Raw genomic sequence first — 72089 nt, 5'->3', positions numbered from 1 at the left:
AGCAAATGCAGACCCTTTCAAGCAATAATGCATGGCCGCCATTCCATGGGTCCCATCTCTCCAGGTTCAAGGGAATATTACTACAGCTATAACATGTACAGGAAACCTAGAGAATGGACACACTGTGAATACGAAAGGTTTCTAAAACTCAACGAATAGTCCCTCTCCTGGTGCTCCAGTTTGACTTTCCAACTGCCTTACTATCAATCTCCCAACTTGGAGAGACAGGCCCTTTAACCTCCTGGTTTGCACAGGTTCCCAATTTGGCAGAGCATGGAAGGGACGAGGGAGAACCCATGAGAGAGTAGCTGTTAGGCATTTGGACGGGCACATGTCACTCTAATTTCCCGGCAGGAAGAAGAATTAACCAAAGTCTCAGCCACCCACCGGGAACCAGTATAGGACATGATCCAAAATTTTGGACTTGCGTTCAGCTCACAAAAAACGAGTTGAGAAATGGAGCTCAGGGGCACAGCAATTCACAAACTGGCAGAGTGATAAATGACAACTATCGTCCAAAAATCTGTTGAGGGAAGTCAACGAGGCGGACTTGAAAGCGAGGCAAAATAGAAGGAAACAGATTTCACGAGGTACCTTGGAATCGCCTGTAAAGCACAGGAAGAGGGGCACAACTTGGACAATGGTGCACTTGGCCAAAAAGGGTGTATGCGTTTTCTCCTGAATATATTCAGGAGAAAACGCATACGCCCTTTTTGGCCAAGCAAGCAAGCGGGCAATGCAAATCTGCACTACAAAGAAGTATCACTTCCCACCGGTCAAAAGGGACATCCACAAAATGTGTAAAAACCAGAAAGGCAAGACAGGCCCTGGAGAACAGGGAGCCTTGTTATGCTTATGATCGGGATGTAAATTGCCAACTGCCTCACTGGAGGAGTGCATTGTGTTCCCTAAAACAAGTAAACAACAGAGCTACAGAGCCAAGGACACTTCCAGTCTAGGGAATATACCTTGGGAAAACTGAAAATCAATAAGAAAGAGCCACCTCCAAATTTAGGGCTGCACTGACTACAAGAACCTCAACTTGGGTACACCTTAAATATCTCAGGAAATAGAAAAATGGTTCAAAAGATTGTGGTACTTACGTACGATGGAATATTCCTCAGCGATGAAATCAATCTCATAAGACCAGAAGCAGCAAAGTGAGTGGATTCAGGTACGATGATTCTAAGTGAAATAAGTCACACAGAAAAAGAAACTTATCATAAGATATCACTTATGAAGATCCTGTAAACATGGCTACACGTGAACTGAGTTAGGAAAGAGAACAGAGTCTCACATTTAGAAAACACTCTTATGCCCGCATAAAGGGGAAGGAGAGGTGGGGTGATGCATAAACCCAGAGTTTGATATAAGCACAGGGACCGTTTCAAAAACCAACTTTGGAATTGACAAGACCGACACCTTCCTCAGTGAAAGAGACTCAAAACCCCATATTTCCCACAGAGGAATATATCTGACTAGTAAGAACCTTAAAACCTATGTATTGATATGTCTCCATAAGGGAATCAAGTGTGTCTAGAGTGGCATAAACATGGCAGCGAGAATCAGCTCAAACCCACTATAAAAAGGAATTTCAAAAGCAAAACCAAAAAACAGGGAAATTCTTTACAATTCCTTCAGGGTGTCTGAGGAAACCTGGAAAGACCCTATCTACAATGACAGCTGGATGTGGCATAAGGCTGGACACTTGGGACTGAGAGGATTGGTGAGATTGGGTGAGCAAATGCAGACCCTTTCAAGCAATAATGCATGGCCCCCATTCCATGGGTCCCAACTCTCCAGGTTCAAGGGAATATTACTACAGCTATAACATGTACAGGAAACCTAGAGAATGGACACACTGTGAATACGAAAGGTTTCTAAAACTCAACGAATAGTCCCTCTCCTGGTGCTCCAGTTTGACTTTCCAACTGCCTTACTATCAATCTCCCAACTTGGAGAGACAGGCCTTTTAACCTCCTGGTTTGCACAGGTTCCCAATTTGGCAGAGGATGGAAGGGACGAGGGAGAACCCATGAGAGAGTAGCTGTTAGGCATTTGGACGGGCACATGTCACTCTAATTTCCCAGCAGGAAGAAGAATTAACCAAAGTCTCAGCCACCCACCGGGAACCAGTATAGGACAGGATCCAAAATTTTCGACTTGCGTTCAGCTCACAAAAAACGAGTTGAGAAATGTAGCTCAGGGGCACAGCAATTCACAAACTGGCAGAGTGATAAAGGACAACTATCGTCCAAAAATCTGTTGAGGGAAGTCAACGAGGCGGACTTGAAAGTGAGGCAAAATAGCAGGAAACAGATTTCAAGAGGTACGTTGGAATCGCCTGTAAAGCACAGGAAGAGGGGCACAACTTGGACAATGGTGCACTTGGCCAAAAAGGGCGTATGTGTTTTCTCCTGAATATATTCAGGAGAAAACGCATACGCCCTTTTTGGCCAAGCAAGCAATCGGGCAATGCAAATCTGCACTACAAAGAAGTATCACTTCCCACTGGTCAAAAGGGACATCCAAAAAATGTGTAAAAACCAGAAAGGCAAGACAGGCCCTGGAGAACAGGGAGCCTTGTTATGCTGATGGGTGGGATGTAAATTGCCAACTGCCTCACTGGAGGAGTGCATTGTGTTCCCTAAAACAAGTAAACAACAGAGCTACAGAGCCAAGGCCACTTCCAGTCTAGGGAATATACCTTGGGAAAACTGAAAATCAATAAGAAAGAGCCACCTCCAAATTTAGGGCTGCACTGGCTACAAGAACCTCAACTTGGGTACACCTTAAATATCCCAGGAAATATAAAAATGGTTCAAAACATTGTGGTACTTACGTACGATGGAATATCCCTCAGCCATGAAATCAATGTCATAAGACCAGTAGCAGCAAAGTGACTGGATTCAGGTACGATGATTCTAAGTGAAATAAGTCACACAGAAAAAGAAACTTATCATAAGATATCACTTATGAAGATCCTGTAAACATGGCTACACGTGAACTGAGTTAGGAAAGAGAACAGAGTCTCACATTTAGAAAACACTCTTATGCCTGCATAAAGGGGAAGGAGAGGTGGGGTGATGCATAAAACCAGAGTTTGATATAAGCACAGGGACCGTTTCAAAAACCAACTTTGGAATTGACAAGACCGACACCTTCCTTAGTGAAAGAGACTCAAAACCCCATATTTCCCACAGAGGAATATATCTGACTAGTAAGAATCTTAAAACCTATGTATTGATATGTCTCCATAAGGGAATCAAGTGTGTCTAGAGTGGCATAAACATGGAAGGGAGAATCAGCTCAAACCCACTATAAAAAGGAATTTCAAAAGCAAAACCAAAAAACAGGGAAATTCTTTACAATTCCTTCAGGGTGTCTGAGGAAACCTGGAAAGACCCTATCTACAATGACAGCTGGATGTGGCATAAGGCTGGACACTTGGGACTGAGAGGATTGGTGAGATTGGGTGAGCAAATGCAGACCCTTTCAAGCAATAATGCATGGCCCCCATTCCATGGGTCCCAACTCTCCAGGTTCAAGGGAATATTACTACAGCTATAACATGTACAGGAAACCTAGAGAATGGACACACTGTGAATACGAAAGGTTTCTAAAACTCAACGAATAGTCCCTCTCCTGGTGCTCCAGTTTGACTTTCCAACTGCCTTACTATCAATCTCCCAACTTGGAGAGACAGGCCCTTAAACCTCCTGGTTTGCACAGGTTCCCAATTTGGCAGAGGATGGAAGGGACAAGGGAGAACCCATGAGAGAGTAGCTGTTAGGCATTTGGACGGGCACATGTCACTCTAATTTCCCGGCAGGAAGAAGAATTAACCAAAGTCTCAGCCACCCACCGGGAACCAGTATAGGACATGATCAAAAATTTTGGACTTGCGTTCAGCTCACAAAAAACGAGTTGAGAAATGGAGCTCAGGGGCACAGCAATTCACAAACTGGCAGAGTGATAAAGGACAACTATCGTCCAAAAATCTGTTGAGGGAAGTCAACGAGGCGAACTTGAAAGTGAGGCAAAATAGCAGGAAACAGATTTCAAGAGGTACGTTGGAATCGCCTGTAAAGCACAGGAAGAGGGGCACAACTTGGACAATGGTGCACTTGGCCAAAAAGGGCGTATGCGTTTTCTCCTGAATATATTCAGGAGAAAACACATACGCCCTTTTTGGCCAAGCAAACAAGCGGGCAATGCAAATCTGCACTACAAAGAAGTATCACTTCCCACCGGTCAAAAGGGACATCCACAAAATGTGTAAAAACCAGAAAGGCAAGACAGGCCCTGGAGAACTGGGAGCCTTGTTATGCTGATGGGCGGGATGTAAATTGCCAACTGCCTCACTGGAGGAGTGCATTGTGTTCCCTAAAACAAGTAAACAACAGAGCTACAGAGCCAAGGCCACTTCCAGTCTAGGGAATATACCTTGGGAAAACTGAAAATCAATAAGAAAGAGCCAGCTCCAAATTTAGGGCTGCACTGACTACAAGAACCTCAACTTGGGTACACCTTAAATATCCCAGGAAATATAAAAATGGTTCAAAACATTGTGGTACTTACGTACGATGGAATATCCCTCAGCGATGAAATCAATCTCATAAGACCAGAAGGAGCAAAGTGAGTGGATTCAGGTACGATGATTCTAAGTGAAATAAGTCACACAGAAAAAGAAACTTATCATAAGATATCACTTATGAAGATCCTGTAAACATGGCTACACGTGAACTGAGTTAGGAAAGAGAACAGAGTCTCACATTTAGAAAACACTCTTATGGCTGCATAAAGGGGAAGGAGAGGTGGGGTGATGCATAAAACCAGAGTTTGATATAAGCACAGGGACCGTTCCAAAAACCAACTTTGGAATAGACAAGACCTACACCTTCCTCAGTGAAAGAGACTCAAAACCCCATATTTCCCGCAGAGGAATATATCTGACTAGTAAGAATCTTAAAAGCTATGTATTGATATGACTCCATAAGGGAATCAAGTGTGTCTAGAGTGGCATAAACATGGCAGCGAGAATCAGCTCAAACCCACTATAAAAAGGAATTTCAAAAGCAAAACCAAAAAACAGGGAAATTCTTTACAATTCCTTCAGGGTGTCTGAGGAAACCTGGAAAGACCTTATCTACAATGACAGCTGGATGTGGCATAAGGCTGGACACTTGGGACTGAGAGGATTGGTGAGATTGGGTGAGCGAATGCAGACCCTTTCAAGCAATAATGCATGGCCCCCATTCCATGGGTCCCAACTCTCCAGGTTCAAGGGAATATTACTACAGCTATAACATGTACAGGAAACCTAGAGAATGGACACACTGTGAATACGAAAGGTTTCTAAAACTCAACGAATAGTCCCTCTCCTGGTGCTCCAGTTTGACTTTCCAACTGCCTTACTATCAATCTCCCAACTTGGAGAGACAGGCCCTTTAACCTCCTGGTTTGCACAGGTTCCCAATTTGGCAGAGGATGGAAGGGACGAGGGAGAACCCATGAGAGAGTAGCTGTTAGGCATTTGGACGGGCACATGTCACTCTAATTTCCCGGCAGGAAGAAGAATTAACCAAAGTCTCAGCCACCCACCGGGAACCAGTATAGGACATGATCCAAAATTTTGGACTTGCGTTCAGCTCACAAAAAACGAGTTGAGAAATGGAGCTCAGGGGCACAGCAATTCACAAACTGGCAGAGTGATAAAGGACAACTATCGTCCAAAAATCTGTTGAGGGAAGTCAACGAGGCGGACTTGAAAGCGAGGCAAAATAGCAGGAAACAGATTTCAAGAGGTACCTTGGAATCGCCTGTAAAGCACAGGAAGAGGGGCACAACTTGGACAATGGTGCACTTGGCCAAAAAGGGCGTATGCGTTTTCTCCTGAATATATTCAGGAGAAAACGCATACGCCCTTTTTGGCCAAGCAAGCAAGCGGGCAATGCAAATCTGCACTACAAAGAAGTATCACTTCCCACCGGTCAAAAGGGACATCCACAAAATGTGTAAAAACCAGAAAGGCAAGACAGGCCCTGGAGAACTGGGAGCCTTGTTATGCTGATGGGCGGGATGTAAATTGCCAACTGCCTCACTGGAGGAGTGCATTGTGTTCCCTAAAACAAGTAAACAACAGAGCTACAGAGCCAAGGCCACTTCCAGTCTAGGGAATATACCTTGGGAAAACTGAAAATCAATAAGAAAGAGCCACCTCCAAATTTAGGGCTGCACTGACTACAAGAACCTCAACTTGGGTACACCTTAAATATCCCAGGAAATATAAAAATGGTTCAAAACATTGTGGTACTTACGTACGATGGAATATCCCTCAGCCATGAAATCAATGTCATAAGACCAGAAGCAGCAAAGTGAGTGGATTCAGGTACGATGATTCTAAGTGAAATAAGTCACACAGAAAAAGGAACTTATCATAAGATATCACTTATGAAGATCCTGTAAACATGGCTACACGTGAACTGAGTTAGGAAAGAGAACAGAGTCTCACATTTAGAAAACACGCTTATGCCTGCATAAAGGGGATGGAGAGGTGGGGTGATGCATAAAACCAGAGTTTGATATAAGCACAGGGACCGTTCCAAAAACCAACTTTGGAATAGACAAGACCTACACCTTCCTCAGTGAAAGAGACTCAAAACCCCATATTTCCCGCAGCGGAATATATCTGACTAGTAAGAATCTTAAAATCTATGTATTGATATGACTCCATGAGGGAATCAAGTGTGTCTAGAGTGGCATAAACATGGCAGCGAGAATCAGCTCAAACCCACTATAAAAAGGAATTTCAAAAGCAAAACCAAAAAACAGGGAAATTCTTTACAATTCCTTCAGGGTGTCTGAGGAAACCTGGAAAGACCCTATCTACAATGACAGCTGGATGTGGCATAAGGCTGGACACTTGGGACTGAGAGGATTGGTGAGATTGGGTGAGCAAATGCAGACCCTTTCAAGCAATAATGCATGGCCCCCATTCCATGGGTCCCAACTCTCCAGGTTCAAGGGAATATTACTACAGCTATAACATGTACAGGAAACCTAGAGAATGGACACACTGTGAATACGAAAGGTTTCTAAAACTCAACGAATAGTCCCTCTCCTGGTGCTCCAGTTTGACTTTCCAATTGCCTTACTATCAATCTCCCAACTTGGAGAGACAGGCCCTTTAACCTCCTGGTTTGCACAGGTTCCCAATTTGGCAGAGCATGGAAGGGACGAGGGAGAACCCATGAGAGAGTAGCTGTTAGGCATTTGGACGGGCACATGTCACTCTAATTTCCCGGCAGGAAGAAGAATTAACCAAAGTCTCAGCCACCCACCGGGAACCAGTATAGGACATGATCCAAAATTTTCGACTTGCGTTCAGCTCACAAAAAACGAGTTGAGAAATGGAGCTCAGGGGCACAGCAATTCACAAACTGGCAGAGTGATAAATGACAACTATCGTCCAAAAATCTGTTGAGGGAAGTCAACGAGGCGGACTTGAAAGCGAGGCAAAATAGAAGGAAACAGATTTCACGAGGTACCTTGGAATCGCCTGTAAAGCACAGGAAGAGGGGCACAACTTGGACAATGGTGCACTTGGCCAAAAAGGGTGTATGCGTTTTCTCCTGAATATATTCAGGAGAAAACGCATACGCCCTTTTTGGCCAAGCAAGCAAGCGGGCAATGCAAATCTGCACTACAAAGAAGTATCACTTCCCACCGGTCAAAAGGGACATCCACAAAATGTGTAAAAACCAGAAAGGCAAGACAGGCCCTGGAGAACAGGGAGCCTTGTTATGCTGATGATCGGGATGTAAATTGCCAACTGCCTCACTGGAGGAGTGCATTGTGTTCCCTAAAACAAGTAAACAACAGAGCTACAGAGCCAAGGCCACTTCCAGTCTAGGGAATATACCTTGGGAAAACTGAAAATCAATAAGAAAGAGCCACCTCCAAATTTAGGGCTGCACTGACTACAAGAACCTCAACTTGGGTACACCTTAAATATCCCAGGAAATATAAAAATGGTTCAAAACATTGTGGTACTTACGTACGATGGAATATCCCTCAGCGATGAAATCAATCTCATAAGACCAGAAGCAGCAAAGTGAGTGGATTCAGGTACGATGATTCTAAGTGAAATAAGTCACACAGAAAAAGAAACTTATCATAAGATATCACTTATGAAGATCCTGTAAACATGGCTACACGTGAACTGAGTTAGGAAAGAGAACAGAGTCTCACATTTAGAAAACACTCTTATGCCCGCATAAAGGGGAAGGAGAGGTGGGGTGATGCATAAACCCAGAGTTTGATATAAGCACAGGGACCGTTTCAAAAACCAACTTTGGAATTCACAAGACCGACACCTTCCTCAGTGAAAGAGACTCAAAACCCCATATTTCCCACAGAGGAATATATCTGACTAGTAAGAACCTTAAAACCTATGTATTGATATGTCTCCATAAGGGAATCAAGTGTGTCTAGAGTGGCATAAACATGGCAGCGAGAATCAGCTCAAACCCACTATAAAAAGGAATTTCAAAAGCAAAACCAAAAAACAGGGAAATTCTTTACAATTCCTTCAGGGTGTCTGAGGAAACCTGGAAAGACCCTATCTACAATGACAGCTGGATGTGGCATAAGGCTGGACACTTGGGACTGAGAGGATTGGTGAGATTGGGTGAGCAAATGCAGACCCTTTCAAGCAATAATGCATGGCCCCCATTCCATGGGTCCCAACTCTCCAGGTTCAAGGGAATATTACTACAGCTATAACATGTACAGGAAACCTAGAGAATGGACACACTGTGAATACGAAAGGTTTCTAAAACTCAACGAATAGTCCCTCTCCTGGTGCTCCAGTTTGACTTTCCAACTGCCTTACTATCAATCTCCCAACTTGGAGAGACAGGCCCTTTAACCTCCTGGTTTGCACAGGTTCCCAATTTGGCAGAGGATGGAAGGGACGAGGGAGAACCCATGAGAGAGTAGCTGTTAGGCATTTGGACGGGCACATGTCACTCTAATTTCCCGGCAGGAAGAAGAATTAACCAAAGTCTCAGCCACCCACCGGGAACCAGTATAGGACAGGATCCAAAATTTTGGACTTGCGTTCAGCTCACAAAAAACGAGTTGAGAAATGGAGCTCAGGGGCACAGCAATTCACAAACTGGCAGAGTGATAAAGGACAACTATCGTCCAAAAATCTGTTGAGGGAAGTCAACGAGGCGGACTTGAAAGTGAGGCAAAATAGCAGGAAACAGATTTCAAGAGGTACGTTGGAATCGCCTGTAAAGCACAGGAAGAGGGGCACAACTTGGACAATGGTGCACTTGGCCAAAAAGGGCGTATGTGTTTTCTCCTGAATATATTCAGGAGAAAACGCATACGCCCTTTTTGGCCAAGCAAGCAATCGGGCAATGCAAATCTGCACTACAAAGAAGTATCACTTCCCACTGGTCAAAAGGGACATCCAAAAAATGTGTAAAAAACAGAAAGGCAAGACAGGCCCTGGAGAACAGGGAGCCTTGTTATGCTGATGGGTGGGATGTAAATTGCCAACTGCCTCACTGGAGGAGTGCATTGTGTTCCCTAAAACAAGTAAACAACAGAGCTACAGAGCCAAGGCCACTTCCAGTCTAGGGAATATACCTTGGGAAAACTGAAAATCAATAAGAAAGAGCCACCTCCAAATTTAGGGCTGCACTGGCTACAAGAACCTCAACTTGGGTACACCTTAAATATCCCAGGAAATATAAAAATGGTTCAAAACATTGTGGTACTTACGTACGATGGAATATCCCTCAGCCATGAAATCAATGTCATAAGACCAGTAGCAGCAAAGTGACTGGATTCAGGTACGATGATTCTAAGTGAAATAAGTCACACAGAAAAAGAAACTTATCATAAGATATCACTTATGAAGATCCTGTAAACATGGCTACACGTGAACTGAGTTAGGAAAGAGAACAGAGTCTCACATTTAGAAAACACTCTTATGCCCGCATAAAGGGGAAGGAGAGGTGGGGTGATGCATAAACCCAGAGTTTGATATAAGCACAGGGACCGTTTCAAAAACCAACTTTGGAATTGACAAGACCGACACCTTCCTCAGTGAAAGAGACTCAAAACCCCATATTTCCCACAGAGGAATATATCTGACTAGTAAGAACCTTAAAACCTATGTATTGATATGTCTCCATAAGGGAATCAAGTGTGTCTAGAGTGGCATAAACATGGCAGCGAGAATCAGCTCAAACCCACTATAAAAAGGAATTTCAAAAGCAAAACCAAAAAACAGGGAAATTCTTTACAATTCCTTCAGGGTGTCTGAGGAAACCTGGAAAGACCCTATCTACAATGACAGCTGGATGTGGCATAAGGCTGGACACTTGGGACTGAGAGGATTGGTGAGATTGGGTGAGCAAATGCAGACCCTTTCAAGCAATAATGCATGGCCCCCATTCCATGGGTCCCAACTCTCCAGGTTCAAGGGAATATTACTACAGCTATAACATGTACAGGAAACCTAGAGAATGGACACACTGTGAATACGAAAGGTTTCTAAAACTCAACGAATAGTCCCTCTCCTGGTGCTCCAGTTTGACTTTCCAACTGCCTTACTATCAATCTCCCAACTTGGAGAGACAGGCCCTTTAACCTCCTGGTTTGCACAGGTTCCCAATTTGGCAGAGGATGGAAGGGACGAGGGAGAACCCATGAGAGAGTAGCTGTTAGGCATTTGGACGGGCACATGTCACTCTAATTTCCCGGCAGGAAGAAGAATTAACCAAAGTCTCAGCCACCCACCGGGAACCAGTATAGGACAGGATCCAAAATTTTGGACTTGCGTTCAGCTCACAAAAAACGAGTTGAGAAATGGAGCTCAGGGGCACAGCAATTCACAAACTGGCAGAGTGATAAAGGACAACTATCGTCCAAAAATCTGTTGAGGGAAGTCAACGAGGCGGACTTGAAAGTGAGGCAAAATAGCAGGAAACAGATTTCAAGAGGTACGTTGGAATCGCCTGTAAAGCACAGGAAGAGGGGCACAACTTGGACAATGGTGCACTTGGCCAAAAAGGGCGTATGTGTTTTCTCCTGAATATATTCAGGAGAAAACGCATACGCCCTTTTTGGCCAAGCAAGCAATCGGGCAATGCAAATCTGCACTACAAAGAAGTATCACTTCCCACTGGTCAAAAGGGACATCCAAAAAATGTGTAAAAAACAGAAAGGCAAGACAGGCCCTGGAGAACAGGGAGCCTTGTTATGCTGATGGGTGGGATGTAAATTGCCAACTGCCTCACTGGAGGAGTGCATTGTGTTCCCTAAAACAAGTAAACAACAGAGCTACAGAGCCAAGGCCACTTCCAGTCTAGGGAATATACCTTGGGAAAACTGAAAATCAATAAGAAAGAGCCACCTCCAAATTTAGGGCTGCACTGGCTACAAGAACCTCAACTTGGGTACACCTTAAATATCCCAGGAAATATAAAAATGGTTCAAAACATTGTGGTACTTACGTACGATGGAATATCCCTCAGCCATGAAATCAATGTCATAAGACCAGTAGCAGCAAAGTGACTGGATTCAGGTACGATGATTCTAAGTGAAATAAGTCACACAGAAAAAGAAACTTATCATAAGATATCACTTATGAAGATCCTGTAAACATGGCTACACGTGAACTGAGTTAGGAAAGAGAACAGAGTCTCACATTTAGAAAACACTCTTATGCCTGCATAAAGGGGAAGGAGAGGTGGGGTGATGCATAAAACCAGAGTTTGATATAAGCACAGGGACCGTTTCAAAAACCAACTTTGGAATTGACAAGACCGACACCTTCCTTAGTGAAAGAGACTCAAAACCCCATATTTCCCACAGAGGAATATATCTGACTAGTAAGAATCTTAAAACCTATGTATTGATATGTCTCCATAAGGGAATCAAGTGTGTCTAGAGTGGCATAAACATGGAAGGGAGAATCAGCTCAAACCCACTATAAAAAGGAATTTCAAAAGCAAAACCAAAAAACAGGGAAATTCTTTACAATTCCTTCAGGGTGTCTGAGGAAACCTGGAAAGACCCTATCTACAATGACAGCTGGATGTGGCATAAGGCTGGACACTTGGGACTGAGAGGATTGGTGAGATTGGGTGAGCAAATGCAGACCCTTTCAAGCAATAATGCATGGCCCCCATTCCATGGGTCCCAACTCTCCAGGTTCAAGGGAATATTACTACAGCTATAACATGTACAGGAAACCTAGAGAATGGACACACTGTGAATACGAAAGGTTTCTAAAACTCAACGAATAGTCCCTCTCCTGGTGCTCCAGTTTGACTTTCCAACTGCCTTACTATCAATCTCCCAACTTGGAGAGACAGGCCCTTAAACCTCCTGGTTTGCACAGGTTCCCAATTTGGCAGAGGATGGAAGGGACAAGGGAGAACCCATGAGAGAGTAGCTGTTAGGCATTTGGACGGGCACATGTCACTCTAATTTCCCGGCAGGAAGAAGAATTAACCAAAGTCTCAGCCACCCACCGGGAACCAGTATAGGACATGATCAAAAATTTTGGACTTGCGTTCAGCTCACAAAAAACGAGTTGAGAAATGGAGCTCAGGGGCACAGCAATTCACAAACTGGCAGAGTGATAAAGGACAACTATCGTCCAAAAATCTGTTGAGGGAAGTCAACGAGGCGAACTTGAAAGTGAGGCAAAATAGCAGGAAACAGATTTCAAGAGGTACGTTGGAATCGCCTGTAAAGCACAGGAAGAGGGGCACAACTTGGACAATGGTGCACTTGGCCAAAAAGGGCGTATGCGTTTTCTCCTGAATATATTCAGGAGAAAACACATACGCCCTTTTTGGCCAAGCAAACAAGCGGGCAATGCAAATCTGCACTACAAAGAAGTATCACTTCCCACCGGTCAAAAGGGACATCCACAAAATGTGTAAAAACCAGAAAGGCAAGACAGGCCCTGGAGAACTGGGAGCCTTGTTATGCTGATGGGCGGGATGTAAATTGCCAACTGCCTCACTGGAGGAGTGCATTGTGTTCCCTAAAACAAGTAAACAACAGAGCTACAGAGCCAAGGCCACTTCCAGTCTAGGGAATATACCTTGGGAAAACTGAAAATCAATAAGAAAGAGCCAGCTCCAAATTTAGGGCTGCACTGACTACAAGAACCTCAACTTGGGTACACCTTAAATATCCCAGGAAATATAAAAATGGTTCAAAACATTGTGGTACTTACGTACGATGGAATATCCCTCAGCGATGAAATCAATCTCATAAGACCAGAAGCAGCAAAGTGAGTGGATTCAGGTACGATGATTCTAAGTGAAATAAGTCACACAGAAAAAGAAACTTATCATAAGATATCACTTATGAAGATCCTGTAAACATGGCTACACGTGAACTGAGTTAGGAAAGAGAACAGAGTCTCACATTTAGAAAACACTCTTATGGCTGCATAAAGGGGAAGGAGAGGTGGGGTGATGCATAAAACCAGAGTTTGATATAAGCACAGGGACCGTTCCAAAAACCAACTTTGGAATAGACAAGACCTACACCTTCCTCAGTGAAAGAGACTCAAAACCCCATATTTCCCGCAGAGGAATATATCTGACTAGTAAGAATCTTAAAAGCTATGTATTGATATGACTCCATAAGGGAATCAAGTGTGTCTAGAGTGGCATAAACATGGCAGCGAGAATCAGCTCAAACCCACTATAAAAAGGAATTTCAAAAGCAAAACCAAAAAACAGGGAAATTCTTTACAATTCCTTCAGGGTGTCTGAGGAAACCTGGAAAGACCTTATCTACAATGACAGCTGGATGTGGCATAAGGCTGGACACTTGGGACTGAGAGGATTGGTGAGATTGGGTGAGCGAATGCAGACCCTTTCAAGCAATAATGCATGGCCCCCATTCCATGGGTCCCAACTCTCCAGGTTCAAGGGAATATTACTACAGCTATAACATGTACAGGAAACCTAGAGAATGGACACACTGTGAATACGAAAGGTTTCTAAAACTCAACGAATAGTCCCTCTCCTGGTGCTCCAGTTTGACTTTCCAACTGCCTTACTATCAATCTCCCAACTTGGAGAGACAGGCCCTTTAACCTCCTGGTTTGCACAGGTTCCCAATTTGGCAGAGGATGGAAGGGACGAGGGAGAACCCATGAGAGAGTAGCTGGTAGGCATTTGGACGGGCACATGTCACTCTAATTTCCCGGCAGGAAGAAGAATTAACCAAAGTCTCAGCCACCCACCGGGAACCAGTATAGGACATGATCCAAAATTTTGGACTTGTGTTCAGCTCACAAAAAACGAGTTGAGAAATGGAGCTCAGGGGCACAGCAATTCACAAACTGGCAGAGTGATAAAGGACAACTATCGTCCAAAAATCTGTTGAGGGAAGTCAACGAGGCGGACTTGAAAGCGAGGCAAAATAGCAGGAAACAGATTTCAAGAGGTACCTTGGAATCGCCTGTAAAGCACAGGAAGAGGGGCACAACTTGGACAATGGTGCACTTGGCCAAAAAGGGCGTATGCGTTTTCTCCTGAATATATTCAGGAGAAAACGCATACGCCCTTTTTGGCCAAGCAAGCAAGCGGGCAATGCAAATCTGCACTACAAAGAAGTATCACTTCCCACCGGTCAAAAGGGACATCCACAAAATGTGTAAAAACCAGAAAGGCAAGACAGGCCCTGGAGAACTGGGAGCCTTGTTATGCTGATGGGCGGGATGTAAATTGCCAACTGCCTCACTGGAGGAGTGCATTGTGTTCCCTAAAACAAGTAAACAACAGAGCTACAGAGCCAAGGCCACTTCCAGTCTAGGGAATATACCTTGGGAAAACTGAAAATCAATAAGAAAGAGCCACCTCCAAATTTAGGGCTGCACTGACTACAAGAACCTCAACTTGGGTACACCTTAAATATCCCAGGAAATATAAAAATGGTTCAAAACATTGTGGTACTTACGTACGATGGAATATCCCTCAGCGATGAAATCAATCTCATAAGACCAGAAGCAGCAAAGTGAGTGGATTCAGGTACGATGATTCTAAGTGAAATAAGTCACACAGAAAAAGAAACTTATCATAAGATATCACTTATGAAGATCCTGTAAACATGGCTACACGTGAACTGAGTTAGGAAAGAGAACAGAGTCTCACATTTAGAAAACACTCTTATGGCTGCATAAAGGGGAAGGAGAGGTGGGGTGATGCATAAAACCAGAGTTTGATATAAGCACAGGGACCGTTCCAAAAACCAACTTTGGAATAGACAAGACCTACACCTTCCTCAGTGAAAGAGACTCAAAACCCCATATTTCCCGCAGAGGAATATATCTGACTAGTAAGAATCTTAAAAGCTATGTATTGATATGACTCCATAAGGGAATCAAGTGTGTCTAGAGTGGCATAAACATGGCAGCGAGAATCAGCTCAAACCCACTATAAAAAGGAATTTCAAAAGCAAAACCAAAAAACAGGGAAATTCTTTACAATTCCTTCAGGGTGTCTGAGGAAACCTGGAAAGACCTTATCTACAATGACAGCTGGATGTGGCATAAGGCTGGACACTTGGGACTGAGAGGATTGGTGAGATTGGGTGAGCGAATGCAGACCCTTTCAAGCAATAATGCATGGCCCCCATTCCATGGGTCCCAACTCTCCAGGTTCAAGGGAATATTACTACAGCTATAACATGTACAGGAAACCTAGAGAATGGACACACTGTGAATACGAAAGGTTTCTAAAACTCAACGAATAGTCCCTCTCCTGGTGCTCCAGTTTGACTTTCCAACTGCCTTACTATCAATCTCCCAACTTGGAGAGACAGGCCCTTTAACCTCCTGGTTTGCACAGGTTCCCAATTTGGCAGAGGATGGAAGGGACGAGGGAGAACCCATGAGAGAGTAGCTGGTAGGCATTTGGACGGGCACATGTCACTCTAATTTCCCGGCAGGAAGAAGAATTAACCAAAGTCTCAGCCACCCACCGGGAACCAGTATAGGACATGATCCAAAATTTTGGACTTGTGTTCAGCTCACAAAAAACGAGTTGAGAAATGGAGCTCAGGGGCACAGCAATTCACAAACTGGCAGAGTGATAAAGGACAACTATCGTCCAAAAATCTGTTGAGGGAAGTCAACGAGGCGGACTTGAAAGCGAGGCAAAATAGCAGGAAACAGATTTCAAGAGGTACCTTGGAATCGCCTGTAAAGCACAGGAAGAGGGGCACAACTTGGACAATGGTGCACTTGGCCAAAAAGGGCGTATGCGTTTTCTCCTGAATATATTCAGGAGAAAACGCATATGCCCTTTTTGGCCAAGCAAGCAAGCGGGCAATGCAAATCTGCACTACAAAGAAGTATCACTTCCCACCGGTCAAAAGGGACATCCACAAAATGTGTAAAAACCAGAAAGGCAAGACAGGCCCTGGAGAACTGGGAGCCTTGTTATGCTGATGGGCGGGATGTAAATTGCCAACTGCCTCACTGGAGGAGTGCATTGTGTTCCCTAAAACAAGTAAACAACAGAGCTACAGAGCCAAGGCCACTTCCAGTCTAGGGAATATACCTTGGGAAAACTGAAAATCAATAAGAAAGAGCCACCTCCAAATTTAGGGCTGCACTGACTACAAGAACCTCAACTTGGGTACACCTTAAATATCCCAGGAAATATAAAAATGGTTCAAAACATTGTGGTACTTACGTACGATGGAATATCCCTCAGCCATGAAATCAATGTCATAAGACCAGAAGCAGCAAAGTGAGTGGATTCAGGTACGATGATTCTAAGTGAAATAAGTCACACAGAAAAAGGAACTTATCATAAGATATCACTTATGAAGATCCTGTAAACATGGCTACACGTGAACTGAGTTAGGAAAGAGAACAGAGTCTCACATTTAGAAAACACGCTTATGCCTGCATAAAGGGGATGGAGAGGTGGGGTGATGCATAAAACCAGAGTTTGATATAAGCACAGGGACCGTTCCAAAAACCAACTTTGGAATAGACAAGACCTACACCTTCCTCAGTGAAAGAGACTCAAAACCCCATATTTCCCGCAGCGGAATATATCTGACTAGTAAGAATCTTAAAATCTATGTATTGATATGACTCCATGAGGGAATCAAGTGTGTCTAGAGTGGCATAAACATGGCAGCGAGAATCAGCTCAAACCCACTATAAAAAGGAATTTCAAAAGCAAAACCAAAAAACAGGGAAATTCTTTACAATTCCTTCAGGGTGTCTGAGGAAACCTGGAAAGACCCTATCTACAATGACAGCTGGATGTGGCATAAGGCTGGACACTTGGGACTGAGAGGATTGGTGAGATTGGGTGAGCAAATGCAGACCCTTTCAAGCAATAATGCATGGCCCCCATTCCATGGGTCCCAACTCTCTAGGTTCAAGGGAATATTACTACAGCTATAACATGTACAGGAAACCTAGAGAATGGACACACTGTGAATACGAAAGGTTTCTAAAACTCAACGAATAGTCCCTCTCCTGGTGCTCCAGTTTGACTTTCCAATTGCCTTACTATCAATCTCCCAACTTGGAGAGACAGGCCCTTTAACCTCCTGGTTTGCACAGGTTCCCAATTTGGCAGAGCATGGAAGGGACGAGGGAGAACCCATGAGAGAGTAGCTGTTAGGCATTTGGACGGGCACATGTCACTCTAATTTCCCGGCAGGAAGAAGAATTAACCAAAGTCTCAGCCACCCACCGGGAACCAGTATAGTACATGATCCAAAATTTTGGACTTGCGTTCAGCTCACAAAAAACGAGTTGAGAAATGGAGCTCAGGGGCACAGCAATTCACAAACTGGCAGAGTGATAAATGACAACTATCGTCCAAAAATCTGTTGAGGGAAGTCAACGAGGCGGACTTGAAAGCGAGGCAAAATAGAAGGAAACAGATTTCACGAGGTACCTTGGAATCGCCTGTAAAGCACAGGAAGAGGGGCACAACTTGGACAATGGTGCACTTGGCCAAAAAGGGTGTATGCGTTTTCTCCTGAATATATTCAGGAGAAAACGCATACACCCTTTTTGGCCAAGCAAGCAAGCGGGCAATGCAAATCTGCACTACAAAGAAGTATCACTTCCCACCGGTCAAAAGGGACATCCACAAAATGTGTAAAAACCAGAAAGGCAAGACAGGCCCTGGAGAACAGGGAGCCTTGTTATGCTGATGATCGGGATGTAAATTGCCAACTGCCTCACTGGAGGAGTGCATTGTGTTCCCTAAAACAAGTAAACAACAGAGCTACAGAGCCAAGGCCACTTCCAGTCTAGGGAATATACCTTGGGAAAACTGAAAATCAATAAGAAAGAGCCACCTCCAAATTTAGGGCTGCACTGACTACAAGAACCTCAACTTGGGTACACCTTAAATATCCCAGGAAATATAAAAATGGTTCAAAACATTGTGGTACTTACGTACGATGGAATATCCCTCAGCGATGAAATCAATCTCATAAGACCAGAAGCAGCAAAGTGAGTGGATTCAGGTACGATGATTCTAAGTGAAATAAGTCACACAGAAAAAGAAACTTATCATAAGATATCACTTATGAAGATCCTGTAAACATGGCTACACGTGAACTGAGTTAGGAAAGAGAACAGAGTCTCACATTTAGAAAACACTCTTATGCCCGCATAAAGGGGAAGGAGAGGTGGGGTGATGCATAAACCCAGAGTTTGATATAAGCACAGGGACCGTTTCAAAAACCAACTTTGGAATTGACAAGACCGACACCTTCCTCAGTGAAAGAGACTCAAAACCCCATATTTCCCACAGAGGAATATATCTGACTAGTAAGAACCTTAAAACCTATGTATTGATATGTCTCCATAAGGGAATCAAGTGTGTCTAGAGTGGCATAAACATGGCAGCGAGAATCAGCTCAAACCCACTATAAAAAGGAATTTCAAAAGCAAAACCAAAAAACAGGGAAATTCTTTACAATTCCTTCAGGGTGTCTGAGGAAACCTGGAAAGACCCTATCTACAATGACAGCTGGATGTGGCATAAGGCTGGACACTTGGGACTGAGAGGTTTGGTGAGATTGGGTGAGCAAATGCAGACCCTTTCAAGCAATAATGCATGGCCCCCATTCCATGGGTCCCAACTCTCCAGGTTCAAGGGAATATTACTACAGCTATAACATGTACAGGAAACCTAGAGAATGGACACACTGTGAATACGAAAGGTTTCTAAAACTCAACGAATAGTCCCTCTCCTGGTGCTCCAGTTTGACTTTCCAACTGCCTTACTATCAATCTCCCAACTTGGAGAGACAGGCCCTTTAACCTCCTGGTTTGCACAGGTTCCCAATTTGGCAGAGGATGGAAGGGACGAGGGAGAACCCATGAGAGAGTAGCTGTTAGGCATTTGGACGGGCACATGTCACTCTAATTTCCCGGCAGGAAGAAGAATTAACCAAAGTCTCAGCCACCCACCGGGAACCAGTATAGGACATGATCAAAAATTTTGGACTTGCGTTCAGCTCACAAAAAACGAGTTGAGAAATGGAGCTCAGGGGCACAGCAATTCACAAACTGGCAGAGTGATAAAGGACAACTATCGTCCAAAAATCTGTTGAGGGAAGTCAACGAGGCGGACTTGAAAGTGAGGCAAAATAGCAGGAAACAGATTTCAAGAGGTACGTTGGAATCGCCTGTAAAGCACAGGAAGAGGGGCACAACTTGGACAATGGTGCACTTGGCCAAAAAGGGCGTATGTGTTTTCTCCTGAATATATTCAGGAGAAAACGCATACGCCCTTTTTGGCCAAGCAAGCAATCGGGCAATGCAAATCTGCACTACAAAGAAGTATCACTTCCCACTGGTCAAAAGGGACATCCAAAAAATGTGTAAAAACCAGAAAGGCAAGACAGGCCCTGGAGAACAGGGAGCCTTGTTATGCTGATGGGTGGGATGTAAATTGCCAACTGCCTCACTGGAGGAGTGCATTGTGTTCCCTAAAACAAGTAAACAACAGAGCTACAGAGCCAAGGCCACTTCCAGTCTAGGGAATATACCTTGGGAAAACTGAAAATCAATAAGAAAGAGCCACCTCCAAATTTAGGGCTGCACTGGCTACAAGAACCTCAACTTGGGTACACCTTAAATATCCCAGGAAATATAAAAATGGTTCAAAACATTGTGGTACTTACGTACGATGGAATATCCCTCAGCCATGAAATCAATGTCATAAGACCAGTAGCAGCAAAGTGAGTGGATTCAGGTACGATGATTCTAAGTGAAATAAGTCACACAGAAAAAGAAACTTATCATAAGATATCACTTATGAAGATCCTGTAAACATGGCTACACGTGAACTGAGTTAGGAAAGAGAACAGAGTCTCACATTTAGAAAACACTCTTATGCCTGCATAAAGGGGAAGGAGAGGTGGGGTGATGCATAAAACCAGAGTTTGATATAAGCACAGGGACCGTTTCAAAAACCAACTTTGGAATTGACAAGACCGACACCTTCCTTAGTGAAAGAGACTCAAAACCCCATATTTCCCACAGAGGAATATATCTGACTAGTAAGAATCTTAAAACCTATGTATTGATATGTCTCCATAAGGGAATCAAGTGTGTCTAGAGTGGCATAAACATGGAAGGGAGAATCAGCTCAAACCCACTATAAAAAGGAATTTCAAAAGCAAAACCAAAAAACAGGGAAATTCTTTACAATTCCTTCAGGGTGTCTGAGGAAACCTGGAAAGACCCTATCTACAATGACAGCTGGATGTGGCATAAGGCTGGACACTTGGGACTGAGAGGATTGGTGAGATTGGGTGAGCAAATGCAGACCCTTTCAAGCAATAATGCATAGCCACCATTCCATGGGTCCCAACTCTCCAGGTTCAAGGGAATATTACTACAGCTATAACATGTACAGGAAACCTAGAGAATGGACACACTGTGAATACGAAAGGTTTCTAAAACTCAACGAATAGTCCCTCTCCTGGTGCTCCAGTTTGACTTTCCAACTGCCTTACTATCAATCTCCCAACTTGGAGAGACAGGCCCTTTAACCTCCTGGTTTGCACAGGTTCCCAATTTGGCAGAGGATGGAAGGGACGAGGGAGAACCCATGAGAGAGTAGCTGTTAGGCATTTGGACGGGCACATGTCACTCTAATTTCCCGGCAGGAAGAAGAATTAACCAAAGTCTCAGCCACCCACCGGGAACCAGTATAGGACATGATCAAAAATTTTGGACTTGCGTTCAGCTCACAAAAAACGAGTTGAGAAATGGAGCTCAGGGGCACAGCAATTCACAAACTGGCAGAGTGATAAAGGACAACTATCGTCCAAAAATCTGTTGAGGGAAGTCAACGAGGCGAACTTGAAAGCGAGGCAAAATAGCAGGAAACAGATTTCAAGAGGTACGTTGGAATCGCCTGTAAAGCACAGGAAGAGGGGCACAACTTGGACAATGGTGCACTTGGCCAAAAAGGGCGTATGCGTTTTCTCCTGAATATATTCAGGAGAAAACACATACGCCCTTTTTGGCCAAGCAAGCAAGCGGGCAATGCAAATCTGCACTACAAAGAAGTATCACTTCCCACCGGTCAAAAGGGACATCCACAAAATGTGTAAAAACCAGAAAGGCAAGACAGGCCCTGGAGAACTGGGAGCCTTGTTATGCTGATGGGCGGGATGTAAATTGCCAACTGCCTCACTGGAGGAGTGCATTGTGTTCCCTAAAACAAGTAAACAACAGAGCTACAGAGCCAAGGCCACTTCCAGTCTAGGGAATATACCTTGGGAAAACTGAAAATCAATAAGAAAGAGCCACCTCCAAATTTAGGGCTGCACTGACTACAAGAACCTCAACTTGGGTACACCTTAAATATCCCAGGAAATATAAAAATGTTTCAAAACATTGTGGTACTTACGTACGATGGAATATCCCTCAGCGATGAAATCAATCTCATAAGACCAGAAGCAGCAAAGTGAGTGGATTCAGGTACGATGATTCTAAGTGAAATAAGTCACACAGAAAAAGAAACTTATCATAAGATATCACTTATGAAGATCCTGTAAACATGGCTACACGTGAACTGAGTTAGGAAAGAGAACAGAGTCTCACATTTAGAAAACACTCTTATGGCTGCATAAAGGGGAAGGAGAGGTGGGGTGATGCATAAAACCAGAGTTTGATATAAGCACAGGGACCGTTCCAAAAACCAACTTTGGAATAGACAAGACCTACACCTTCCTCAGTGAAAGAGACTCAAAACCCCATATTTCCCGCAGAGGAATATATCTGACTAGTAAGTATCTTAAAAGCTATGTATTGATATGACTCCATAAGGGAATCAAGTGTGTCTAGAGTGGCATAAACATGGCAGCGAGAATCAGCTCAAACCCACTATAAAAAGGAATTTCAAAAGCAAAACCAAAAAACAGGGAAATTCTTTACAATTCCTTCAGGGTGTCTGGGGAAACCTGGAAAGACCCTATCTACAATGACAGCTGGATGTGGCATAAGGCTGGACACTTGGGACTGAGAGGATTGGTGAGATTGGGTGAGCAAATGCAGACCCTTTCAAGCAATAATGCATGGCCCCCATTCCATGGATCCCAACTCTCCAGGTTCAAGGGAATATTACTACAGCTATAACATGTACAGGAAACCTAGAGAATGGACACACTGTGAATACGAAAGGTTTCTAAAACTCAACGAATAGTCCCTCTCCTGGTGCTCCAGTTTGACTTTCCAACTGCCTTACTATCAATCTCCCAACTTGGAGAGACAGGCCCTTTAACCTCCTGGTTTGCACAGGTTCCCAATTTGGCAGAGGATGGAAGGGACGAGGGAGAACCCATGAGAGAGTAGCTGTTAGGCATTTGGACGGGCACATGTCACTCTAATTTCCCGGCAGGAAGAAGAATTAACCAAAGTCTCATCCACCCACCGGGAACCAGTATAGGACATGATCCAAAATTTTCGACTTGCGTTCAGCTCCCAAAAAACGAGTTGAGAAATGGAGCTCAGGGGCACAGCAATTCACAAACTGGCAGAGTGATAAAGGACAACTATCGTCCAAAAATCTGTTGAGGGAAGTCAACGAGGCGAACTTGAAAGCGAGGCAAAATAGCAGGAAACAGATTTCAAGAGGTACGTTGGAATCGCCTGTAAAGCACAGGAAGAGGGGCACAACTTGGACAATGGTGCACTTGGCCAAAAAGGGCGTATGCGTTTTCTCCTGAATATATTCAGGAGAAAACACATACGCCCTTTTTGGCCAAGCAAGCAAGCGGGCAATGCAAATCTGCACTACAAAGAAGTATCACTTCCCACCGGTCAAAAGGGACATCCACAAAATGTGTAAAAACCAGAAAGGCAAGACAGGCCCTGGAGAACTGGGAGCCTTGTTATGCTGATGGGCGGGATGTAAATTGCCAACTGCCTCACTGGAGGAGTGCATTGTGTTCCCTAAAACAAGTAAACAACAGAGCTACAGAGCCAAGGCCACTTCCAGTCTAGGGAATATACCTTGGGAAAACTGAAAATCAATAAGAAAGAGCCACCTCCAAATTTAGGGCTGCACTGACTACAAGAACCTCAACTTGGGTACACCTTAAATATCCCAGGAAATATAAAAATGGTTCAAAACATTGTGGTACTTACGTACGATGGAATATCCCTCAGCGATGAAATCAATCTCATAAGACCAGAAGCAGCAAAGTGAGTGGATTCAGGTACGATGATTCTAAGTGAAATAAGTCACACAGAAAAAGAAACTTATCATAAGATATCACTTATGAAGATCCTGTAAACATGGCTACACGTGAACTGAGTTAGGAAAGAGAACAGAGTCTCACATTTAGAAAACACTCTTATGGCTGCATAAAGGGGAAGGAGAGGTGGGGTGATGCATAAAACCAGAGTTTGATATAAGCACAGGGACCGTTCCAAAAACCAACTTTGGAATAGACAAGACCTACACCTTCCTCAGTGAAAGAGACTCAAAACCCCATATTTCCCGCAGAGGAATATATCTGACTAGTAAGAATCTTAAAAGCTATGTATTGATATGACTCCATAAGGGAATCAAGTGTGTCTAGAGTGGCATAAACATGGCAGCGAGAATCAGCTCAAACCCACTATAAAAAGGAATTTCAAAAGCAAAACCAAAAAACAGGGAAATTCTTTACAATTCCTTCAGGGTGTCTGGGGAAACCTGGAAAGACCCTATCTACAATGACAGCTGGATGTGGCATAAGGCTGGACACTTGGGACTGAGAGGATTGGTGAGATTGGGTGAGCAAATGCAGACCCTTTCAAGCAATAATGCATGGCCCCCATTCCATGGATCCCAACTCTCCAGGTTCAAGGGAATATTACTACAGCTATAACATGTACAGGAAACCTAGAGAATGGACACACTGTGAATACGAAAGGTTTCTAAAACTCAACGAATAGTCCCTCTCCTGGTGCTCCAGTTTGACTTTCCAACTGCCTTACTATCAATCTCCCAACTTGGAGAGACAGGCCCTTTAACCTCCTGGTTTGCACAGGTTCCCAATTTGGCAGAGGATGGAAGGGACGAGGGAGAACCCATGAGAGAGTAGCTGTTAGGCATTTGGACGGGCACATGTCACTCTAATTTCCCGGCAGGAAGAAGAATTAACCAAAGTCTCATCCACCCACCGGGAACCAGTATAGGACATGATTCAAAATTTTCGACTTGCGTTCAGCTCACAAAAAACGAGTTGAGAAATGGAGCTCAGGGGCACAGCAATTCACAAACTGGCAGAGTGATAAAGGACAACTATCGTCCAAAATTCTGTTGAGGGAAGTCAACGAGGCGGACTTGAAAGCGAGGCAAAATAGCAGGAAACAGATTTCAAGAGGTACCTTGGAATCGCCTGTAAAGCACAGGAAGAGGGGCACAACTTGGACAATGGTGCACTTGGCCAAAAAGGGCGTATGCGTTTTCTCCTGAATATATTCAGGAGAAAACGCATACGCCCTTTTTGGCCAAGCAAGCAAGCGGGCAATGCAAATCTGCACTACAAAGAAGTATCACTTCCCACTGGTCAAAAGGGACATCCAAAAAATGTGTAAAAACCAGAAAGGCAAGACAGGCCCTGGAGAACAGGGAGCCTTGTTATGCTGATGGGTGGGATGTAAATTGCCAACTGCCTCACTGGAGGAGTGCATTGTGTTCCCTAAAACAAGTAAACAACAGAGCTACAGAGCCAAGGCCACTTCCAGTCTAGGGAATATACCTTGGGAAAACTGAAAATCAATAAGAAAGAGCCACCTCCAAATTTAGGGCTGCACTGGCTACAAGAACCTCAACTTGGGTACACCTTAAATATCCCAGGAAATATAAAAATGGTTCAAAACATTGTGGTACTTACGTACGATGGAATATCCCTCAGCCATGAAATCAATGTCATAAGACCAGTAGCAGCAAAGTGAGTGGATTCAGGTACGATGATTCTAAGTGAAATAAGTCACACAGAAAAAGAAACTTATCATAAGATATCACTTATGAAGATCCTGTAAACATGGCTACACGTGAACTGAGTTAGGAAAGAGAACAGAGTCTCACATTTAGAAAACACTCTTATGCCTGCATAAAGGGGAAGGAGAGGTGGGGTGATGCATAAAACCAGAGTTTGATATAAGCACAGGGACCGTTTCAAAAACCAACTTTGGAATTGACAAGACCGACACCTTCCTTAGTGAAAGAGACTCAAAACCCCATATTTCCCACAGAGGAATATATCTGACTAGTAAGAATCTTAAAACCTATGTATTGATATGTCTCCATAAGGGAATCAAGTGTGTCTAGAGTGGCATAAACATGGAAGGGAGAATCAGCTCAAACCCACTATAAAAAGGAATTTCAAAAGCAAAACCAAAAAACAGGGAAATTCTTTACAATTCCTTCAAGGTGTCTGAGGAAACCTGGAAAGACCCTATCTACAATGACAGCTGTATGTGGCATAAGGCTGGACACTTGGGACTGAGAGGATTGGTGAGATTGGGTGAGCAAATGCAGACCCTTTCAAGCAATAATGCATGGCCCCCATTCCATGGGTCCCAACTCTCCAGGTTCAAGGGAATATTACTACAGCTATAACATGTACAGGAAACCTAGAGAATGGACACACTGTGAATACGAAAGGTTTCTAAAACTCAACGAATAGTCCCTCTCCTGGTGCTCCAGTTTGACTTTCCAACTGCCTTACTATCAATCTCCCAACTTGGAGAGACAGGCCCTTTAACCTCCTGGTTTGCACAGGTTCCCAATTTGGCAGAGGATGGAAGGGACGAGGGAGAACCCATGAGAGAGTAGCTGTTAGGCATTTGGACGGGCACATGTCACTCTAATTTCCCGGCAGGAAGAAGAATTAACCAAAGTCTCAGCCACCCACCGGGAACCAGTATAGGACATGATCAAAAATTTTGGACTTGCGTTCAGCTCACAAAAAACGAGTTGAGAAATGGAGCTCAGGGGCACAGCAATTCACAAACTGGCAGAGTGATAAAGGACAACTATCGTCCAAAAATCTGTTGAGGGAAGTCAACGAGGCGAACTTGAAAGCGAGGCAAAATAGCAGGAAACAGATTTCAAGAGGTACGTTGGAATCGCCTGTAAAGCACAGGAAGAGGGGCACAACTTGGACAATGGTGCACTTGGCCAAAAAGGGCGTATGCGTTTTCTCCTGAATATATTCAGGAGAAAACACATACGCCCTTTTTGGCCAAGCAAGCAAGCGGGCAATGCAAATCTGCACTACAAAGAAGTATCACTTCCCACCGGTCAAAAGGGACATCCACAAAATGTGTAAAAACCAGAAAGGCAAGACAGGCCCTGGAGAACTGGGAGCCTTGTTATGCTGATGGGCGGGATGTAAATTGCCAACTGCCTCACTGGAGGAGTGCATTGTGTTCCCTAAAACAAGTAAACAACAGAGCTACAGAGCCAAGGCCACTTCCAGTCTAGGGAATATACCTTGGGAAAACTGAAAATCAATAAGAAAGAGCCACCTCCAAATTTAAGGCTGCACTGACTACAAGAACCTCAACTTGGGTACACCTTAAATATCCCAGGAAATATAAAAATGTTTCAAAACATTGTGGTACTTACGTACGATGGAATATCCCTCAGCGATGAAATCAATCTCATAAGACCAGAAGCAGCAAAGTGAGTGGATTCAGGTACGATGATTCTAAGTGAAATAAGTCACACAGAAAAAGAAACTTATCATAAGATATCACTTATGAAGATCCTGTAAACATGGCTACACGTGAACTGAGTTAGGAAAGAGAACAGAGTCTCACATTTAGAAAACACTCTTATGGCTGCATAAAGGGGAAGGAGAGGTGGGGTGATGCATAAAACCAGAGTTTGATATAAGCACAGGGACCGTTCCAAAAACCAACTTTGGAATAGACAAGACCTACACCTTCCTCAGTGAAAGAGACTCAAAACCCCATATTTCCCGCAGAGGAATATATCTGACTAGTAAGTATCTTAAAAGCTATGTATTGATATGACTCCATAAGGGAATCAAGTGTGTCTAGAGTGGCATAAACATGGCAGCGAGAATCAGCTCAAACCCACTATAAAAAGGAATTTCAAAAGCAAAACCAAAAAACAGGGAAATTCTTTACAATTCCTTCAGGGTGTCTGGGGAAACCTGGAAAGACCCTATCTACAATGACAGCTGGATGTGGCATAAGGCTGGACACTTGGGACTGAGAGGATTGGTGAGATTGGGTGAGCAAATGCAGACCCTTTCAAGCAATAATGCATGGCCCCCATTCCATGGATCCCAACTCTCCAGGTTCAAGGGAATATTACTACAGCTATAACATGTACAGGAAACCTAGAGAATGGACACACTGTGAATACGAAAGGTTTCTAAAACTCAACGAATAGTCCCTCTCCTGGTGCTCCAGTTTGACTTTCCAACTGCCTTACTATCAATCTCCCAACTTGGAGAGACAGGCCCTTTAACCTCCTGGTTTGCACAGGTTCCCAGTTTGGCAGAGGATGGAAGGGACGAGGGAGAACCCATGAGAGAGTAGCTGTTAGGCATTTGGACGGGCACATGTCACTCTAATTTCCCGGCAGGAAGAAGAATTAACCAAAGTCTCATCCACCCACCGGGAACCAGTATAGGACATGATCCAAAATTTTCGACTTGCGTTCAGCTCACAAAAAACGAGTTGAGAAATGGAGCTCAGGGGCACAGCAATTCACAAACTGGCAGAGTGATAAAGGACAACTATCGTCCAAAATTCTGTTGAGGGAAGTCAACGAGGCGGACTTGAAAGCGAGGCAAAGTAGCAGGAAACAGATTTCAAGAGGTACCTTGGAATCGCCTGTAAAGCACAGGAAGAGGGGCACAACTTGGACAATGGTGCACTTGGCCAAAAAGGGCGTATGCGTTTTCTCCTGAATATATTCAGGAGAAAACGCATACGCCCTTTTTGGCCAAGCAAGCAAGCGGGCAATGCAAATCTGCACTACAAAGAAGTATCATTTCCCACCGGTCAAAAGGGACATCCACAAAATGTGTAAAAACCAGAAAGGCAAGACAGGCCCTGGAGAACTGGGAGCCTTGTTATGCTGATGGGCGGGATGTAAATTGCCAACTGCCTCACTGGAGGAGTGCATTGTGTTCCCTAAAACAAGTAAACAACAGAGCTACAGAGCCAAGGCCACTTCCAGTCTAGGGAATATACCTTGGGAAAACTGAAAATCAATAAGAAAGAGCCACCTCCAAATTTAGGGCTGCACTGACTACAAGAACCTCAACTTGGGTACACCTTAAATATCCCAGGAAATATAAAAATGGTTCAAAACATTGTGGTACTTACGTACGATGGAATATCCCTCAGCCATGAAATCAATGTCATAAGACCAGTAGCAGCAAAGTGAGTGGATTCAGGTACGATGATTCTAAGTGAAATAAGTCACACAGAAAAAGAAACTTATCATAAGATATCACTTATGAAGATCCTGTAAACATGGCTACACGTGAACTGAGTTAGGAAAGAGAACAGAGTCTCACATTTAGAAAACACTCTTATGCCTGCATAAAGGGGAAGGAGAGGTGGGGTGATGCATAAAACCAGAGTTTGATATAAGCACAGGGACCGTTTCAAAAACCAACTTTGGAACTGACAAGACCGACACCTTCCTCAGTGAAAGAGACTCAAAACCCCATATTTCCCACAGAGGAATATATCTGACTAGTAAGAATCTTAAAACCTATGTATTGATATGTCTCCATAAGGGAATCAAGTGTGTCTAGAGTGGCATAAACATGGCAGCGAGTATCAGCTCAAACCCACTATAAAAAGGAATTTCAAAAGCAAAACCAAAAAACAGGGAAATTCTTTACAATTCCTTCAGGGTGTCTGAGGAAACCTGGAAAGACCCTATCTACAATGACAGCTGGATGTGGCATAAGGCTGGACACTTGGGACTGAGATGATTGGTGAGATTGGGTGAGCGAATGCAGACCCTTTCAAGCAATAATGCATGTCCCCCATTCCATGGGTCCCAACTCTCCATGTTCAAGGGAATATTACTACAGCTATAACATGTACAGGAAACCTAGAGAATGTACACACTGTGAATACGAAAGGTTTCTAAAACTCAACGAATAGTCCCTCTCCTGGTGCTCCAGTTTGACTTTCCAACTGCCTTACTATCAATCTCCCAACTTGGAGAGACAGGCCCTTTAACCTCCTGGTTTGCACAGGTTCCCAATTTGGCAGAGGATGGAAGGGACGAGGGAGAACCCATGAGAGAGTAGCTGTTAGGCATTTGGACGGGCACATGTCACTCTAATTTCCCGGCAGGAAGAAGAATTAACCAAAGTCTCAGCCACCCACCGGGAACCAGTATAGGACATGATCCAAAATTTTGGACTTGCGTTCAGCTCACAAAAAACGAATTGAGAAATGGAGCTCAGGGGCACAGCAATTCAAAAACTGGCAGAGTGATAAAGGACAACTATCGTCCAAAAATCTGTTGAGGGAAGTCAACGAGGCGGACTTGAAAGCGAGGCGAAATAGCAGGAAATAGATTTCAAGAGGTACGTTGGAATCGCCTGTAAAGCACAGGAAGAGGGGCACAACTTGGACAATGGTGCACTTGTCCAAAAAGGGCGTATGCGTTTTCTCCTGAATATATTCAGGAGAAAACGCATACGCCCTTTTTGGCCAAGCAAGCAAGCGGGCAATGCAAATCTGCACTACAAAGAAGTATCACTTCCCACCGGTCAAAAGGGACATCCACAAAATGTGTAAAAACCAGAAAGGCAAGACAGGCCCTGGAGAACTGGGAGCCTTGTTATGCTGATGGGCGGGATGTAAACTGCCAACTGCCTCACTGGAGGAGTGCATTGTGTTCCCTAAAACAAGTAAACAACAGAGCTACAGAGCCAAGGCCACTTCCAGTCTAGGGAATATACCTTGGGAAAACTGAAAATCAATAAGAAAGAGCCACCTCCAAATTTAGGGCTGCACTGACTACAAGAACCTCAACTTGGGTACACCTTAAATATCCCAGGAAATATAAAAATGGTTCAAAACATTGTGGTACTTACGTATGATGGAATATCCCTCAGCGATGAAATCAATGTCATAAGACCAGTAGCAGCAAAGTGAGTGGATTCAGGTACGATGATTCTAAGTGAAATAAGTCACACAGAAAAAGAAACATCATAAGATATCACTTATGAAGATCCTGTAAACATGGCTACACGTGAACTGAGTTAGGAAAGAGAACAGAGTCTCACATTTAGAAAACACTCTTATGCCTGCATAAAGGGGAAGGAGAGGTGGGGTGATGCATAAAACCAGAGTTTGATATAAGCACAGGGACCGTTCCAAAAACCAACTTTGGAATAGACAAGACCTACACCTTCCTCAGTGAAAGAGACTCAAAAACCCATATTTCCCTCAGAGGAATATATCTGACTAGTAAGAATCTTAAATCCTATGTATTGATATGTCTCCATAAGGGAATCAAGTGTGTCTAGAGTGGCATAAACATGGCAGCGAGAATCAGCTCAAACCCACTATAAAAAGGAATTTCAAAAGCAAAACCAAAAAACAGGGAAATTCTTTACAATTCCTTCAGGGTGTCTGAGGAAACCTGGAAAGACCCTATCTACAATGACAGCTGGATGTGGCATAAGGCTGGACACTTGGGACTGAGAGGATTGGTGAGATTGGGTGAGCAAATGCAGACCCTTTCAAGCAATAATGCATGGCCCCCATTCCATGGGTCCCAACTCTCCAGGTTCAAGGGAATATTACTACAGCTATAACATGTACAGGAAACCTAGAGAATGGACACACTGTGAATATGAAAGGTTTCTAAAACTCAACGAATAGTCCCTCTCCTGGTGCTCCAGTTTGACTTTCCAACTGCCTTACTATCCATCTCCCAACTTGGAGAGACAGGCCCTTTAACCTCCTGGTTTGCACAGGTTCCCAATTTGCCAGAGGATGGAAGGGACGAGGGAGAACCCATGAGAGAGTAGCTGTTAGGCATTTGGACGGGCACATGTCACTCTAATTTCCCGGCAGGAAGAAGAATTAACCAAAGTCTCAGCCACCCACCGGGAACCAGTATAGGACATGATCCAAAATTTTGGACTTGTGTTCAGCTCACAAAAAACGAGTTGAGAAATGGAGCTCAGGGGCACAGCAATTCACAAACTGGCAGAGTGATAAAGGACAACTATCGTCCAAAAATCTGTTGAGGGAAGTCAACGAGGCGGACTTGAAAGCGAGGCAAAATAGCAGGAAACAGATTTCAAGAGGTACCTTGGAATCGCCTGTAAAGCACAGGAAGAGGGGCACAACTTGGACAATGGTGCACTTGGCCAAAAAGGGCGTATGCGTTTTCTCCTGAATATATTCAGGAGAAAACGCATACGCCCTTTTTGGCCAAGCAAGCAAGCGGACAATGCAAATCTGCACTACAAAGAAGTATCACTTCCCACCGGTCAAAAGGGACATCCACAAAATGTGTAAAAACCAGAAAGGCAAGACAGGCCCTGGAGAACTGGGAGCCTTGTTATGCTGATGGGCGGGATGTAAATTGCCAACTGCCTCACTGGAGGAGTGCATTGTGTTCCCTAAAACAAGTAAACAACAGAGCTACAGAGCCAAGGCCACTTCCAGTCTAGGGAATATACCTTGGGAAAACTGAAAATCAATAAGAAAGAGCCACCTCCAAATTTAGGGCTGCACTGACTACAAGAACCTCAACTTGGGTACACCTTAAATATCCCAGGAAATATAAAAATGGTTCAAAACATTGTGGTACTTACGTACGATGGAATATCCCTCAGCCATGAAATCAATGTCATAAGACCAGTAGCAGCAAAGTGAGTGGATTCAGGTACGATGATTCTAAGTGAAATAAGTCACACAGAAAAAGAAACTTATCATAAGATATCACTTATGAAGATCCTGTAAACATGGCTACACGTGAACTGAGTTAGGAAAGAGAACAGAGTCTCACATTTAGAAAACACTCTTATGCCTGCATAAAGGGGAAGGAGAGGTGGGGTGATGCATAAAACCAGAGTTTGATATAAGCACAGGGACCGTTTCAAAAACCAACTTTGGAACTGACAAGACCGACACCTTCCTCAGTGAAAGAGACTCAAAACCCCATATTTCCCACAGAGGAATATATCTGACTAGTAAGAATCTTAAAACCTATGTATTGATATGTCTCCATAAGGGAATCAAGTGTGTCTAGAGTGGCATAAACATGGCAGCGAGTATCAGCTCAAACCCACTATAAAAAGGAATTTCAAAAGCAAAACCAAAAAACAGGGAAATTCTTTACAATTCCTTCAGGGTGTCTGAGGAAACCTGGAAAGACCCTATCTACAATGACAGCTGGATGTGGCATAAGGCTGGACACTTGGGACTGAGAGGATTGGTGAGATTGGGTGAGCGAATGCAGACCCTTTCAAGCAATAATGCATGTCCCCCATTCCATGGGTCCCAACTCTCCATGTTCAAGGGAATATTACTACAGCTATAACATGTACAGGAAACCTAGAGAATGTACACACTGTGAATACGAAAGGTTTCTAAAACTCAACGAATAGTCCCTCTCCTGGTGCTCCAGTTTGACTTTCCAACTGCCTTACTATCAATCTCCCAACTTGGAGAGACAGGCCCTTTAACCTCCTGGTTTGCACAGGTTCCCAATTTGGCAGAGGATGGAAGGGACGAGGGAGAACCCATGAGAGAGTAGCTGTTAGGCATTTGGACGGGCACATGTCACTCTAATTTCCCGGCAGGAAGAAGAATTAACCAAAGTCTCAGCCACCCACCGGGAACCAGTATAGGACATGATCCAAAATTTTGGACTTGCGTTCAGCTCACAAAAAACGAATTGAGAAATGGAGCTCAGGGGCACAGCAATTCAAAAACTGGCAGAGTGATAAAGGACAACTATCGTCCAAAAATCTGTTGAGGGAAGTCAACGAGGCGGACTTGAAAGCGAGGCGAAATAGCAGGAAATATATTTCAAGAGGTACGTTGGAATCGCCTGTAAAGCACAGGAAGAGGGGCACAACTTGGACAATGGTGCACTTGGCCAAAAAGGGCGTATGCGTTTTCTCCTGAATATATTCAGGAGAAAACGCATACGCCCTTTTTGGCCAAGCAAGCAAGCGGGCAATGCAAATCTGCACTACAAAGAAGTATCACTTCCCACCGGTCAAAAGGGACATCCACAAAATGTGTAAAAACCAGAAAGGCAAGACAGGCCCTGGAGAACTGGGAGCCTTGTTATGCTGATGGGCGGGATGTAAACTGCCAACTGCCTCACTGGAGGAGTGAATTGTGTTCCCTAAAACAAGTAAACAACAGAGCTACAGAGCCAAGGCCACTTCCAGTCTAGGGAATATACCTTGGGAAAACTGAAAATCAATAAGAAAGAGCCACCTCCAAATTTAGGGCTGCACTGACTACAAGAACCTCAACTTGGGTACACCTTAAATATCCCAGGAAATATAAAAATGGTTCAAAACATTGTGGTACTTACGTATGATGGAATATCCCTCAGCGATGAAATCAATGTCATAAGACCAGTAGCAGCAAAGTGAGTGGATTCAGGTACGATGATTCTAAGTGAAATAAGTCACACAGAAAAAGAAACTTATCATAAGATATCACTTATGAAGATCCTGTAAACATGGCTACACGTGAACTGAGTTAGGAAAGAGAACAGAGTCTCACATTTAGAAAACACTCTTATGCCTGCATAAAGGGGAATGAGAGGTGGGGTGATGCATAAAACCAGAGTTTGATATAAGCACAGGGACCGTTCCAAAAACCAACTTTGGAATAGACAAGACCTACACCTTCCTCAGTGAAAGAGACTCAAAAACCCATATTTCCCTCAGAGGAATATATCTGACTAGTAAGAATCTTAAATCCTATGTATTGATATGTCTCCATAAGGGAATCAAGTGTGTCTAGAGTGGCATAAACATGGCAGCGAGAATCAGCTCAAACCCACTATAAAAAGGAATTTCAAAAGCAAAACCAAAAAACAGGGAAATTCTTTACAATTCCTTCAGGGTGTCTGAGGAAACCTGGAAAGACCCTATCTACAATGACAGCTGGATGTGGCATAAGGCTGGACACTTGGGACTGAGAGGATTGGTGAGATTGGGTGAGCAAATGCAGACCCTTTCAAGCAATAATGCATGGCCCCCATTCCATGGGTCCCAACTCTCCAGGTTCAAGGGAATATTACTACAGCTATAACATGTACAGGAAACCTAGAGAATGGACACACTGTGAATATGAAAGGTTTCTAAAACTCAACGAATAGTCCCTCTCCTGGTGCTCCAGTTTGACTTTCCAACTGCCTTACTATCAATCTCCCAACTTGGAGAGACAGGCCCTTTAACCTCCTGGTTTGCACAGGTTCCCAATTTGCCAGAGGATGGAAGGGACGAGGGAGAACCCATGAGAGAGTAGCTGTTAGGCATTTGGACGGGCACATGTCACTCTAATTTCCCGGCAGGAAGAAGAATTAACCAAAGTCTCAGCCACCCACCGGGAACCAGTATAGGACATGATCCAAAATTTTGGACTTGTGTTCAGCTCACAAAAAACGAGTTGAGAAATGGAGCTCAGGGGCACAGCAATTCACAAACTGGCAGAGTGATAAAGGACAACTATCGTCCAAAAATCTGTTGAGGGAAGTCAACGAGGCGGACTTGAAAGCGAGGCAAAATAGCAGGAAACAGATTTCAAGAGGTACCTTGGAATCGCCTGTAAAGCACAGGAAGAGGGGCACAACTTGGACAATGGTGCACTTGGCCAAAAAGGGCGTATGCGTTTTCTCCTGAATATATTCAGGAGAAAACGCATACGCCCTTTTTGGCCAAGCAAGCAAGCGGGCAATGCAAATCTGCACTACAAAGAAGTATCACTTCCCACCGGTCAAAAGGGACATCCACAAAATGTGTAAAAACCAGAAAGGCAAGACAGGCCCTGGAGAACTGGGAGCCTTGTTATGCTGATGGGCGGGATGTAAACTGCCAACTGCCTCACTGGAGGAGTGCATTGTGTTCCCTAAAACAAGTAAACAACAGAGCTACAGAGCCAAGGCCACTTCCAGTCTAGGGAATATACCTTGGGAAAACTGAAAATCAATAAGAAAGAGCCACCTCCAAATTTAGGGCTGCACTGACTACAAGAACCTCAACTTGGGTACACCTTAAATATCCCAGGAAATATAAAAATGGTTCAAAACATTGTGGTACTTACGTATGATGGAATATCCCTCAGCGATGAAATCAATGTCATAAGACCAGTAGCAGCAAAGTGAGTGGATTCAGGTACGATGATTCTAAGTGAAATAAGTCACACAGAAAAAGAAACTTATCATAAGATATCACTTATGAAGATCCTGTAAACATGGCTACACGTGAACTGAGTTAGGAAAGAGAACAGAGTCTCACATTTAGAAAACACTCTTATGCCTGCATAAAGGGGAAGGAGAGGTGGGGTGATGCATAAAACCAGAGTTTGATATAAGCACAGGGACCGTTCCAAAAACCAACTTTGGAATAGACAAGACCTACACCTTCCTCAGTGAAAGAGACTCAAAAACCCATATTTCCCTCAGAGGAATATATCTGACTAGTAAGAATCTTAAATCCTATGTATTGATATGTCTCCATAAGGGAATCAAGTGTGTCTAGAGTGGCATAAACATGGCAGCGAGAATCAGCTCAAACCCACTATAAAAAGGAATTTCAAAAGCAAAACCAAAAAACAGGGAAATTCTTTACAATTCCTTCAGGGTGTCTGAGGAAACCTGGAAAGACCCTATCTACAATGACAGCTGGATGTGGCATAAGGCTGGACACTTGGGACTGAGAGGATTGGTGAGATTGGGTGAGCAAATGCAGACCCTTTCAAGCAATAATGCATGGCCCCCATTCCATGGGTCCCAACTCTCCAGGTTCAAGGGAATATTACTACAGCTATAACATGTACAGGAAACCTAGAGAATGGACACACTGTGAATATGAAAGGTTTCTAAAACTCAACGAATAGTCCCTCTCCTGGTGCTCCAGTTTGACTTTCCAACTGCCTTACTATCAATCTCCCAACTTGGAGAGACAGGCCCTTTAACCTCCTGGTTTGCACAGGTTCCCAATTTGCCAGAGGATGGAAGGGACGAGGGAGAACCCATGAGAGAGTAGCTGTTAGGCATTTGGACGGGCACATGTCACTCTAATTTCCCGGCAGGAAGAAGAATTAACCAAAGTCTCAGCCACCCACCGGGAACCAGTATAGGACAGGATCCAAAATTTTGGACTTGTGTTCAGCTCACAAAAAACGAGTTGAGAAATGGAGCTCAGGGGCACAGCAATTCACAAACTGGCAGAGTGATAAAGGACAACTATCGTCCAAAAATCTGTTGAGGGAAGTCAACGAGGCGGACTTGAAAGCGAGGCAAAATAGCAGGAAACAGATTTCAAGAGGTACCTTGGAATCGCCTGTAAAGCACAGGAAGAGGGGCACAACTTGGACAATGGTGCACTTGGCCAAAAAGGGCGTATGCGTTTTCTCCTGAATATATTCAGGAGAAAACGCATACGCCCTTTTTGGCCAAGCAAGCAAGCGGACAATGCAAATCTGCACTACAAAGAAGTATCACTTCCCACCGGTCAAAAGGGACATCCACAAAATGTGTAAAAACCAGAAAGGCAAGACAGGCCCTGGAGAACTGGGAGCCTTGTTATGCTGATGGGCGGGATGTAAATTGCCAACTGCCTCACTGGAGGAGTGCATTGTGTTCCCTAAAACAAGTAAACAACAGAGCTACAGAGCCAAGGCCACTTCCAGTCTAGGGAATATACCTTGGGAAAACTGAAAATCAATAAGAAAGAGCCACCTCCAAATTTAGGGCTGCACTGACTACAAGAACCTCAACTTGGGTACACCTTAAATATCCCAGGAAATATAAAAATGGTTCAAAACATTGTGGTACTTACGTACGATGGAATATCCCTCAGCCATGAAATCAATGTCATAAGACAAGTAGCAGCAAAGTGAGTGGATTCAGGTACGATGATTCTAAGTGAAATAAGTCACACAGAAAAAGAAACTTATCATAAGATATCACTTATGAAGATCCTGTAAACATGGCTACACGTGAATTGAGTTAGGAAAGGGAAGAGAGTCTCACATTTAGAAAACACTCTTATGCCTGCATAAAGGGGAAGGAGAGGTGGGGTGATGCATAAAACCAGAGTTTGATATAAGCACAGGGACCGTTTCAAAAACCAACTTTGGAATTGACAAGACCGACACCTTCCTCAGTGAATGAGACTCAAAACCCCATATTTACCACAGAGGAATATATCTGACTAGTAAGAATCTTAAAACCTATGTATTGATATGTCTCCATAAGGGAATCAAGTGTGTCTAGAGTGGCATAAACATGGCACGAGAATCAGCTCAAACCCACTATAAAAAGGAATTTCAAAAGCAAAACCAAAAAACAGGGAAATTCTTTACAATTCCTTCAGGGTGTCTGAGGAAACCTGGAAAGACCCTATCTACAATGACAGCTGGATGTGGCATAAGGCTGGACACTTGGGACTGAGAGGATTGGAGAGATTGGGTGAGCAAATGCAGACCCTTTCAAGCAATAATGCATGGCCCCCATTCCATGGGTCCCAACTCTCCAGGTTCAAGGGAATATTACTACAGCTATAACATGTACAGGAAACCTAGAGAATGGACACACTGTGAATACGAAAGGTTTCTAAAACTCAACGAATAGTCCCTCTCCTGGTGCTCCAGTTTGACTTTCCAACTGCCTTACTATCAATCTCCCAACTTGGAGAGACAGGCCCTTTAACCTCCTGGTTTGCACAGGTTCCCAATTTGGCAGAGGATGGAAGGGACGAGGGAGAACCCATGAGAGAGTAGCTGTTAGGCATTTGGACGGGCACATGTCACTCTAATTTCCCGGCAGGAAGAAGAATTAACCAAAGTCTCAGCCACCCACCGGGAACCAGTATAGGACATGATCAAAAATTTTGGACTTGCGTTCAGCTCACAAAAAACGAGTTGAGGAATGGAGCTCAGGGGCACAGCAATTCACAAACTGGCAGAGTGATAAAGGACAACTATCGTCCAAAAATCTGTTGAGGGAAGTCAACGATGCGGACGTGAAAGCGAGGCAAAATAGCAGGAAACAGATTTCAAGAGGTACCTTGGAATCGCCTGTAAAGCACAGGAAGAGGGGCACAACTTGGACAATGGTGCACTTGGCCAAAAAGGGCGTATGCGTTTTCTCCTGAATATATTCAGGAGAAAACGCATACGCCCTTTTTGGCCAAGCAAGCAAGCGGGCAATGCAAATCTGCACTACAAAGAAGTATCACTTCCCACCGGTCAAAAGGGACATCCACAAAATGTGTAAAAACCAGAAAGGCAAGACAGGCCCTGGAGAACTGGGAGCCTTGTTATGCTGATGGGCGGGATGTAAATTGCCAACTGCCTCACTGGAGGAGTGCATTGTGTTCCCTAAAACAAGTAAACAACAGAGCTACAGAGCCAAGGCCACTTCCAGTCTAGGGAATATACCTTGGGAAAACTGAAAATCAATAAGAAAGAGCCACCTCCAAATTTAGGGCTGCACTGACTACAAGAACCTCAACTTGGGTACACTTTAAATATCCCAGGAAATATAAAAATGGTTCAAAACATTGTGGTACTTACGTACGATGGAATATCCCTCAGCCATGAAATCAATGTCATAAGACCAGTAGCAGCAAAGTGAGTGGATTCATGTACGATGATTCTAAGTGAAATAAGTCACACAGAAAAAGAAACTTATCATAAGATATCACTTAGGAAGATCCTGTAAACATGGCTACACGTGAACTTAGTTAGGAAAGAGAACAGAGTCTCACATTTAGAAAACACTCTTATGCCTGCATAAAGGGGAAGGAGAGGTGGGGTGATGCATAAAACCAGAGTTTGATATAAGCACAGGGACCGTTCCAAAAACCAACTTTGGAATAGACAAGACCTACACCTTCCTCAGTGAAAGAGACTCAAAACCCCATATTTCCCGCAGAGGAATATATCTGACTAGTAAGAATCTTAAAACCTATGTATTGATATGTCTCCATAAGGGAATCAAGTGTGTCTAGAGTGGCATAAACATGGCAGCGAGAATCAGCTCAAACCCACTATAAAAAGGAATTTCAAAAGCAAAACCAAAAAACAGGGAAATTCTTTACAATTCCTTCAGGGTGTCTGAGGAAACCTGGAAAGACCCTATCTACAATGACAGCTGGATGTGGCATAAGGCTGGACACTTGGGACTGAGAGGATTGGTGAGATTGGGTGAGCAAATGCAGACCCTTTCAAGCAATAATGCATGGCCCCCATTCCATGGGTCCCAACTCTCCAGGTTCAAGGGAATATTACTACAGCTATAACATGTACAGGAAACCTAGAGAATGGACACACTGTGAATACGAAAGGTTTCTAAAACTCAACGAATAGTCCCTCTCCTGGTGCTCCAGTTTGACTTTCCAACTGCCTTACTATCAATCTCCCAACTTGGAGAGACAGGCCCTTTAACCTCCTGGTTTGCACAGGTTCCCAATTTGGCAGAGGATGGAAGGGACGAGGGAGAACCCATGAGAGAGTAGCTGTTAGGCATTTGGACGGGCACATGTCACTCTAATTTCCTGGCAGGTAGAAGAATTAACCAAAGTCTCAGCCACCCACCGGGAACCAGTATAGGACATGATCCAAAATTTTGGACTTGCGTTCAGCTCACAAAAAACGAATTGAGAAATGGAGCTCAGGGGCACAGCAATTCAAAAACTGGCAGAGTGATAAAGGACAACTATCGTCCAAAAATCTGTTGAGGGAAGTCAACGAGGCGGACTTGAAAGCGAGGCAAAATAGCAGGAAATAGATTTCAAGAGGTACGTTGGAATCGCCTGTAAAGCACAGGAAGAGGGGCACAACTTGGACAATGGTGCACTTGGCCAAAAAGGGCATATGCGTTTTCTCCTGAATATATTCAGGAGAAAACGCATACGCCCTTTTTGGCCAAGCAAGCAAGCGGGCAATGCAAATCTGCACTACAAAGAAGTATCACTTCCCACCGGTCAAAAGGGACATCCACAAAATGTGTAAAAACCAGAAAGGCAAGACAGGCCCTGGAGAACTGGGAGCCTTGTTATGCTGATGGGCGGGATGTAAACTGCCAACTGCCTCACTGGAGGAGTGCATTGTGTTCCCTAAAACAAGTAAACAACAGAGCTACAGAGCCAAGGCCACTTCCAGTCTAGGGAATATACCTTGGGAAAACTGAAAATCAATAAGAAAGAGCCACCTCCAAATTTAGGGCTGCACTCACTACAAGAACCTCAACTTGGGTACAACTTAAATATCCCAGGAAAAATAAAAATGGTTCAAAACATTGTGGTACTTACGTATGATGGAATATCCCTCAGCGATGAAATCAATGTCATAAGACCAGTAGCAGCAAAGTGAGTGGATTCAGGTACGATGATTCTAAGTGAAATAAGTCACACAGAAAAAGAAACTTATCATAAGATATCACTTATGAAGATCCTGTAAACATGGCTACACGTGAACTGAGTTAGGAAAGAGAACAGAGTCTCACATTTAGAAAACACTCTTATGCCTGCATAAAGGGGAAGGAGAGGTGGGGTGATGCATAAAACCAGAGTTTGATATAAGCACAGGGACCGTTCCAAAAACCAACTTTGGAATAGACAAGACCTACACCTTCCTCAGTGAAAGAGACTCAAAACCCCATATTTCCCGCAGAGGAATATATCTGACTAGTAAGAATCTTAAATCCTATGTATTGATATGTCTCCATAAGGGAATCAAGTGTGTCTAGAGTGGCATAAACATGGCAGCGAGAATCAGCTCAAACCCACTATAAAAAGGAATTTCAAAAGGAAAACCAAAAAACAGGGAAATTCTTTACAATTCCTTCAGGGTGTCTGGGGAAACCTGGAAAGACCCTATCTACAATGACAGCTGGATGTGGCATAAGGCTGGACACTTGGGACTGAGAGGATTGGTGAGATTGGGTGAGCAAATGCAGACCCTTTCAAGCAATAATGCATGGCCCCCATTCCATGGGTCCCAACTCTCCAGGTTCAAGGGAATATTACTACAGCTATAACATGTACAGGAAACCTAGAGAATGGACACACTGTGAATATGAAAGGTTTCTAAAACTCAACGAATAGTCCCTCTCCTGGTGCTCCAGTTTGACTTTCCAACTGCCTTACTATCAATCTCCCAACTTGGAGAGACAGGCCCTTTAACCTCCTGGTTTGCACAGGTTCCCAATTTGCCAGAGGATGGAAGGGACGAGGGAGAACCCATGAGAGAGTAGCTGTTAGGCATTTGGACGGGCACATGTCACTCTAATTTCCCGGCAGGAAGAAGAATTAACCAAAGTCTCAGCCACCCACCGGGAACCAGTATAGGACATGATCCAAAATTTTGGACTTGTGTTCAGCTCACAAAAAACGAGTTGAGAAATGGAGCTCAGGGGCACAGCAATTCACAAACTGGCAGAGTGATAAAGGACAACTATCGTCCAAAAATCTGTTGAGGGAAGTCAACGAGGCGGACTTGAAAGCGAGGCAAAATAGCAGGAAACAGATTTCAAGAGGTACCTTGGAATCGCCTGTAAAGCACAGGAAGAGGGGCACAACTTGGACAATGGTGCACTTGGCCAAAAAGGGCGTATGCGTTTTCTCCTGAATATATTCAGGAGAAAACGCATACGCCCTTTTTGGCCAAGCAAGCAAGCGGGCAATGCAAATCTGCACTACAAAGAAGTATCACTTCCCACCGGTCAAAAGGGACATCCACAAAATGTGTAAAAACCAGAAAGGCAAGACAGGCCCTGGAGAACTGGGAGCCTTGTTATGCTGATGGGCGGGATGTAAATTGCCAACTGCCTCACTGGAGGAGTGCATTGTGTTCCCTAAAACAAGTAAACAACAGAGCTACAGAGCCAAGGCCACTTCCAGTCTAGGGAATATACCTTGGGAAAACTGAAAATCAATAAGAAAGAGCCACCTCCAAATTTAGGGCTGCACTGACTACAAGAACCTCAACTTGGGTACACCTTAAATATCCCAGGAAATATAAAAATGGTTCAAAACATTGTGGTACTTACGTACGATGGAATATCCCTCAGCCATGAAATCAATGTCATAAGACCAGTAGCAGCAAAGTGACTGGATTCAGGTACGATGATTCTAAGTGAAATAAGTCACACAGAAAAAGAAACTTATCATAAGATATCACTTATGAAGATCCTGTAAACATGGCTACACGTGAATTGAGTTAGGAAAGGGAACAGAGTCTCACATTTAGAAAACACTCTTATGCCTGCATAAAGGGGAAGGAGAGGTGGGGTGATGCATAAAACCAGAGTTTGATATAAGCACAGGGACCGTTTCAAAAACCAACTTTGGAATTGACAAGACCGACACCTTCCTCAGTGAAAGAGACTCAAAACCCCATATTTCCCACAGAGGAATATATCTGACTAGTAAGAATCTTAAAACCTATGTATTGATATGTCTCCATAAGGGAATCAAGTGTGTCTAGAGTGGCATAAACATGGCAGCGAGAATCAGCTCAAACCCAGTATAAAAAGGAATTTCAAAAGCAAAACCAAAAAACAGGGAAATTCTTTACAATTCCTTCAGGGTGTCTGAGGAAACCTGGAAAGACCCTATCTACAATGACAGCTGGATGTGGCATAAGGCTGGACACTTGGGACTGAGAGGATTGGAGAGATTGGGTGAGCAAATGCAGACCCTTTCAAGCAATAATGCATGGCCCCCATTCCATGGGTCCCAACTCTCCAGGTTCAAGGGAATATTACTACAGCTATAACATGTACAGGAAACCTAGAGAACGGACACACTGTGAATACGAAAGGTTTCTAAAACTCAACGAATAGTCCCTCTCCTGGTGCTCCAGTTTGACTTTCCAACTGCCTTACTATCAATCTCCCAACTTGGAGAGACAGGCCCTTTAACCTCCTGGTTTGCACAGGTTCCCAATTTGGCAGAGGATGGAAGGGACGAGGGAGAACCCATGAGAGAGTAGCTGTTAGGCATTTGGACGGGCACATGTCACTCTAATTTCCCGGCAGGAAGAAGAATTAACCAAAGTCTCAGCCACCCACCGGGAACCAGTATAGGACATGATCCAAAATTTTGGACTTGCGTTCAGCTCACAAAAAACGAGTTGAGAAATGGAGCTCAGGGGCACAGCAATTCACAAACTGGCAGAGTGATAAAGGACAACTATCGTCCAAAAATCTGTTGAGGGAAGTCAACGAGGCGGACTTGAAAGTGAGGCAAAATAGCAGGAAACAGATTTCAAGAGGTACGTTGGAATCGCCTGTAAAGCACAGGAAGAGGGGCACAACTTGGACAATGGTGCACTTGGCCAAAAAGGGCGTATGCGTTTTCTCCTGAATATATTCAGGAGAAAACGCATACGCCCTTTTTGGCCAAGCAAGCAAGCGGGCAATGCAAATCTGCACTACAAAGAAGTATCATTTCCCACCGGTCAAAAGGGACATCCACAAAATGTGTAAAAACCAGAAAAGCAAGACAGGCCCTGAGGAACTGGGAGCCTTGTTATGCTGATGGGTGGGATGTAAATTGCCAACTGCCTCACTGGAGGAGTGCATTGTGTTCCCTAAAACAAGTAAACAACAGAGCTACAGAGCCAAGGCCACTTCCAGTCTAGGGAATATACCTTGGGAAAACTGAAAATCAATAAGAAAGAGCCACCTCCAAATTTAGGGCTGCACTGACTACAAGAACCTCAACTTGGGTACACCTTAAATATCCCAGGAAATATAAAAATGGTTCAAAACATTGTGGTACTTACGTACGATGGAATATCCCTCAGCCATGAAATCAATGTCATAAGACCAGTAGCAACAAAGTGAGTGGATTCAGGTACGATGATTCTAAGTGAAATAAGTCACACAGAAAAAGAAACTTATCATAAGATATCACTTATGAAGATCCTGTAAACATGGCTACACGTGAACTGAGTTAGGAAAGAGAACAGAGTCTCACATTTAGAAAACACTCTTATGCCTGCATAAAGGGGAAGGAGAGGTGGGGTGATGCATAAAACCAGAGTTTGATATAAGCACAGGGACCGTTTCAAAAACCAACTTTGGAATAGACAAGACCTACACCTTCCTCAGTGAAAGAGACTCAAAACCCCATATTTCCCACAGAGGAATATATCTGACTAGTAAGAATCTTAAAACCTATGTATTGATGTGTCTCCATAAGGGAATCATGTGTGTCTAGAGTGGCATAAACATGGCAGCGATAATCAGCTCAAACCCACTATAAAAAGGAATTTCAAAAGCAAAACCAAAAAACAGGGAAATTCTTTACAATTCCTTCAGGGTGTCTGAGGAAACCTGGAAAGACCCTATCTACAATGACAGCTGGATGTGGCATAAGGCTGGACACTTGGGACTGAGAGGATTGGTGAGATTGGGTGAGCAAATGCAGACCCTTTCAAGCAATAATGCATGGCCCCCATTCCATTGGTCCCAACTCTCCAGGTTCAAGGGAATATTACTACAGCTATAACATGTACAGGAAACCTAGAGAATGGACACACTGTGAATACGAAAGGTTTCTAAAACTCAACGAATAGTCCCTCTCCTGGTGCTCCAGTTTGACTTTCCAACTGCCTTACTATCAATCTCCCAACTTGGAGAGACAGGCCCTTTAACCTCCTGGTTTGCACAGGTTCCCAATTTGGCAGAGGATGGAAGGGACGAGGGAGAACCCATGAGAGAGTAGCTGTTAGGCATTTGGACGGGCACATGTCACTCTAATTTCCCGGCAGGAAGAAGAATTAACCAAAGTCTCAGCCACCCACCGGGAACCAGTATAGGACATGATCCAAAATTTTGGACTTGCGTTCAGCTCACAAAAAACGAGTTGAGAAATGGAGCTCATGGGCACAGCAATTCACAAACTGGCAGAGTGATAAAGGACAACTATCGTCCAAAAATCTGTTGAGGGAAGTCAACGAGGCGGACTTGAAAGTGAGGCAAAATAGCAGGAAACAGATTTCAAGAGGTACGTTGGAATTGCCTGTAAAGCACAGGAAGAGGGGCACAACTTGGACAATGGTGCACTTGGCCAAAAAGGGCGTATGCGTTTTCTCCTGAATATATTCAGGAGAAAACGCATACGCCCTTTTTGGCCAAGCAAGCAAGCGGGGAATGCAAATCTGCACTACAAAGAAGTATCATTTCCCACCGGTCAAAAGGGACATCCACAAAATGTGTAAAAACCAGAAAGGCAAGACAGGCCCTGAGGAACTGGGAGCCTTGTTATGCTGATGGGTGGGATGTAAATTGCCAACTGCCTCACTGGAGGAGTGCATTGTGTTCCCTAAAACAAGTAAACAACAGAGCTACAGAGCCAAGGCCACTTCCAGTCTAGGGAATATACCTTGGGAAAACTGAAAATCAATAAGAAAGAGCCACCTCCAAATTTAGGGCTGCACTGACTACAAGAACCTCAACTTGGGTACACCTTAAATATCCCAGGAAATATAAAAATGGTTCAAAACATTGTGGTACTTACGTACGATGGAATATCCCTCAGCCATGAAATCAATGTCATAAGACCAGTAGCAACAAAGTGAGTGGATTCAGGTACGATGATTCTAAGTGAAATAAGTCACACAGAAAAAGAAACTTATCATAAGATATCACTTATGAAGATCCTGTAAACATGGCTACACGTGAACTGAGTTACGAAAGAGAACAGAGTCTCACATTTAGAAAACACTCTTATGCCTGCATAAAGGGGAAGGAGAGGTGGGGTGATGCATAAAACCAGAGTTTGATATAAGCACAGGGACCGTTTCAAAAACCAACTTTGGAATTGACAAGACCGACACCTTCCTTAGTGAAAGAGACTCAAAACCCCATATTTCCCACAGAGGAATATATCTGACTAGTAAGAATCTTAAAACCTATGTATTGATATGTCTCCATAAGGGAATCAAGTGTGTCTAGAGTGGCATAAACATGGCAGCGAGAATCAGCTCAAACCCACTATAAAAAGGAATTTCAAAAGCAAAACCAAAAAACAGGGAAATTCTTTACAATTCCTTCAGGGTGTCTGAGGAAACCTGGAAAGACCCTATCTACAATGACAGCTGGATGTGGCATAAGGCTGGACACTTGGGACTGAGAGGATTGGTGAGATTGGGTGAGCGAATGCAGACCCTTTCAAGCAATAATGCATGGCCCCCATTCCATGGGTCCCAACTCTCCAGGTTCAAGGGAATATTACTACAGCTATAACATGTACAGGAAACCTAGAGAATGGACACACTGTGAATACGAAAGGTTTCTAAAACTCAACGAATAGTCCCTCTCCTGATGCTCCAGTTTGACTTTCCAACTGCCTTACTATCAATCTCCCAACTTGGAGAGACAGGCCCTTTAACCTCCTGGTTTGCACAGGTTCCCAATTTGGCAGAGGATGGAAGGGACGAGGGAGAACCCATGAGAGAGTAGCTGTTAGGCATTTGGACGGGCACATGTCACTCTAATTTCCCGGCAGGAAGAAGAATTAACCAAAGTCTCAGCCACCCACCGGGAACCAGTATAGGACATGATCCAAAATTTTGGACTTGCGTTCAGCTCACAAAAAACGAGTTGAGAAATGGAGCTCAGGGGCACAGCAATTCACAAACTGGCAGAGTGATAAAGGACAACTATCGTCCAAAAATCTGTTGAGGGAAGTCAACGAGGCGGACTTGAAAGCGAGGCAAAATAGCAGGAAACAGATTTCAAGAGGTACCTTGGAATCGCCTGTAAAGCACAGGAAGAGGGGCACAACTTGGACAATGGTGCACTTGGCCAAAAAGGGCGTATGCGTTTTCTCCTGAATATATTCAGGAGAAAACGCATACGCCCTTTTTGGCCAAGCAAGCAAGCGGGCAATGCAAATCTGCACTACAAAGTAGTATCACTTCCCACCGGTCAAAAGGGACATCCACAAAATGTGTAAAAACCAGAAAGGCAAGACAGGCCCTGGAGAACTGGGAGCCTTGTTATGCTGATGGGCGGGATGTAAATTGCCAACTGCCTCACTGGAGGAGTGCATTGTGTTCCCTAAAACAAGTAAACAACAGAGCTACAGAGCCAAGGCCACTTCCAGTCTAGGGAATATACCTTGGGAAAACTGAAAATCAATAAGAAAGAGCCACCTCCAAATTTAGGGCTGCACTGACTACAAGAACCTCAACTTGGGTACACCTTAAATATCCCAGGAAATATAAAAATGGTTCAAAACATTGTGGTACTTACGTACGATGGAATATCCCTCAGCCATGAAATCAATGTCATAAGACCAGTAGCAGCAAAGTGAGTGGATTCAGGTACGATGATTCTAAGTGAAATAAGTCACACAGAAAAAGAAACTTATCATAAGATATCACTTATGAAGATCCTGTAAACATGGCTACACGTGAACTGAGTTAGGAAAGAGAACAGAGTCTCACATTTAGAAAACACTCTTATGCCTGCATAAAGGGGAAGGAGAGGTGGGGTGATGCATAAAACCAGAGTTTGATATAAGCACAGGGACCGTTTCAAAAACCAACTTTGGAATAGACAAGACCTACACCTTCCTCAGTGAAAGAGACTCAAAACCCCATATTTCCCACAGAGGAATATATCTGACTAGTAAGAATCTTAAAACCTATGTATTGATGTGTCTCCATAAGGGAATCAAGTGTGTCTAGAGTGGCATAAACATGGCAGCGAGAATCAGCTCAAACCCACTATAAAAAGGAATTTCAAAAGCAAAACCAAAAAACAGGGAAATTCTTTACAATTCCTTCAGGGTGTCTGAGGAAACCTGGAAAGACCCTATCTGCAATGACAGCTGGATGTGGCATAAGGCTGGACACTTGGGACTGAGAGGATTGGTGAGATTGGGTGAGCAAATGCAGACCCTTTCAAGCAATAATGCATGGCCCCCATTCCATGGGTCCCAACTCTCCAGGTTCAAGGGAATATTACTACAGCTATAACATGTACAGGAAACCTAGAGAATGGACACACTGTGAATACGAAAGGTTTCTAAAACTCAACGAATAGTCCCTCTCCTGGTGCTCCAGTTTGACTTTCCAACTGCCTTACTATCAATCTCCCAACTTGGAGAGACAGGCCCTTTAACCTCCTGGTTTGCACAGGTTCCCAATTCGGCAGAGGATGGAAGGGACGAGGGAGAACCCATGAGAGAGTAGCTGTTAGGCATTTGGACGGGCACATGTCACTCTAATTTCCCGGCAGGAAGAAGAATTAACCAAAGTCTCAGCCACCCACTGGGAACCAGTATAGGACATGATCCAAAATTTTGGACTTGTGTTCAGCTCACAAAAAACGAGTTGAGAAATGGAGCTCAGAAGCACAGCAATTCACAAAATGGCAGAGTGATAAAGGACAACTATCGTCCAAAAATCTGTTGAGGGAAGTCAACGAGGTGGACTTGAAAGCGAGGCAAAATAGCAGGAAACAGATTTCAAGAGGTACCTTGGAATCGCCTGTAAAGCACAGGAAGAGGGGCACAACTTGGACAATGGTGCACTTGGCCAAAAAGGGCGTATGCGTTTTCTCCTGAATATATTCAGGAGAAAACGCTTACGCCCTTTTTGGCCAAGCAAGCAAGCGGGCAATGCAAATCTGCACTACAAAGAAGTATCACTTCCCACCGGTCAAAAGGGACATCCACAAAATGTGTAAAAACCAGAAAGGCAAGACAGGCCCTGGAGAACTGGGAGCCTTGTTATGCTGATGGGCGGGATGTAAATTGCCAACTGCCTCACTGGAGGAGTGCATTGTGTTCCCTAAAACAAGTAAACAACAGAGCTACAGAGCCAAGGCCACTTCCAGTCTAGGGAATATACCTTGGGAAAACTGAAAATCAATAAGAAAGAGCCACCTCCAAATTTAGGGCTGCACTGACTACAAGAACCTCAACTTGGGTACACCTTAAATATCCCAGGAAATATAAAAATGGTTCAAAACATTGTGGTACTTACGTACGATGGAATATCCCTCAGCCATGAAATCAATGTCATAAGACCAGTAGCAGCAAAGTGAGTGGATTCAGGTACGATGATTCTAAGTGAAATAAGTCACACAGAAAAAGAAACTTATCATAAGATATCACTTATGAAGATCCTGTAAACATGGCTACACGTGAACTGAGTTAGGAAAGAGAACAGAGTCTCACATTTAGAAAACACTCTTATGCCTGCATAAAGGGGAAGGAGAGGTGGGGTGATGCATAAAACCAGAGTTTGATATAAGCACAGGGACCGTTCCAAAAACCAACTTTGGAATAGACAAGACCTACACCTTCCTCAGTGAAAGAGACTCAAAACCCCATATTTCCCGCAGAGGAATATATCTGACTAGTAAGAATCTTAAATCCTATGTATTGATATGTCTCCATAAGGGAATCAAGTGTGTCTAGAGTGGCATAAACATGGCAGCGAGAATCAGCTCAAACCCACTATAAAAAGGAATTTCAAAAGCAAAACCAAAAAACAGGGAAATTCTTTACAATTCCTTCAGGGTGTCTGAGGAAACCTGGAAAGACCCTATCTACAATGACAGCTGGATGTGGCATAAGGCTGGACACTTGGGACTGAGAGGATTGGTGAGATTGGGTGAGCAAATGCAGACCCTTTCAAGCAATAATGCATGGCCCCCATTCCATGGGTCCCAACTCTCCAGGTTCAAGGGAATATTACTACAGCTATAACATGTACAGGAAACCTAGAGAATGGACACACTGTGAATATGAAAGGTTTCTAAAACTCAACGAATAGTCCCTCTCCTGGTGCTCCAGTTTGACTTTCCAACTGCCTTACTATCAATCTCCCAACTTGGAGAGACAGGCCCTTTAACCTCCTGGTTTGCACAGGTTCCCAATTTGGCAGAGGATGGAAGGGACGAGGGAGAACCCATGAGAGAGTAGCTGTTAGGCATTTGGACGGGCACATGTCACTCTAATTTCCCGGCAGGAAGAAGAATTAACCAAAGTCTCAGCCACCCACCGGGAACCAGTATAGGACATGATCCAAAATTTTGGACTTGTGTTCAGCTCACAAAAAACGAGTTGAGAAATGGAGCTCAGGGGCACAGCAATTCACAAACTGGCAGAGTGATAAAGGACAACTATCGTCCAAAAATCTGTTGAGGGAAGTCAACGAGGCGGACTTGAAAGCGAGGCAAAATAGCAGGAAACAGATTTCAAGAGGTACCTTGGAATCGCCTGTAAAGCACAGGAAGAGGGGCACAACTTGGACAATGGTGCACTTGGCCAAAAAGGGCGTATGCGTTTTCTCCTGAATATATTCAGGAGAAAACGCATACGCCCTTTTTGGCCAAGCAAGCAAGCGGGCAATGCAAATCTGCACTACAAAGAAGTATCACTTCCCACCGGTCAAAAGGGACATCCACAAAATGTGTAAAAACCAGAAAGGCAAGACAGGCCCTGGAGAACTGGGAGCTTTGTTATGCTGATGGGCGGGATGTAAATTGCCAACTGCCTCACTGGAGGAGTGCATTGTGTTCCCTAAAACAAGTAAACAACAGAGCTACAGAGCCAAGGCCACTTCCAGTCTAGGGAATATACCTTGGGAAAACTGAAAATCAATAAGAAAGAGCCACCTCCAAATTTAGGGCTGCACTGACTACAAGAACCTCAACTTGGGTACACCTTAAATATCCCAGGAAATATAAAAATGGTTCAAAACATTGTGGTACTTACGTACGATGGAATATCCCTCAGCCATGAAATTAATGTCATAAGACCAGTAGCAGCAAAGTGAGTGGATTCAGGTACGATGATTCTAAGTGAAATAAGTCACACAGAAAAAGAAACTTATCATAAGATATCACTTATGAAGATCCTGTAAACATGGCTACACGTGAATTGAGTTAGGAAAGGGAACAGAGTCTCACATTTAGAAAACACTCTTATGCCTGCATAAAGGGGAAGTAGAGGTGGGGTGATGCATAAAACCAGAGTTTGATATAAGCACAGGGACCGTTTCAAAAACCAACTTTGGAATTGACAAGACCGACACCTTCCTCAGTGAAAGAGACTCAAAACCCCATATATCCCACAGAGGAATATATCTGACTAGTAAGAATCTTAAAACCTATGTATTGATATGTCTCCATAAGGGAATCAAGTGTGTCTAGAGTGGCATAAACATGGCAGCGAGAATCAGCTCAAACCCAGTATAAAAAGGAATTTCAAAAGCAAAACCAAAAAACAGGGAAATTCTTTACAATTCCTTCAGGGTGTCTGAGGAAACCTGGAAAGACCCTATCTACAATGACAGCTGGATGTGGCATAAGGCTGGACACTTGGGACTGAGAGGATTGGAGAGATTGGGTGAGCAAATGCAGACCCTTTCAAGCAATAATGCATGGCCCCCATTCCATGGGTTCCAACTCTCCAGGTTCAAGGGAATATTACTACAGCTATAACATGTACAGGAAACCTAGAGAATGGACACACTGTGAATACGAAAGGTTTCTAAAACTCAACGAATAGTCCCTCTCCTGGTGCTCCAGTTTGACTTTCCAACTGCCTTACTATCAATCTCCCAACTTGGAGAGACAGGCCCTTTAACCTCCTGGTTTGCACAGGTTCCCAATTTGGCAGAGGATGGAAGGGACGAGGGAGAACCCATGAGAGAGTAGCTGTTAGGCATTTGGACGGGCACATGTCACTCTAATTTCCCGGCAGGAAGAAGAATTAACCAAAGTCTCAGCCACCCACCGGAAACCAGTATAGGACAAGATCCAAAATTTTGGACTTGTGTTCAGCTCACAAAAAACGAGTTGAGAAATGGAGCTCAGGGGCACAGCAATTCACAAACTGGCAGAGTGATAAAGGACAACTATCGTCCAAAAATCTGTTGAGGGAAGTCAACGAGGCGGACTTGAAAGCGAGGCAAAATAGCAGGAAACAGATTTCAAGAGGTACCTTGGAATCGCCTGTAAAGCACAGGAAGAGGGGCACAACTTGGACAATGGTGCACTTGGCCAAAAAGGGCGTATGCGTTTTCTCCTGAATATATTCAGGAGAAAACGCATACGCCCTTTTTGGCCAAGCAAGCAAGCGGGCAATGCAAATCTGCACTACAAAGAAGTATCACTTCCCACCGGTCAAAAGGGACATCCACAAAATGTGTAAAAACCAGAAAGGCAAGACAGGCCCTGGAGAATTGGGAGCCTTGTTAGGCTGATGGGCGGGATGTAAATTGCCAACTGCCTCACTGGAGGAGTGCATTGTGTTCCCTAAAACAAGTAAACAACAGAGCTACAGAGCCAAGGCCACTTCCAGTCAAGGAATATACCTTGGGAAAACTGAAAATCAATAAGAAAGAGCCACCTCCAAATTTAGGGCTGCACTGACTACAAGAACCTCAACTTGGGTACACCTTAAATATCCCAGGAAATATAAAAATGGTTCAAAACATTGTGGTACTTACGTACGATGGAATATCCCTCAGCCATGAAATCAATGTCATAAGACCAGTAGCAGCAAAGTGAGTGGATTCAGGTACGATGATTCTAAGTGAAATAAGTCACACAGAAAAAGAAACTTATCATAAGATATCACTTAGGAAGATCCTGTAAACATGGCTACACGTGAATTGAGTTAGGAAAGGGAACAGAGTCTCACATTTAGAAAACACTCTTATGCCTGCATAAAGGGGAAGGAGAGGTGGGGTGATGCATAAAACCAGAGTTTGATATAAGCACAGGGACCGTTTCAAAAACCAACTTTGGAATTGACAAGACCGACACCTTCCTCAGTGAAAGAGACTCAAAACCCCATATTTCCCACAGAGGAATATATCTGACTAGTAAGAATCTTAAAACCTATGTATTGATATGTCTCCATAAGGGAATCAAGTGTGTCTAGAGTGGCATAAACATGGCAGCGAGAATCAGCTCAAACCCACTATAAAAAGGAATTTCAAAAGCAAAACCAAAAAACAGGGAAATTCTTTACAATTCCTTCAGGGTGTCTGAGGAAACCTGGAAAGACCCTATCTACAATGACAGCTGGATGTGGCATAAGGCTGGACACTTGGGACTGAGAGGATTGGTGAGATTGGGTGAGCGAATGCAGACCCTTTCAAGCAATAATGCATGGCCCCCATTCCATGGGTCCCAACTCTCCATGTTCAAGGGAATATTACTACAGCTATAACATGTACAGGAAACCTAGAGAATGGACACACTGTGAATACGAAAGGTTTCTAAAACTCAACGAATAGTCCCTCTCCTGATGCTCCAGTTTGACTTTCCAACTGCCTTACTATCAATCTCCCAACTTGGAGAGACAGGCCCTTTAACCTCCTGGTTTGCACAGGTTCCCAATTTGGCAGAGGATGGAAGGGACGAGGGAGAACCCATGAGAGAGTAGCTGTTAGGCATTTGGACGGGCACATGTCACTCTAATTTCCCGGCAGGAAGAAGAATTAACCAAAGTCTCAGCCACCCACCGGGAACCAGTATAGGACATGATCCAAAATTTTGGACTTGCGTTCAGCTCACAAAAAACGAGTTGAGAAATGGAGCTCAGGGGCACAGCAATTCACAAACTGGCAGAGTGATAAAGGACAACTATCGTCCAAAAATCTGTTGAGGGAAGTCAACGAGGCGGACTTGAAAGCGAGGCAAAATAGCAGGAAACAGATTTCAAGAGGTACCTTGGAATCGCCTGTAAAGCACAGGAAGAGGGGCACAACTTGGACAATGGTGCACTTGGCCAAAAAGGGCGTATGCGTTTTCTCCTGAATATATTCAGGAGAAAACGCATACGCCCTTTTTGGCCAAGCAAGCAAGCGGGCAATGCAAATCTGCACTACAAAGTAGTATCACTTCCCACCGGTCAAAAGGGACATCCACAAAATGTGTAAAAACCAGAAAGGCAAGACAGGCCCTGGAGAACTGGGAGCCTTGTTATGCTGATGGGCGGGATGTAAATTGCCAACTGCCTCACTGGAGGAGTGCATTGTGTTCCCTAAAACAAGTAAACAACAGAGCTACAGAGCCAAGGCCACTTCCAGTCTAGGGAATATACCTTGGGAAAACTGAAAATCAATAAGAAAGAGCCACCTCCAAATTTAGGGCTGCACTGACTACAAGAACCTCAACTTGGGTACACCTTAAATATTCCAGGAAATATAAAAATGGTTCAAAACATTGTGGTACTTACGTACGATGGAATATCCCTCAGCCATGAAATCAATGTCATAAGACCAGTAGCAGCAAAGTGAGTGGATTCAGGTACGATGATTCTAAGTGAAATAAGTCACACAGAAAAAGAAACTTATCATAAGATATCACTTATGAAGATCCTGTAAACATGGCTACACGTGAACTGAGTTAGGAAAGAGAACAGAGTCTCACATTTAGAAAACACTCTTATGCCTGCATAAAGGGGAAGGAGAGGTGGGGTGATGCATAAAACCAGAGTTTGATATAAGCACAGGGACCGTTTCAAAAACCAACTTTGGAATTGACAAGACCTACACCTTCCTCAGTGAAAGAGACTCAAAACCCCATATTTCCCACAGAGGAATATATCTGACTAGTAAGAATCTTAAAACCTATGTATTGATGTGTCTCCATAAGGGAATCAAGTGTGTCTAGAGTGGCATAAACATGGCAGCGAGAATCAGCTCAAACCCACTATAAAAAGGAATTTCAAAAGCAAAACCAAAAAACAGGGAAATTCTTTACAATTCCTTCAGGGTGTCTGAGGAAACCTGGAAAGACCCTATCTACAATGACAGCTGGATGTGGCATAAGGCTGGACACTTGGGACTGAGAGGATTGGTGAGATTGGGTGAGCGAATGCAGACCCTTTCAAGCAATAATGCATGGCCCCCATTCCATGGGTCCCAACTCTCCATGTTCAAGGGAATATTACTACAGCTATAACATGTACAGGAAACCTAGAGAATGGACACACTGTGAATACGAAAGGTTTCTAAAACTCAACGAATAGTCCCTCTCCTGGTGCTCCAGTTTGACTTTCCAACTGCCTTACTATCAATCTCCCAACTTGGAGAGACAGGCCCTTTAACCTCCTGGTTTGCACAGGTTCCCAATTTGGCAGAGGATGGAAGGGACGAGGGAGAACCCATGAGAGAGTAGCTGTTAGGCATTTGGACGGGCACATGTCACTCTAATTTCCCGGCAGGAAGAAGAATTAACCAAAGTCTCAGCCACCCACCGGGAACCAGTATAGGACATGATCCAAAATTTTGGACTTGCGTTCAGCTCACAAAAAACGAGTTGAGAAATGGAGCTCAGGGGCACAGCAATTCACAAACTGGCAGAGTGATAAAGGACAACTATCGTCCAAAAATCTGTTGAGGGAAGTCAACGAGGCGGACTTGAAAGCGAGGCAAAATAGCAGGAAACAGATTTCAAGAGGTACCTTGGAATCGCCTGTAAAGCACAGGAAGAGGGGCACAACTTGGACAATGGTGCACTTGGCCAAAAAGGGCGTATGCGTTTTCTCCTGAATATATTCAGGAGAAAACGCATACGCCCTTTTTGGCCAAGCAAGCAAGCGGGCAATGCAAATCTGCACTACAAAGAAGTATCACTTCCCACCGGTCAAAAGGGACATCCACAAAATGTGTAAAAACCAGAAAGGCAAGACAGGCCCTGGAGAACAGGGAGCCTTGTTATGCTGATGGGCGGGATGTAAATTGCCAACTGCCTCACTGGAGGAGTGCATTGTGTTCCCTAAAACAAGTAAACAACAGAGCTACAGAGCCAAGGCCACTTCCAGTCTAGGGAATATACCTTGGGAAAACTGAAAATCAATAAGAAAGAGCCACCTCCAAATTTAGGGCTGCACTGACTACAAGAACCTCAACTTGGGTACACCTTAAATATCCCAGGAAATATAAAAATGGTTCAAAACATTGTGGTACTTACGTACGATGGAATATCCCTCAGCCATGAAATCAATGTCATAAGACCAGTAGCAGCAAAGTGAGTGGATTCAGGTACGATGATTCTAAGTGAAATAAGTCACACAGAAAAAGAAACTTATCATAAGATATCACTTATGAAGATCCTGTAAACATGGCTACACGTGAACTGAGTTAGGAAAGAGAACAGAGTCTCACATTTAGAAAACACTCTTATGCCTGCATAAAGGGGAAGGAGAGGTGGGGTGATGCATAAAACCAGAGTTTGATATAAGCACAGGGACTGTTCCAAAAACCAACTTTGGAATTGACAAGACCGACACCTTCCTCAGTGAAAGAGACTCAAAACCCCATATTTCCCACAGAGGAATATATCTGACTAGTAAGAATCTTAAAACCTATGTATTGATATGTCTCCATAAGGGAATCAAGTGTGTCTAGAGTGGCATAAACATGGCAGCGAGAATCAGCTCAAACCCACTATAAAAAGGAATTTCAAAAGCAAAACCAAAAAACAGGGAAATTCTTTACAATTCCTTCAGGGTGTCTGAGGAAACCTGGAAAGACCCTATCTACAATGACAGCTGGATGTGGCATAAGGCTGGACACTTGGGACTGAGAGGATTGGTGAGATTGGGTGAGCAAATGCAGACCCTTTCAAGCAATAATGCATGGCCCCCATTCCATGGGTCCCAACTCTCCAGGTTCAAGGGAATATTACTACAGCTATAACATGTACAGGAAACCTAGAGAATGGACACACTGTGAATATGAAAGGTTTCTAAAACTCAACGAATAGTCCCTCTCCTGGTGCTCCAGTTTGACTTTCCAACTGCCTTACTATCAATCTCCCAACTTGGAGAGACAGGCCCTTTAACCTCCTGGTTTGCACAGGTTCCCAATTTGGCAGAGGATGGAAGGGACGAGGGAGAACCCATGAGAGAGTAGCTGTTAGGCATTTGGACGGGCACATGTCACTCTAATTTCCCGGCAGGAAGAAGAATTAACCAAAGTCTCAGCCACCCACCGGGAACCAGTATAGGACATGATCCAAAATTTTGGACTTGCGTTCAGCTCACAAAAAACGAGTTGAGAAATGGAGCTCAGGGGCACAGCAATTCACAAACTGGCAGAGTGATAAAGGACAACTATCGTCCAAAAATCTGTTGAGGGAAGTCAACGAGGCGGACTTGAAAGCGAGGCAAAATAGCAGGAAACAGATTTCAAGAGGTACCTTGGAATCGCCTGTAAAGCACAGGAAGAGGGGCACAACTTGGACAATGGTGCACTTGGCCAAAAAGGGCGTATGTGTTTTCTCCTGAATATATTCAGGAGAAAACGCATACGCCCTTTTTGGCCAAGCAAGCAAGCGGGCAATGCAAATCTGCACTACAAAGAAGTATCACTTCCCACCGGTCAAAAGGGACATCCACAAAATGTGTAAAAACCAGAAAGGCAAGACAGGCCCTGGAGAACTGGGAGCCTTGTTATGCTGATGGGCGGGATGTAAATTGCCAACTGCCTCACTGGAGGAGTGCATTGTGTTCCCTAAAACAAGTAAACAACAGAGCTACAGAGCCAAGGCCACTTCCAGTCTAGGGAATATACCTTGGGAAAACTGAAAATCAATAAGAAAGAGCCACCTCCAAATTTAGGGCTGCACTGACTACAAGAACCTCAACTTGGGTACACCTTAAATATCCCAGGAAATATAAAAATGGTTCAAAACATTGTGGTACTTACGTACGATGGAATATCCCTCAGCCATGAAATCAATGTCATAAGACCAGTAGCAGCAAAGTGAGTGGATTCAGGTACGATGATTCTAAGTGAAATAAGTCACACAGAAAAAGAAACTTATCATAAGATATCACTTAGGAAGATCCTGTAAACATGGCTACACGTGAACTGAGTTAGGAAAGAGAACAGAGTCTCACATTTAGAAAACACTCTTATGCCTGCATAAAGGGGAAGGAGAGGTGGGGTGATGCATAAAACCAGAGTTTGATATAAGCACAGGGACCGTTCCAAAAACCAACTTTGGAATAGACAAGACCTACACCTTCCTCAGTGAAAGAGACTCAAAACCCCATATTTCCCGCAGAGGAATATATCTGACTAGTAAGAATCTTAAAACCTATGTATTGATATGTCTCCATAAGGGAATCAAGTGTGTCTAGAGTGGCATAAACATGGCAGCGAGAATCAGCTCAAACCCACTATAAAAAGGAATTTCAAAAGCAAAACCAAAAAACAGGGAAATTCTTTACAATTCCTTCAGGGTGTCTGAGGAAACCTGGAAAGACCCTATCTACAATGACAGCTGGATGTGGCATAAGGCTGGACACTTGGGACTGAGAGGATTGGTGAGATTGGGTGAGCAAATGCAGACCCTTTCAAACAATAATGCATGGCCCCCATTCCATGGGTCCCAACTCTCCAGGTTCAAGGGAATATTACTACAGCTATAACATGTACAGGAAACCTAGAGAATGGACACACTGTGAATACGAAAGGTTTCTAAAACTCAACGAATAGTCCCTCTCCTGGTGCTCCAGTTTGACTTTCCAACTGCCTTACTATCAATCTCCCAACTTGGAGAGACAGGCCCTTTAACCTCCTGGTTTGCACAGGTTCCCAATTTGGCAGAGGATGGAAGGGACGAGGGAGAACCCATGAGAGAGTAGCTGTTAGGCATTTGGACGGGCACATGTCACTCTAATTTCCCGGCAGGAAGAAGAATTAACCAAAGTCTCAGCCACCCACCGGGAACCAGTATAGGACATGATCCAAAATTTTGGACTTGCGTTCAGCTCACAAAAAACGAGTTGAGAAATGGAGCTCAGGGGCACAGCAATTCACAAACTGGCAGAGTGATAAAGGACAACTATCGTCCAAAAATCTGTTGAGGGAAGTCAACGAGGCGGACTTGAAAGCGAGGCAAAATAGCAGGAAACAGATTTCAAGAGGTACCTTGGAATCGCCTGTAAAGCACAGGAAGAGGGGCACAACTTGGACAATGGTGCACTTGGCCAAAAAGGGCGTATGCGTTTTCTCCTGAATATATTCAGGAGAAAACGCATACGCCCTTTTTGGCCAAGCAAGCAAGCGGGCAATGCAAATCTGCACTACAAAGAAGTATCACTTCCCACCGGTCAAAAGGGACATCCACAAAATGTGTAAAAACCAGAAATGCAAGACAGGCCCTGGAGAACTGGGAGCCTTGTTATGCTGATGGGCGGGATGTAAATTGCCAACTGCCTCACTGGAGGAGTGCATTGTGTTCCCTAAAACAAGTAAACAACAGAGCTACAGAGCCAAGGCCACTTCCAGTCTAGGGAATATACCTTGGGAAAACTGAAAATCAATAAGAAAGAGCCACCTCCAAATTTAGGGCTGCACTGACTACAAGAACCTCAACTTGGGTACACCTTAAATATCCCAGGAAATATAAAAATGGTTCAAAACATTGTGGTACTTACGTACGATGGAATATCCCTCAGCCATGAAATCAATGTCATAAGACCAGTAGCAGCAAAGTGAGTGGATTCAGGTACGATGATTCTAAGTGAAATAAGTCACACAGAAAAAGAAACTTATCATAAGATATCACTTAGGAAGATCCTGTAAACATGGCTACACGTGAACTGAGTTAGGAAAGAGAACAGAGTCTCACATTTAGAAAACACTCTTATGCCTGCATAAAGGGGAAGGAGAGGTGGGGTGATGCATAAAACCAGAGTTTGATATAAGCACAGGGACCGTTCCAAAAACCAACTTTGGAATAGACAAGACCTACACCTTCCTCAGTGAAAGAGACTCAAAACCCCATATTTCCCGCAGAGGAATATATCTGACTAGTAAGAATCTTAAAACCTATGTATTGATATGTCTCCATAAGGGAATCAAGTGTGTCTAGAGTGGCATAAACATGGCAGCGAGAATCAGCTCAAACCCACTATAAAAAGGAATTTCAAAAGCAAAACCAAAAAACAGGGAAATTCTTTACAATTCCTTAAGGGTGTCTGAGGAAACCTGGAAAGACCCTATCTACAATGACAGCTGGATGTGGCATAAGGCTGGACACTTGGGACTGAGAGGATTGGTGAGATTGGGTGAGCAAATGCAGACCCTTTCAAGCAATAATGCATGGCCCCCATTCCATGGGTCCCAACTCTCCAGGTTCAAGGGAATATTACTACAGCTATAACATGTACAGGAAACCTAGAGAATGGACACACTGTGAATACGAAAGGTTTCTAAAACTCAACGAATAGTCCCTCTCCTGGTGCTCCAGTTTGACTTTCCAACTGCCTTACTATCAATCTCCCAACTTGGAGAGACAGGCCCTTTAACCTCCTGGTTTGCACAGGTTCCCAATTTGGCAGAGGATGGAAGGGACGAGGGAGAACCCATGAGAGAGTAGCTGTTAGGCATTTGGACGGGCACATGTCACTCTAATTTCCCGGCAGGAAGAAGAATTAACCAAATTCTCAGCCACCCACCGGGAACCAGTATAGGACATGATCCAAAATTTTGGACTTGCGTTCAGCTCACAAAAAACGAATTGAGAAATGGAGCTCAGGGGAACAGCAATTCAAAAACTGGCAGAGTGATAAAGGACAACTTTCGTCCAAAAATCTGTTGAGGGAAGTCAACGAGGCGGACTTGAAAGCGAGGCAAAATAGCAGGAAATAGATTTCAAGAGGTACGTTGGAATCGCCTGTAAAGCACAGGAAGAGGGGCACAACTTGGACAATGGTGCACTTGGCCAAAAAGGGCGTATGCGTTTTCTCCTGAATATATTCAGGAGAAAACGCATACGCCCTTTTTGGCCAAGCAAGCAAGCGGGCAATGCAAATCTGCACTACAAAGAAGTATCACTTCCCACCGGTCAAAAGGGACATCCACAAAATGTGTAAAAACCAGAAAGGCAAGACAGGCCCTGGAGAACTGGGAGCCTTGTTATGCTGATGGGCGGGATGTAAACTGCCAACTGCCTCACTGGAGGAGTGCATTGTGTTCCCTAAAACAAGTAAACAACAGAGCTACAGAGCCAAGGCCACTTCCAGTCTAGGGAATATACCTTGGGAAAACTGAAAATCAATAAGAAAGAGCCACCTCCAAATTTAGGGCTGCACTGACTACAAGAACCTCAACTTGGGTACACCTTAAATATCCCAGGAAATATAAAAATGGTTCAAAACATTGTGGTACTTACGTATGATGGAATATCCCTCAGCGATGAAATCAATGTCATAAGACCAGTAGCAGCAAAGTGAGTGGATTCAGGTACGATGATTCTAAGTGAAATAAGTCACACAGAAAAAGAAACTTATCATAAGATATCACTTATGAAGATCCTGTAAACATGGCTACACGTGAACTGAGTTAGGAAAGAGAACAGAGTCTCACATTTAGAAAACACTCTTATGCCTGCATAAAGGGGAAGGAGAGGTGGGGTGATGCATAAAACCAGAGTTTGATATAAGCACAGGGACCGTTCCAAAAACCAACTTTGGAATAGACAAGACCTACACCTTCCTCAGTGAAAGAGACTCAAAACCCCATATTTCCCGCAGAGGAATATATCTGACTAGTAAGAATCTTAAATCCTATGTATTGATATGTCTCCATAAGGGAATCAAGTGTGTCTAGAGTGGCATAAACATGGCAGCGAGAATCAGCTCAAACCCACTATAAAAACGAATTTCAAAAGGAAAACCAAAAAACAGGGAAATTCTTTACAATTCCTTCAGGGTGTCTGAGGAAACCTGGAAAGACCCTATCTACAATGACAGCTGGATGTGGTATAAGGCTGGACACTTGGGACTGAGAGGATTGGTGAGATTGGGTGAGCAAATGCAGACCCTTTCAAGCAATAATGCATGGCCCCCATTCCATGGGTCCCAACTCTCCAGGTTCAAGGGAATATTACTACAGCTATAACATGTACAGGAAACCTAGAGAATGGACACACTGTGAATATGAAAGGTTTCTAAAACTCAACGAATAGTCCCTCTCCTGGTGCTCCAGTTTGACTTTCCAACTGCCTTACTATCAATCTCCCAACTTGGAGAGACAGGCCCTTTAACCTCCTGGTTTGCACAGGTTCCCAATTTGGCAGAGGATGGAAGGGACGAGGGAGAACCCATGAGAGAGTAGCTGTTAGGCATTTGGACGGGCACATGTCACTCTAATTTCCCGGCAGGAAGAAGAATTAACCAAAGTCTCAGCCACCCACCGGGAACCAGTATAGGACATGATCCAAAATTTTGGACTTGTGTTCAGCTCACAAAAAACGAGTTGAGAAATGGAGCTCAGGGGCACAGCAATTCACAAACTGGCAGAGTGATAAAGGACAACTATCGTCCAAAAATCTGTTGAGGGAAGTCAACGAGGCGGACTTGAAAGCGAGGCAAAATAGCAGGAAACAGATTTCAAGAGGTACCTTGGAATCGCCTGTAAAGCACAGGAAGAGGGGCACAACTTGGACAATGGTGCACTTGGCCAAAAAGGGCGTATGCGTTTTCTCCTGAATATATTCAGGAGAAAACGCATACGCCCTTTTTGGCCAAGCAAGCAAGCGGGCAATGCATACTGCACTACAAAGAAGTATCACTTCCCACCGGTCAAAAGGGACATCCACAAAATGTGTAAAAACCAGAAAGGCAAGACAGGCCCTGGAGAACTGGGAGCCTTGTTATGCTGATGGGCGGGATGTAAATTGCCAACTGCCTCACTGGAGGAGTGCATTGTGTTCCCTAAAACAAGTAAACAACAGAGCTACAGAGCCAAGGCCACTTCCAGTCTAGGGAATATACCTTGGGAAAACTGAAAATCAATAAGAAAGAGCCACCTCCAAATTTAGGGCTGCACTCACTACAAGAACCTCAACTTGGGTACACCTTAAATATCCCAGGAAATATAAAAATGGTTCAAAACATTGTGGTACTTACGTACGATGGAATATCCCTCAGCCATGAAATCAATGTCATAAGACCAGTAGCAACAAAGTGAGTGGATTCAGGTACGATGATTCTAAGTGAAATAAGTCACACAGAAAAAGAAACTTATCATAAGATATCACTTATGAAGATCCTGTAAACATGGCTACACGTGAACTGAGTTAGGAAAGAGAACAGAGTCTCACATTTAGAAAACACTCTTATGCCTGCATAAAGGGGAAGGAGAGGTGGGGTGATGCATAAAACCAGAGTTTGATATAAGCACAGGGACCGTTTCAAAAACCAACTTTGGAATTGACAAGACCGACACCTTCCTTAGTGAAAGAGACTCAAAACCCCATATTTCCCACAGAGGAATATATCTGACTAGTAAGAATCTTAAAACCTATGTATTGATGTGTCTCCATAAGGGAATCAAGTGTGTCTAGAGTGGCATAAACATGGCAGCGAGAATCAGCTCAAACCCACTATAAAAAGGAATTTCAAAAGCAAAACCAAAAAACAGGGAAATTCTTTACAATTCCTTCAGGGTGTCTGAGGAAACCTGGAAAGACCCTATCTACAATGACAGCTGGATGTGGCATAAGGCTGGACACTTGGGACTGAGAGGATTGGTGAGATTGGGTGAGCGAATGCAGACCCTTTCAAGCAATAATGCATGGCCCCCATTCCATGGGTCCCAACTCTCCAGGTTCAAGGGAATATTACTACAGCTATAACATGTACAGGAAACCTAGAGAATGGACACACTGTGAATACGAAAGGTTTCTAAAACTCAACGAATAGTCCCTCTCCTGGTGCTCCAGTTTGACTTTCCAACTGCCTTACTATCAATCTCCCAACTTGGAGAGACAGGCCCTTTAACCTCCTGGTTTGCACAGGTTCCCAATTTGGCAGAGGATGGAAGGGACGAGGGAGAACCCATGAGAGAGTAGCTGTTAGGCATTTGGACGGGCACATGTCACTCTAATTTCCCGGCAGGAAGAAGAATTAACCAAAGTCTCAGCCACCCACTGGGAACCAGTATAGGACATGATCCAAAATTTTGGACTTGCGTTCAGCTCACAAAAAACGAGTTGAGAAATGGAGCTCAGGGGCACAGCAATTCACAAACTGGCAGAGTGATAAAGGACAACTATCGTCCAAAAATCTGTTGAGGGAAGTCAACGAGGCGGACTTGAAAGCGAGGCAAAATAGCAGGAAACAGATTTCAAGAGGTACCTTGGAATCGCCTGTAAAGCACAGGAAGAGGGGCACAACTTGGACAATGGTGCACTTGGCCAAAAAGGGCGTATGCGTTTTCTCCTGAATATATTCAGGAGAAAACGCATACGCCCTTTTTGGCCAAGCAAGCAAGCGGGCAATGCAAATCTGCACTACAAAGAAGTATCACTTCCCACCGGTCAAAAGGGACATCCACAAAATGTGTAAAAACCAGAAAGGCAAGACAGGCCCTGGAGAACTGGGAGCCTTGTTATGCTGATGGGCGGGATGTAAATTGCAAACTGCCTCACTGGAGGAGTGCATTGTGTTCCCTAAAACAAGTAAACAACAGAGCTACAGAGCCAAGGCCACTTCCAGTCTAGGGAATATACCTTGGGAAAACTGAAAATCAATAAGAAAGAGCCACCTCCAAATTTAGGGCTGCACTGACTACAAGAACCTCAACTTGGGTACACCTTAAATATCCCAGGAAATATAAAAATGGTTCAAAACATTGTGGTACTTACGTACGATGGAATATCCCTCAGCCATGAAATCAATGTCATAAGACCAGTAGCAACAAAGTGAGTGGATTCAGGTACGATGATTCTAAGTGAAATAAGTCACACAGAAAAAGAAACTTATCATAAGATATCACTTATGAAGATCCTGTAAACATGGCTACACGTGAACTGAGTTAGGAAAGAGAACAGAGTCTCACATTTAGAAAACACTCTTATGCCTGCATAAAGGGGAAGGAGAGGTGGGGTGATGCATAAAACCAGAGTTTGATATAAGCACAGGGACCGTTTCAAAAACCAACTTTGAAATTGACAAGACCGACACCTTCCTTAGTGAAAGAGACTCAAAACCCCATATTTCCCACAGAGGAATATATCTGACTAGTAAGAATCTTAAAACCTATGTATTGATGTGTCTCCATAAGGGAATCAAGTGTGTCTAGAGTGGCATAAACATGGCAGCGAGAATCAGCTCAAACCCACTATAAAAAGGAATTTCAAAAGCAAAACCAAAAAACAGGGAAATTCTTTACAATTCCTTCAGGGTGTCTGAGGAAACCTGGAAAGACCCTATCTACAATGACAGCTGGATGTGGCATAAGCCTGGACACTTGGGACTGAGAGGATTGGTGAGATTGGGTGAGCGAATGCAGACCCTTTCAAGCAATAATGCATGGCCCCCATTCCATGGGTCCCAACTCTCCAGGTTCAAGGGAATATTACTACAGCTATAACATGTACAGGAAACCTAGAGAATGGACACACTGTGAATATGAAAGGTTTCTAAAACTCAACGAATAGTCCCTCTCCTGGTGCTCCAGTTTGACTTTCCAACTGCCTTACTATCAATCTCCCAACTTGGAGAGACAGGCCCTTTAACCTCCTGGTTTGCACAGGTTCCCAATTTGGCAGAGGATGGAAGGGACGAGGGAGAACCCATGAGAGAGTAGCTGTTAGGCATTTGGACGGGCACATGTCACTCTAATTTCCCGGCAGGAAGAAGAATTAACCAAAGTCTCAGCCACCCACCGGGAACCAGTATAGGACATGATCCAAAATTTTGGACTTGCGTTCAGCTCACAAAAAACGACTTGAGAAATGGAGCTCAGGGGCACAGCAATTCACAAACTGGCAGAGTGATAAAGGACAACTATCGTCCAAAAATCTGTTGAGGGAAGTCAACGAGGCGGACTTGAAAGCGAGGCAAAATAGCAGGAAACAGATTTCAAGAGGTACCTTGGAATCGCCTGTAAAGCACAGGAAGAGGGGCACAACTTGGACAATGGTGCACTTGGCCAAAAAGGGTGTATGCGTTTTCTCCTGAATATATTCAGGAGAAAACGCATACGCCCTTTTTGGCCAAGCAAGCAAGCGGGCAATGCAAATCTGCACTACAAAGAAGTATCACTTCCCACCGGTCAAAAGGGACATCCACAAAATGTGTAAAAACCAGAAAGGCAAGACAGGCCCTGGAGAACTGGGAGCCTTGTTATGCTGATGGGCGGGATGTAAATTGCCAACTGCCTCACTGGAGGAGTGCATTGTGTTCCCTAAAACAAGTAAACAACAGAGCTACAGAGCCAAGGCCACTTCCAGTCTAGGGAATATACCTTGGGAAAACTGAAAATCAATAAGAAAGAGCCACCTCCAAATTTAGGGCTGCACTGACTACAAGAACCTCAACTTGGGTACACCTTAAATATCCCAGGAAATATAAAAATGGTTCAAAACATTGTGGTACTTACGTACGATGGAATATCCCTCAGCCATGAAATCAATGTCATAAGACCAGTAGCAACAAAGTGAGTGGATTCAGGTACGATGATTCTAAGTGAAATAAGTCACACAGAAAAAGAAACTTATCATAAGATATCACTTATGAAGATCCTGTAAACATGGCTACACGTGAACTGAGTTAGGAAAGAGAACAGAGTCTCACATTTAGAAAACACTCTTATGCCTGCATAAAGGGGAAGGAGAGGTGGGGTGATGCATAAAACCAGAGTTTGATATAAGCACAGGGACCGTTTCAAAAACCAACTTTGAAATTGACAAGACCGACACCTTCCTTAGTGAAAGAGACTCAAAACCCCATATTTCCCACAGAGGAATATATCTGACTAGTAAGAATCTTAAAACCTATGTATTGATGTGTCTCCATAAGGGAATCAAGTGTGTCTAGAGTGGCATAAACATGGCAGCGAGAATCAGCTCAAACCCACTATAAAAAGGAATTTCAAAAGCAAAACCAAAAAACAGGGAAATTCTTTACAATTCCTTCAGGGTGTCTGAGGAAACCTGGAAAGACCCTATCTACAATGACAGCTGGATGTGGCATAAGCCTGGACACTTGGGACTGAGAGGATTGGTGAGATTGGGTGAGCGAATGCAGACCCTTTCAAGCAATAATGCATGGCCCCCATTCCATGGGTCCCAACTCTCCAGGTTCAAGGGAATATTACTACAGCTATAACATGTACAGGAAACCTAGAGAATGGACACACTGTGAATATGAAAGGTTTCTAAAACTCAACGAATAGTCCCTCTCCTGGTGCTCCAGTTTGACTTTCCAACTGCCTTACTATCAATCTCCCAACTTGGAGAGACAGGCCCTTTAACCTCCTGGTTTGCACAGGTTCCCAATTTGGCAGAGGATGGAAGGGACGAGGGAGAACCCATGAGAGAGTAGCTGTTAGGCATTTGGACGGGCACATGTCACTCTAATTTCCCGGCAGGAAGAAGAATTAACCAAAGTCTCAGCCACCCACCGGGAACCAGTATAGGACATGATCCAAAATTTTGGACTTGCGTTCAGCTCACAAAAAACGACTTGAGAAATGGAGCTCAGGGGCACAGCAATTCACAAACTGGCAGAGTGATAAAGGACAACTATCGTCCAAAAATCTGTTGAGGGAAGTCAACGAGGCGGACTTGAAAGCGAGGCAAAATAGCAGGAAACAGATTTCAAGAGGTACCTTGGAATCGCCTGTAAAGCACAGGAAGAGGGGCACAACTTGGACAATGGTGCACTTGGCCAAAAAGGGTGTATGCGTTTTCTCCTGAATATATTCAGGAGAAAACGCATACGCCCTTTTTGGCCAAGCAAGCAAGCGGGCAATGCAAATCTGCACTACAAAGAAGTATCACTTCCCTCCGGTCAAAAGGGACATCCACAAAATGTGTAAAATCCAGAAAGGCAAGACAGGCCCTGGAGAACTGGGAGCCTTGTTATGCTGATGGGCGGGATGTAAATTGCCAACTGCCTCACTGGAGGAGTGCATTGTGTTCCCTAAAACAAGTAAACAACAGAGCTACAGAGCCAAGGCCACTTCCAGTCTAGGGAATATACCTTGGGAAAACTGAAAATCAATAAGAAAGAGCCACCTCCAAATTTAGGGCTGCACTGACTACAAGAACCTCAACTTGGGTACACCTTAAATATCCCAGGAAATATAAAAATGGTTCAAAACATTGTGGTACTTACGTACGATGGAATATCCCTCAGCCATAAAATCAATGTCATAAGACCAGTAGCAACAAAGTGAGTGGATTCAGGTACGATGATTCTAAGTGAAATAAGTCACACAGAAAAAGAAACTTATCATAAGATATCACTTATGAAGATCCTGTAAACATGGCTACACGTGAACTGAGTTAGGAAAGAGAACAGAGTCTCACATTTAGAAAACACTCTTATGCCTGCATAAAGGGGAAGGAGAGGTGGGGTGATGCATAAAACCAGAGTTTGATATAAGCACAGGGACCGTTTCAAAAACCAACTTTGAAATTGACAAGACCGACACCTTCCTTAGTGAAAGAGACTCAAAACCCCATATTTCCCACAGAGGAATATATCTGACTAGTAAGAATCTTAAAACCTATGTATTGATGTGTCTCCATAAGGGAATCAAGTGTGTCTAGAGTGGCATAAACATGGCAGCGAGAATCAGCTCAAACCCACTATAAAAAGGAATTTCAAAAGCAAAACCAAAAAACAGGGAAATTCTTTACAATTCCTTCAGGGTGTCTGAGGAAACCTGGAAAGACCCTATCTACAATGACAGCTGGATGTGGCATAAGCCTGGACACTTGGGACTGAGAGGATTGGTGAGATTGGGTGAGCGAATGCAGACCCTTTCAAGCAATAATGCATGGCCCCCATTCCATGGGTCCCAACTCTCCAGGTTCAAGGGAATATTACTACAGCTATAACATGTACAGGAAACCTAGAGAATGGACACACTGTGAATACGAAAGGTTTCTAAAACTCAACGAATAGTCCCTCTCCTGGTGCTCCAGTTTGACTTTCCAACTGCCTTACTATCAATCTCCCAACTTGGAGAGACAGGCCCTTTAACCTCCTGGTTTGCACAGGTTCCCAATTTGGCAGAGGATGGAAGGGACGAGGGAGAACCCATGAGAGAGTAGCTGTTAGGCATTTGGACGGGCACATGTCACTCTAATTTCCCGGCAGGAAGAAGAATTAACCAAAGTCTCAGCCACCCACCGGGAACCAGTATAGGACATGATCCAAAATTTTGGACTTGCGTTCAGCTCACAAAAAACGACTTGAGAAATGGAGCTCAGGGGCACAGCAATTCACAAACTGGCAGAGTGATAAAGGACAACTATCGTCCAAAAATCTGTTGAGGGAAGTCAACGAGGCGGACTTGAAAGCGAGGCAAAATAGCAGGAAACAGATTTCAAGAGGTACCTTGGAATCGCCTGTAAAGCACAGGAAGAGGGGCACAACTTGGACAATGGTGCACTTGGCCAAAAAGGGTGTATGCGTTTTCTCCTGAATATATTCAGGAGAAAACGCATACGCCCTTTTTGGCCAAGCAAGCAAGCGGGCAATGCAAATCTGCACTACAAAGAAGTATCACTTCCCACCGGTCAAAAGGGACATCCACAAAATGTGTAAAATCCAGAAAGGCAAGACAGGCCCTGGAGAACTGGGAGCCTTGTTATGCTGATGGGCGGGATGTAAATTGCCAACTGCCTCACTGGAGGAGTGCATTGTGTTCCCTAAAACAAGTAAACAACAGAGCTACAGAGCCAAGGCCACTTCCAGTCTAGGGAATATACCTTGGGAAAACTGAAAATCAATAAGAAAGAGCCACCTCCAAATTTAGGGCTGCACTGACTACAAGAACCTCAACTTGGGTACACCTTAAATATCCCAGGAAATATAAAAATGGTTCAAAACATTGTGGTACTTACGTACGATGGAATATCCCTCAGCCATGAAATCAATGTCATAAGACCAGTAGCAACAAAGTGAGTGGATTCAGGTACGATGATTCTAAGTGAAATAAGTCACACAGAAAAAGAAACTTATCATAAGATATCACTTATGAAGATCCTGTAAACATGGCTACACGTGAACTGAGTTAGGAAAGAGAACAGAGTCTCACATTTAGAAAACACTCTTATGCCTGCATAAAGGGGAAGGAGAGGTGGGGTGATGCATAAAACCAGAGTTTGATATAAGCACAGGGACCGTTTCAAAAACCAACATTGAAATTGACAAGACCGACACCTTCCTTAGTGAAAGAGACTCAAAACCCCATATTTCCCACAGAGGAATATATCTGACTAGTAAGAATCTTAAAACCTATGTATTGATGTGTCTCCATAAGGGAATCAAGTGTGTCTAGAGTGGCATAAACATGGCAGCGAGAATCAGCTCAAACCCACTATAAAAAGGAATTTCAAAAGCAAAACCAAAAAACAGGGAAATTCTTTACAATTCCTTCAGGGTGTCTGAGGAAACCTGGAAAGACCCTATCTACAATGACAGCTGGATGTGGCATAAGCCTGGACACTTGGGACTGAGAGGATTGGTGAGATTGGGTGAGCGAATGCAGACCCTTTCAAGCAATAATGCATGGCCCCTATTCCATGGGTCCCAACTCTCCAGGTTCAAGGGAATATTACTACAGCTATAACATGTACAGGAAACCTAGAGAATGGACACACTGTGAATACGAAAGGTTTCTAAAACTCAACGAATAGTCCCTCTCCTGGTGCTCCAGTTTGACTTTCCAACTGCCTTACTATCAATCTCCCAACTTGGAGAGACAGGCCCTTTAACCTCCTGGTTTGCACAGGTTCCCAATTTGGCAGAGGATGGAAGGGACGAGGGAGAACCCATGAGAGAGTAGCTGTTAGGCATTTGGACGGGCACATGTCACTCTAATTTCCCGGCAGGAAGAAGAATTAACCAAAGTCTCAGCCACCCACCGGGAACCAGTATAGGACATGATCCAAAATTTTGGACTTGCGTTCAGCTCACAAAAAACGACTTGAGAAATGGAGCTCAGGGGCACAGCAATTCACAAACTGGCAGAGTGATAAAGGACAACTATCGTCCAAAAATCTGTTGAGGGAAGTCAACGAGGCGGACTTGAAAGCGAGGCAAAATAGCAGGAAACAGATTTCAAGAGGTACCTTGGAATCGCCTGTAAAGCACAGGAAGAGGGGCACAACTTGGACAATGGTGCACTTGGCCAAAAAGGGCGTATGCGTTTTCTCCTGAATATATTCAGGAGAAAACGCATACGCCCTTTTTGGCCAAGCAAGCAAGCGGGCAATGCAAATCTGCACTACAAAGAAGTATCACTTCCCACCGGTCAAAAGGGACATCCACAA

The sequence above is a fragment of the Mesoplodon densirostris genome, chromosome 6, assembly GCF_025265405.1.
Source record: "Mesoplodon densirostris isolate mMesDen1 chromosome 6, mMesDen1 primary haplotype, whole genome shotgun sequence".
In the NCBI taxonomy this organism is placed as follows: Eukaryota; Metazoa; Chordata; class Mammalia; order Artiodactyla; family Ziphiidae; genus Mesoplodon; species Mesoplodon densirostris.
The sequence above is the reverse complement of the archived record's forward strand: the minus strand, read 5'-3'. Positions refer to the sequence as shown.